Source organism: Lissotriton vulgaris, chromosome 2_1 (genome assembly GCF_964263255.1).
Source record: "Lissotriton vulgaris chromosome 2_1, aLisVul1.2, whole genome shotgun sequence".
Classification (NCBI taxonomy): domain Eukaryota; kingdom Metazoa; phylum Chordata; class Amphibia; order Caudata; family Salamandridae; genus Lissotriton; species Lissotriton vulgaris.
The window spans coordinates 1,886,502,448-1,886,574,536 of record NC_141687.1 but is presented as its reverse complement, the minus strand read 5'-3'; positions in this window follow the sequence as shown (position 1 = coordinate 1,886,574,536).

Sequence of the window (72,089 nt, the reverse complement as noted above, 5' to 3'; positions counted from 1 at the left end):
CTATTACTGCTGACTACTAGCACTAGTGTATTGCCTCATTTTAAAAGTTCTGCTCGCGCTAATTGCTAGCGCTATGTTTTTATTGTGTGCACTGGACTTGTAAACGTGTTACAACTTACTGTGTACTTTTACTTTTCCCTCTACTTCCGTTTCCTTATCTGAGGCGGTTGCCGGATAACATCTTGATCCTGCCTTTGCCTTTTCCTTTGGTTTCGCCCTGCCTGCGCTGACCTTTTCTCTGCCGCGCAGAAGTTGTCATCAGCTATTCCCATCCCCATGGCCAATTAGGTGCCACTAGGATCACTGGGAATCGTAGGAGGAAGGTGGTGGGAGCAGGAGCGGCCATCATGAGGGGAGCCTTTTGGACGCTGGTCGGCGGGTCAGCTGACTAGTGTCTGCATTTGCTCGGATGCCTCTCGGCAGAGACGGCATAAATTCAGAGGGCCCTCGCTCCGCGCAGCGGACGCGTAGAGCGGGCGCGCCTACCCCGCGCCTAAGAAGCGCCGAAGAAAAGCCCGTCTGCGCCCGTCAGTGTCCCGAAGGCAGACGGGGCGACGGCAGGAACTGGGGAACTTTGTGGCTACTGCATTAGTTGTCATCATGCTAAGGTATACAGCGGCTGAGCTCTTTTCTCTCAGAGAGGGGATGTGCTCTTGCCGCACTGTTTTCCCGGGGCGGCATAGGGGTAAGAGAAGATGTCCGGGTTGTGGCTGGCTTCCGGGCAATGCCCTTGCCGGTGTCTCTCCGAGCAGTGGGGCCATTGTCAAGCATTTGTGTCTGCTCCTTAATACTAGATCGTTGAGCAGACATGCTTTGGACATTTATGAGCTCTTGGTCACAGAGAAGCCTGTCTGTCTCCTGCTCACAGAGACTTGGCTGGGTGAGGCCTCGAACCCTGATATAGCCACAGCAATTCCCCCTGATTACGCTATTTTCAGGCAGGACAGAGCGGAAGGGGGGGGTGGTGGTGGTGTGGCAATTGTGGTAACTAGATCTGCCATGTGTTCTGTCATCCCTATAGACGCCATCTCAAGGCATTTTCTATAGCGTTGTCACCACACCAATCTTTTTCAGGGCTACTGATCTATAGACCACCGGGACCTATGGGCTCTTTCTATGAAGAGCTTCAGGCTGTGACCTCGGCACTTTGTTTAAGGGAAAAGCATTGTGTGGTATTAGGTGATTTTAACATCCACATGGACGAGGGGGCTGATGTGGATACGATTAAAATCTGTGATGTCACTTCCCCCCTGGGTCTTTCTCCTTACCTCGCACAACAAGGGCCGTAGCTTGGATCAGGTTTTTTCCACTGTCCCCATCAATATTTCCATTCCTGTGCCGGTTCTCTGGTCGGAACACTTTCTGATAAAATTTTACATCTTAGGTACTAATAAATCACCTTGTATCACTCCTCTGCGGCCTTGTCAGGCTCCACGGGCGTATCACCGTGTGACTCCGGAAATGCTGGCCCAGGCCTGTCAGCATCACCCTTGCCCGTTGTCGGGGGATCTAGAAAGGGATTTGGATTCTCTTCAGGTGTGGCTTATAGATCGGCTTGATGAACTTGCCCCAGAGACGGCCCCCGTAAAACAGCTAAACGGGCCTCCGCTCCTTGGTTCACTGAAGCTCTGGCTCTGTCACAACGGAAGTGTAAGGATGCAGAGAGGGCCTGGCGCCATCAGTATGACATCGTGGCCAAGTTGGCGTATAGGGCCTCCATCAAAGCCTGCCATCAAGATATTTTGCTTGAGAAGAAAACCTACTTCTCAAGAAGAATTGAGACAGCCACCAACTCCTGTAAGGAGATATTTACAATTGTCAGGGAATTTACGGCCCCGAATGTGAGCACTCCTCAATGTGGACATTCGGAACCGTGGGTGACCTCGCTTGCCAGTTTCTTCACCACTAAAATTAAGATGATCCAGGACTCTTTTCCTTTGACTGGGGATGCCCCAGTAGGCCCCAGCGCTGGTATCCGGCTAGAGTCAGCAGCTAGCTTTGTGCCTATTTTCTCTGAATTCCCACCCTTATCCAGTACTACATCCTTGGAACTTCTAGCTAAATTAAAGTTGGGGTCCCCTCTAGACCCATGTCCCACCAAAATTTCTGGCGAGAATGGCGGAGATAATAAATCCCCTTGTTAATCCCTTGTTGAACCTCTCGTTAAGTAGTGGAGTGGTTCCTTTAGCCTGGAAGCAGGCGATGGTCATTCCATTACTGAAAAAGCCGGGTCTGGATCTTGAGGTTCACGCCAATTACAGGCCTATTTCCCTCCTGCCTGCATTTGCTAAGATCTTGGAGAAAGATGTTCACGCATCGCTCTCCAACTTCCTTGAAACCCACAACTTGTTACATCCCGCTCAATCCGTCTTCCGTACCAACTTAAGCACCGAGACGGCGCTATTGGAAGTGACGGAGGCTATCAAGGAAGTATTAGATGCAGGTGGCAAGGCCATGTTGGTGATGCATGACTTGTCGGCGGCTTTTGACACCGTCCCCCATGAGGGTCTCCTCGTCAGACTTAATGACATCGGTCTGAGGGGGACGGTGCTCAGCTGGTTTAGATCTTTTTTGGCTGGCCGCTGACAATCGGTCTGGGCCCCCCCTTGCTCTGCCGTAGTGCCGCCTTTGGAGGTCGGAGTCCCTCAGGGCTCGGTGTTGAGCCCAACTCTTTTTAACATCTTTATGACCCCTTTGGCGGCGCTGGCGGAGTCTTTTGGGGTTCAGATCGTGTCATATACCGATGACACTCAGCTCCTCTTCACTTGTGGGAAGGGGTCTGAGTTTGACGGAGAGAGCATCCGTGGGTGCCTTGGGGCTGTTTTTAAATGGTTCCAGCTGAACAGCCTCAAGTGCAACTCAGATAAATCTGAGGTGCTCTTCTTCAGCTGTAGATCTGACCCGAGCTGGCAGGAATGGTGGCCGGTTAACATGTTTCCTCTTGCAGCTTCCTCTACGCTAGCCAAGAATCTGGGTGTGAAAATCGATAACGGCTTAACGCTGAAGTCCCAGATCCTTGGCTTAGCAGGAACATGCTTTGGCCTCCTTAAGATGCTCCGCAAGTTTCTTCCCTTGCTCCCGCTGGCGCATAGGAAAACTATGGTCCAGGCCCTTATTGGGTCATGGTTGGATTACTCCAATGTCCTGTATCTGGGCCTGCCGGAGTATCTTCTCCAACGTCTGCAGGTGGTCCAGACCTCGGCCGCGAGAGCCATTTTTGGCCTACACGTTGGAGCTAGAGCATCGGACCTCTTGCAGTCACTCCACTGGCTGCCTGTCCCGAAGCGGATAGTCTTTAAGGCACTTTCTCTGGCACACAAGGCCTTCCATGCCTCTGGGGCTAAATACATTCAGAAACGCCTGGCTTTTTACCATCCAGCTAGATCTCTGAGGTCAGAGTCGTTGTTGCTTGCCGTGGTCCCTGTTGCAAGAAGAGCACGGACTGGGGGCCGGTCCTTCAGGCGCCTGGCTCCTCAGCTCTGGAATACCCTGCCTATTTCGCTGCGTAGTAATTCCAATCTGCTGGCTTTTAGAAAAAGTCTGAAATCTTGGCTTTTTGTGCAGTAGGTCTTTTTTCTTTTCTTTTCGCCTGCCCTGTTGTTTCTGCTGTAGGTCATAAAGCGCCGGGACACTCCTCGGAGTAGCCGCGCGCTATATAAAACATACCTAAAATAACATAACATGTACCCTGCTCCTCCTGGGGAAGGAGGCTTGGCACCTTGTCCCATGATGCGCATTGTTTGAGACCCCAAGAGCAGCAGGCTCTCGACCCAGGGGTCCAAACATGTGTGGTGGTGGCAGCTGGTGAGCAGCCACCCAGCCTGGACACTAGTGTTAGGGCGTTTTTCAGGAGTCAACTCTAAGATACCTTTTGTGTGCATTTTTCATTAAATCCCACACTGGCATTAGTGTGTATTTAATTTGCTGAGAAGTTTGATACCAAACTTCCCAGTTTTCAGTAAAGCCAGTATGGTACTGTGGAGTTCGTAATGGCAAACTCCCTGCACCATATACTCTTAATGGCATTATCGCAATTACAATGTCTCAGAATTGGCTTAGACACTTTAGGGAAACAGGGTTCATGCCCATGTACCCTCACCACTGGTATAGTGCACCCAGCTAGAGGGGTGGCTGACCTATGCCAGGGCAATGGATTGTAGGCATGGAATACTGGCATTACTCTTCACTTTGTTCTGCACCAAATCAGGCAGCCTTTAAAGGCAGTGTGTGTTTGTCAAAAAACAGGACCACTAAGGGTGGCACAGTAAGTGCTGCAGCACTTAGAGGCCTTCCCTTGCCACAGTGCCCTTGGTACCTGTGGTACCATTTACAAGGGACTGACCTGTGGCCATAGAGTGCCAAGTGGGTTTTGTTTTCAAAACAGTTTAGGGGAAGAACATAGGCCCTGGGTACCTGGTTGGCAGTCAGTCAAAGTACACCAACAGTTTAGCAAAATGTGGGGGGGGATGCAAAAAGAGGGTACTTTCTTACATGGCTGCTCTACTCAGTGGTAGATAACACACTAAAAATCAGCTTTAAATACACTGTTCAGCTTGACTTAAGAGTTGATGGATGAACTCTAACAGAGTATTATTTGGTAGCTCCAACAATTTTTTCAAAGTAGGGCCTCGCCGATTTGCTATAGAAATACTGACAACTAGTAGCGAAGCCTGAGTGCCAGAGGCCAGGAAGAGAGTGACTTTGGCAAGATATACATCAGGTAGTCGGTGTAAAAAATGGCCTTGTTACTTAAAATAAATTTTTTGCAGTGCATTAGACATCTTATTCAAAGAACGTTCCTTGGATTATATGAAAAACAGCAACTTACTTTACTGTGGAATACAAAACCTGAGTATTTATAATAATCGATTTGAGGTAGCGATTTTCTCTCTACTTGCAAGTAAATCGTGAAGTAACTTTTTGGGTATACAACGTTTACAACGCGAGCATTACAACGAAGTACCATTACCACGCGGTTATAACAACGAAAGTTGTTACATCGAATTGCGCTGGGTGGCGCTCAAGGATAATAAATCATTTAATTTACTATCCCAACACCTTCCCTACTATCCACGGGGACTGGTGTTGGAATAGTAAATTATATTTTTAAAATTTGCGCCCCCCCCCCCAACGCAAGTCGTTGTAACGACTTGCGTTGTTTCAACCGCGTTGTAATGGTACGCGTTGTAAAAGTGTGCGTGGTAGTGACATACATCCAACTTTTTGCCAAAAGCTATATGTTGGGTGTTGATACAGTTAATTTTTAGTGCTTTGCATAAACTTAGCATGCCAATGCTTCGGGTTTCCTCTGCAACCTGAGCGTTGCCTTGTCCTACACACACTTGCTTCCATCTGAGTTTGTCACTGTGTGATGTTTGCACATCACTGCTATCTCTGTGGTATGGTACCGGAATATTGTGAACTAAATATAATTTGCAAAATATATTACCCCTTCGGAATAAATGAGAAAACACAGTTACAACTTTGGAATTAATATAACAAACTCTAAACCTAATCAGACAATATTTTGTAAGTGATATTTAGGACAAAATATTTAAGTCAGAAGATATTTCTGTCAATGATATTCTTATATTGAGAACCATCTCTGTTCAATGTATCTTTGCTTTGCTTGAATAAACAAGGTTTTACCTTTGAAAATTCCCTGGCCGGGTGATGTATATTTCCTGGATGTTCTTCTTGGATGGTATTTATTGCAAAGTGGTGTGCTTATTAGACATTCTTTGGGAGCATTCAGTGTGTTTGGCCCATTTTCTGTGATGTGAGATCAGGATTATGGATATTGTGCACCGGGCACTGCTCTGTCAACCACTGTCTGTTTCGGGCACTTATTTACTGTGGCCCAGTTTTAATTGATTTGTGGTGGATGCCATCTCAGGTCAGTTATCATTGTGTTTTGTTTTTCATGCAATGTTATAACTGTGGTTTATTATGTTGCCAAAAATGTGAAACTTCTTGAACAACATAAAAACTGCTTCTCGACAGCTTTTCTTTTTACAGAACATAGAAGAATACTTTCTCTAAGTAGCTTCAGTAAGAGAAAATAAGTGTGGATTCCCATGGGACTTTCTAATCCTATGGGAATCCTTCAGTTTTCGAGTTTCAGTGAGGCATTACTTTGCAAGAGGAAAAGTTACATCCCACTGGTTCTGCCTCATTAAGCACAGTTTTAATTGTCACACCATGAACGCCATCCAGGCAATGTAGCCCATTATGCTCCACATATCACACTAATTAGCAGTAAAAGGTATGACTTTTCAGTCAATATACGGTAAGGTTACATGCGTATTATGTTTCGGTCTGGTTTTGCCAAACCATTTTGCAAACATCGTTACAGTGAAAGATTGTAAATTCTGGTCACCACTCTGTTTCTTGTGTTCTAGTCTATAGATTGGTTGGTTCATTCCAGTAAAACCCAGAGTGCATCATTTTTTTTGCGACATGTATGGTTTGGAAAATATCGCATTTACAAGCAGAGCAGAAGTGTCCGGAAAGTCAAAAAAAGGTGTTGTTGGAAGCATTACAGTAAACAAGCATTAGTAAAAGCATTATGTTTTGCCAATGTGTTAAATATTAAGCATTTTGTTGCAAGTTGTAGCTTTCTGAAGTGTAGTACAGTATAAGTTACAGAAAGTCTGTTAAAGTGTTATGAAATGTTTGTTTACAAAAATGTAATATAGTGTGCTGTATCTAGAGGTATTTTAAAGTAGGGAGATTAGGCAAACGACGGAGGGCAAAAATAAAAAACATGTACCAGCTAAGTAGGCTTAGAAGTGGGAGAATAGGTAAATGGTGGATGAAAAACCATAAAAAGTGCAACGCAAGTGCTGTTTTTGCAAATCCCAAAAAAAGATTGTGAAAACTAGATGAAAAGGTGTTGTTTGGTTATTGTCCATTGTTAAAGTAAACAAATGAAAATTAACTTTACATTTTGCAAATGAGCATTTGAGCAGTTGTGCAATATAAGTGATAGAAACACACTGAAAGTGAGATTATTGTTTCATTGAAATGGGCAAGTTTTTTTATTATTACAGATTTATCTTACAATTTGTTTTTGTATTTTGCACTGCACATTTTTTTATTATTGCAAAAACACTTATACATGAACAAAAATTCTGAAACAATAATGAGCATATAGTAAATATTTGCACTTGCATTGTCATTGTTTTACTTATTGTTTACATTATTTCTTCATTTAAATAGTATGCTGTGATATTCTCACTTATTGTGCTATATACTTTGAAGTAATTTGTTAAAATAAGTCCTGGTAACACTGCAAATGTTGCACCACTGAAATCATGACCCTAGTACCTGGTAGATAAAGATAACTGCACATTGCCTGTTTTAAGAATATGCAGTTAGTGCAGTTGGTATTCTTTATATTATATAACAAAAGAAAAACAAAAAAAAGAATAAGAGGCTGTTGAAGTTACTTTTGACAAGTCAAACCCTTTATAGCCGTTAAAATACCAGGCGTAAATTAGACAAAGCATATATCTGTTTCAATAATGTACAGTTGATGTACTTTATATTATATACAAATAAAAGTATAGGTAGCTGCTTAAATTACTTTGGAGAACTCAAACCGTTTTAGCAATTATTAAGCTAAAAAACTATGCGTTAAAAGTATGAAAATTTATATGAATGCATTTTACATCCAAGGAAAGATGAACTTCAAAATTCTCTCTATTAGAAAATAACTCCTGCTTCAGTTGCTTATTCGTATGGCCAACAGAAATTCAGCAAATGTTATGACATGTTTTTGGTGCTAGATCAATACAGTCTGCACAGTGAAAGCCATTCCAAAAAAAGCCAGTCTTACTACCTAACGGTTTGCTGAGCTAAATGCTCGGTGTTAAAAAAGTAGAGAACTCACACCAAGGAAGAAAAAAACTGTGGGGCATATTCTCAAGGAGCTATTGCTGAGTTAACGGCACTTTATTGTACCCAAAGTTGCGATAAACTTATCACCCCCATTCACAATCTGGTGAAACAGCCCATAGCACCAGTTTACCTGCGATAGCAGCCACAAAAAACATTGCCACTGGTGACACCCGCAACTATCGCTAATGAGATGAAGAGTAGGTGTTCCCGAGCAAAAAGCAGCGCAGACACCACTCCGCAACATTCTCAACAACCAGCCAGATCGGCGATAAGATCCAAAAACAGGCGATAAGGTGCGCTAGCAGCAGGAAACTAACACCTGCTCTGACCTGGTGTAAAGTCGGACCTTAGCCTGCAACACAACAGGGAGGCCAGCCCAGAGCCACACCTGAAGAACAACAGATGCCATGGTGCCCCTGAACATGTGGGCCGGACACCCAAGAGGGCCACAACACCCACAGCCACCACCACCAGGACCACCCCTTCAGGGCCACCACCACCACCCAACACAGAGTCAGCGCAGACAAAGACAGCGACCCTCTTAAAATGCACCAACCTCACAGGTCCAACACCAGAGAATGTCATTGCCTACTAAAGGCTCATAAAGACAACCCTCCTCCACATCCTGACCACCATTGTACACAGGCTGACGGTACCAACAGAGAGGACAACCAACATCCCACCTCAGACCAAACTGCTGTCCGTGATGCAAGTGTTAGCCACTGGTACCCTCCAACCAACATCCGCATGAGTCGGAGGAGTCACACAGCCAGCCCAATCCAAGTTGCTCACAACGGTAATGGATGACACCATCAGCTTGGTACACCCCTATCTATACTTCCCACACACTGCGCATGAACAGCTGGAGACCAAGCAAGGCATCTACGCCACACCTGGCTTCCTGCACGTGTCAGGGGGCAATTGACTGTACACATGTCCTACTTGTGGCCCCTGGTAACACTGCACACAATGAGCGCAACAGAAAGCTCACAAATCCCACCAATGTGCAGGCAATATTGGACCACTGAGGAATCACTGCCAACATCACCACAACACCCCAGGCAGTGTGCATGATTCATACACCTTCCGACAGTCCATCATCAAGCTGCACTAACGGGATGGAACCCATGGAAATGCACTGCTCATTGGCCAGTACCAAATGAACACACCACACACCTCAACTCCACAATCATGCAACTCACAACTCTGGGGATGCAAACGTCACAAGCTCACATACAACATGCACACCCACCAAACATGCCAGCACAACTTACTGTGGCAACCTGGGCCAGCCATGCACATTAGCCATCAACGGCATGTCACCTCAGCCACACAATAGCAGGATGTGAGAAGAGGTGGGGACCAGACATGTGTGAAGGAGGCAAGTGACCATTGAATATGAATGTACACAATAACAAGTGTGGCATGGTTGTCCTGGACAGACTGCAGTTCGCAGACCACACACAAATCCATGTCGACAGACCCCACTGGTGTATGGAGTGCAGTGGACAGTGGACGCAACCTTGCCAATCCAGCCAGGGGAGATCAATGAAAAGTAGCTTGTTACGTTCCCCCATAAGAGTGAGCAGAGTGGGTTGGCCAGGGGTAGGCCAGGCCAGCGTAGGGGTGTGAAGAAAAGGCACATAACTCTGGGCATGGTCCTCTTACGGAATGCCCAACGTCTCTACCAGGGCGGCGCCTCTCACCCCGCCACGAGGCCTACACCGGTACAGTGAGCAGAGTTTCCTGCAAACCTGTGCACCAGCAGCACCCCAGGATACTGGTCCCTGAACCAGTCCTGCCGCCCCTGCGCATCCAGGCCTCAATGCCCACTGGCAAGACTGGTCTGTGTTGAAAAGGGCTCACCACATGCCGGTGCAATCTCCAAGCCAGAGGGTTGCGACCTTGGCAGCCTCCTCCGACCATCACGGCCTCTGTAAGCAAGGCCCGCAGTACTCCTTTCACTATACTCCCTTCGATGTGGTGACAGCAAGTCTGGGCATAGCCTCACAACCACACGTGCATGAAGGCCCACACAGGCTATTGCCCTCGGCCTATGCTGCGCACGAGTAGGTCACACATTTGGAACTGAGTCTAGATATCCTGATGGGCGAGTTCATATGAACATGGGACATTTGATGTCACTATACTCCTTTCGATATGGTGCCACCAGGCCTTAGCTGTACATCACAACCACAAAATGCTGTGGGCCACGTGGACTACTGCTCTCAGCCCAGGCTGCACTCGAGTAGGTCACAGATTTGGAACTGAACATCGATTATGCAAAGGCAGATTACATATCATTACACACAAGTAGAAGCATCACAGGATGACACATTGCATCTTAGCGAAAAAAAGGATAATCGTTACGGAGGTGATGGAAAACTACCAACAACTTCCCTGGTGTCACTAACTCTGTGCATCGCGGGCCAATGACACGTGGCTGTGGGCCACTGCTAACCCCTGCTTCCAGCCTACACTGCGGTCCAGTAGGTCACAGAGTCTTGATTGAGCAATGGCAGAGTTCATATCAGTGTACTGGCATCATCGCAGACTGCATCCCTTCTCAGCCCTGATGCCACTAAGTTTGTCTATGGACTAGGGGGTAGTTTTCATCCTCATGTAGCTGATCCCGATTTGGTTCTGGCAATGAGGCTGTCGCTTTCCACGCCACCATTTGCTGCTTCCAGATAACATCAGACCTTCCGCATCATGCCCTGGAGGACACCTTCCACTGTCCCTCGCAACCCTCCGCAACATTCACCTTCGACATCGATGAGGACCCGCCCAGTCCGCGTGACCCTACCTCAGTTCACCGCAAGTCACCGTCCCATGGCAGGGTGCATGTGCCGGCTGCTGTGAATCCGGGGCCACTAACTTTGTGCTGGTCAGGACCGGGACCTCTTCTTCTGAGATATTGGATGGCCCCTGAGGCGATGGCCTTGGGGTCATCAACAACATCTGTTTGTGGCCCTGGGCTGTCTGCTGCCTCCGGTCTCAACTGCGGCCCACCAGGGCTCACTCATAAAATTGAGCTCTGACCGACCCGGATGTGGCATCACCGCAGGAGGCACACGCCACCACCGCCAGGAGCAATTCTAACTGCCAACTTTCAGGTTGATCTAAGGAACGTACAATTGATGTTCGACTGCGCAATTTGGGCGTAACACTACCTTATTATAGGTACTATAAGGCTACAGGGTGTAGTCATCCCTGAACCCTATTTTTATTGTTTTATCTCACTTTCACACAGTCCTGAAGAAGCACACTAGGGTCCATTGGGGACCAACACTGCACGAAACATGTCCACCACACTGGCCAGACTTTCACCACCGCACACATGCATTGAATTTTAAAGAAAGCAGCAGAGCAATACTCTCCCCTCCATTTTATTTGTTTCTTGGGGGTGCTTCGCATCCAGCGTGATATATATATATACATAACCTTTACCTCCTTGACCCCTCACTAAAAGTATGTTTGTTAGGTACCAGTAGGGTAAACCCTCTTTTTTAGAAATCACATACACATCTTTTTATAGGCCCACACACCCACATGCACAACTGCGGCATCTCCTAAAAGAACTCTGATAAAGAGCCCTCTCGCGTGGCCCTGGAGGACTGCAGCGCCACCCCCACGAGGAGCAACGCCCAATGATGAAGCATGACACTCACAATAGTGTGTGAGGCCACTAATATCTAAAGGAGAAATTCTCCTGCTTCATAGAATCCCAACCTGATAACTTAGAGATATTTCTACTCCCTCTTTTCTCACCGCCTTCTTTTTCCTCCTCTCTCACAAATAGTCGCCCACTGGGGCCTTGACTCGCAACCATAGTACGGCTGTGGATTTTATATGTTTGGGAACTGTTACCATTGGTGATACTTAGTTACTCATGGGAGCATCTGTACTGGACCAGTCTTTTCCAAACCGCTCCCATCCCCCCTTTGTGTATTTGTATGAGGTAGACCAGAACCTACTGAGCATTGGTGGGTGAGGGCAGACTGGTAATTAGGATGGTAAAGAATTGAGAGCAATTGAGTAAATAACAGAGGTGGACAATGGGGGAGGGCAGCAATGAAAAGCCAATGACTAATAAGAGGTCAGAGCCCTGAGGATGGTATGCAGGAAAGCGGGCAAGAGTCCCAGGCTGATTGCAGGTCATAACCCCATTGGAGATGACCAAAGGCAAGATAGAGGGCAGGAAGGCATGGAGTGTCCATGATTGTGCAATATCAAATGACCAATGTATCTGGAGACTCCAGGACACCAGGCCGGTAAACACAGGGGAAGGCAGAACCCCTATAACACGAGTAGGAAGAGAATGATAAAGGGCCTGCATCAGGTCAGCAACCTGGGCCGAAAATACACCCATACCCTCTCGTAGTCCTCCAATTTGTCACTGAGTCTGTATGTAAACTTACAACTACACAAGTTGAGGAGCACAGAAAGTTCAGGAAGTGTATAGAAATCTTTTCCTTACAAATCGCAAGGAGTGTACATTATTAGGAACAGAACATGTGACAGCAAAACACTACTAATAGTCAAATAATGAACACATTTCTTTCACAGTCAGATTGCTTTTCATCATCTTTATTCATAAAGTGCTCAAGTGTTCGTATACAATAAGATGTTCAAGATGGAAACAGCCTATGCGTTTTGGCCCTATTCACATGGTACATCTTTAGGGTGACACTCACTAATACGTCAGGTTCTATCTTCAAACCCCAGGTGGTATGTTTGACACTCTTTGGCAGCTGTTACATCCTCATGTAACTCCTCTGTTAGTTCAATGTTTATTAAGCCTGCAAGCAGTGCAACCAATTCCATTCACAGTTTCTTGTTCCCTCCTTTGCTCTCTATATATCCCCCTACTCAGGCAATTACCAATTAGGTTTCTTTCATAAGGAAGTCCTCCTCCATCAGACCTCAATCCTATTGGCCTCTCCTGCGAATTTCTGTACTCAAAGAAGCGTGTTGGGCCTCCTTTTCCTCGTACAGACCAGCCGACGAAAGTATCATGGTACAAAAGACTTTTCATGCAGGGCCACTGTTAATGGGTTATATGATTCACTAAGTAGGAGTGGGGCACATGACAGCTGTCGATGCTTCCAATTGTTTGACAGGGTGAGAGCAAACTTCCCCCAGAGGCCCTGTGGACTGGGAAAGGCTTAAGATTGTTTTTGTTGAGGAAATGGTCACTGGACCCCATTTGCGTTCCATGCAGCCCAGTAGATCAGCTTGCAGGTGATGCAGAGAGACATGTTGTGCCATTCAGTTCTTTGCTATGTATTCGAGATTCTATGCCCAGCAAATTGTTGGCCTATAGTCCATGCTGTGGCTGTGCCAGAAAGAAGAAGGTGGCCTTGCCAAGGGGCATGAGTGGGCGGTAAGAAGCACATTAGAGGGCCAAGTGACGTGTCGTTCAATCGGTACCCATATTGGTGGCCTTTTGGGGTAGCAGAGGTAGGAGACCAAATGAAAGAGGTAAAAACCCAGACTATAGAAAGACAAATGCAGTAAACAAAAGACCCAAAGCCCACATTCAGGGGCATCGGCCACTGCAGAATGGATGTCCACCTGTATCCCCGGGCAACTCTAAGGGGCAGCATACAAAAGATATAGTTATATTCAGTTGCCACCATCATACTTTATAGTCTGCACCCTTCACCAGAGTGAAAGATTATTGTGCTGCTGCCTAAGAACATCTTGTTTGGAATGCACCAATAGACGGAGAAGGTTGTTCTCTACCATCTGTGAGATGTCCATGTGCACCCCAATGCTAAGGAATCATAGCCCCTTGGGTACCCAACCCATGTCACAAGCACAAATAAATACCCTAGTGGTTTCTCTCAACAATGGGAGGGCCTCACATTTAGTCCAATCAATCTTATTATAGTTGGAAAAGTTTTTTATAATGGACATAACTGCTGTGAGTTAGAAGTCGGGCTGGAGAGGAGGAGAAGGATATCATACGCACAGAGGAATGCCTTCACCCCTGTGCCTCCAACAGATATCCCTTGAACCTCTGCCGAGAGGCATATATTTGGGGACAGAGGCTCATGCGCTAAGAGGAATAACAGTGGGGAAAGTAGGCAACCTTTTAGAGGACCTCTATGGATCTAAAATGTGTTAGAAAGATAATCCCAGCAGTTGCCCTCGGCTGTAGGACACAGGAGATAGGGCCACTCCATCCAGTCAGACACATTCTCAGCATCAAGGGTGAGAGTGAGTCTCTTCTCTGCCTTGTCTTTCACATGTCACAGAATATGAGCCAAGGTCCACAGTTGGTTGCAGGAGGTTTGGCCTGGAAGAAATCCAACTTGTGACTTATGTATGAATCAGTTGGGGGGTTGACCTTCTACAGCCTCTTCACCAGAATTGTAGCAAACATATTTAGGCCAATATTGATCACGGAAATAGGGTGATCACTAGTGCATTCAAGTGGGTCCTTGTTTTCTTTAGGCATAAAGATCATGGTATCGTTATTTGAGATCGCTCCCAAGGACCCCTGCGCCACAGCTTCTGTACAGGCCTGGGTAAGAAGGAGGACCAAGTGGGAATTTCCCATCCTAAAAAAGACTCTAGGGAATCCATCGTCTCTGGATGAATTACATGTGGGGAGCGCCATTGTGGTTTCCGCCAACTTGTCCTCTGTGATCTTCCTCTTCCAAAAATGGCCAAACCTCAGCTATGAGAGAGGGAAAGTGAAATGGTGTGAGAAAGTCTTCAATTTGTTCCTGGAGTGACAGTAGATTCTGAGTGAGACATCGTGGAATGGAATGCAGCAAACCTCCCAACTATCTCTAGTAGAGGGTTTCAAAAAGGTACTATTTTCATCATGAATGGCAGAGACCACCAGCTGATATTCCCGTTGGCGCAGGTGGGCAATGAGCAGTCTCCTAACTTTTTCTCCCTGGTTGTATTTGCACAATTTTAATGTTACACACGCCTTTATATCGGCAGTGGTGCAAAAACTGTTTAAGCCCATCTTAGCCAGCTATAGGTCCCTGCAGTTGGCATCAGTGGGGGAGGTGGAGAACCAGCGGTGAAGGTGACTCACCTGCTTCTCCATCAGCAGGAGATATGCTCGGGTCTGGCGCTTTGCTATTGCAGAATCGTGCATCAGAGCACCCCGCAGGGTGTCCTTCCCGGCTGCCCACAGGGTCCAGCAAAAGCCAACAGAACCATCATTATCTGCCCAATATGACCAGATATGGCCACGAAGGACCTTCTTGGGCTCGGACAGGATGTAAGCCAAAACCCTCATATGCCATCACTCAGGCGGAAAAGAGTTGGGTACAAGTCCAGATCCAAGCGCACTAGGCCATGATCCATAACAGCTGCCTCCTGAATGGCGCAACTGGTAACAAATAGGAGTAGCAGGCCCTGAGCAGGAAATGGTCAAGGGAGGATTGAGTGCCATGTGGGAAGGAAAGAAAGGTGTACTCTCTATCTAAGGGATGTAAGAGGTGCAACATGTCCTCCAAAGGCATAGTCCAACATAAGTTTGCAAAGGGCAGCCCTGTCTGATGATGTATTCTGCACAGGATTCCCAAACCACTCTGAGGATGGATCTGAGGCTAGGTTTCAGTTGCCTCCCAAGAGCAGGAGGGTACGACCATATTTCCATGAGTGTCTGAAAGGGGTGGACCAGGAAATGTGCTCTATCTATGTTAGGATCATATATGAAGCTAAGGACCAAATTCCTGTTGGAGAAGCAAATTTTGGCAAAGGACCATGTGTCCTCCTTGTATGACTAAGTTGTGATTACCCTGCAGGGGAGATTGCTTTAGAGCAGGATGGCCACTCTGCACCTCTTAGAGCAGCAACAGAAATGCGAAAGTGTGCTATCAAGTCCAATCTGTGGACTACTGCTGATTACAGTACCTACCCAGTCCAATTTAACTTTCAGGGATTCTTCCAGAGGTGGGTTTCTTGAATTATTACAATATCAACTTGTTTTGTTTCTAGGTAATGCAAGTCTGTCTTTCATTTAATGTAGTGTGACATATGTGATGTGGGCATCGCTCTGCGAGTGTTGGGGGGGATCAGACACTGGTAAGTTCAGGGAGTATCTGACCCTTTGCAGCTGGTTGGCAGGCGGCTTTGCTGCTCACAGTACATCAGCTGGTAGAGGATATTGGGTCCGCAAGATCATCGGTCGGCACCTCGCAGAAGGGGATACATTTACATTTATTTCACTTGTAAAGCGCGTAATTCACCCGAAGGTCTCAGAGCGCTGGGAGCAGACAAGATCCTTAGATTTCAGCAGATTCAAAGGGGTTTAAGGGTTCGGAATATTAAGGATTAAAGAGACAGGTTTTGAGCAGTTTCCGAAATCTGGCGTGATCTGGCTCTTCTCTCAGAGATGTGGGGAGGGAGTTCCATGCTTCTGGGGCGGTTTTACTGAAGGCTCGGTCCCCGTTTCTGACCATTCGGACTCCAGGAATGGATAGAAGGGCTTTACTGGAGGAACGTAGAGTCCTAATTGGGATATGGGCTTTAAGTTTCCTTTCCAGGTAAGCTGGTCCATGTCCATTTACTGCCTTATGAACCAGACAGCAGAGTTTGAACTTTATACGTTTTTTAATGGGGAGCCAGTGCAACGTTCTGAGACATGCTGCTGACGAGGTGCGAGGGGGAAGGTCTAATACTAGCCTCGCAGCAGTATTTTGAAGAACCTGAAGTCGGTTTAGTAGTGACTGATTTATGGCTGAAAACAGGGCGTTCCCGTAGTCCATCCTGTTTATAACCAGTCCTTGGACTAGGGGCATACGTGCTGAGAGCGGGATCCATTTAAAGATCTTCCTCAGGCTACGTATCTGGCCGTAGCTATTTCCAACTGTTTTTTTTATATGTTCAGACATAGTGAGCTTGTTATCTAGGATTACACCCAAGTTCCTGACGTATGGTTTGGGAACAGGGCAAGTGCCCAGGGCGTCAGGCCACCAGTCCGGTGACCAGATTTGGTCAGCTTTGCCAAAGAGCATGACCTCGGTCTTCCCTGCGTTCATCATTAGGTAGTTTCTGGTCATCCACTCTTGGATATTGGTCATACAATTTTTGAACCTATGTTCAACGTCTTCATGGTTTTGACTGATGGTGACGAGGATTTGAGTGTCATCAGCATACGATATTGTACCAAAACCGCTTTCTCTAATGATTTTGGCCAGAGGGGAAACATAAATATTGAAAAGGGTCGGGCTTAAAATAGATCCCTGTGGGACTCCTTTATCATTATTATAGAAGATAGAGGTATGGTCGCCAATTTGGACCCTTGATGGGATGGGATGAAATGGGAAGCATTAGTATGACCCCTTCTGGGGGGAAATGCGTGGTCCACCGCAGGGATCCATTTGGAAGCATTGCAGGCATTCCAGCAGGGCCATGACTCGATAATGTCCTAGTAACCAAATCTCCTCCAGACACGGTCAAGGAGTGAGAACCCTAGCCTCCCGTAGACCCTGTGATAGCTGATCCAAAGTCCCTCCACAGTCCCTGATGCTCGATCCTGCTATACTGTGTTTATGTACAGCAGGCGGAATGGTCCGGTATTCGGACAACAGATTTTAAAGGGGAGAAAGCAGGACTCAGGAGAGATTACGGGTGGTGCCTGCGTTGGAAGCAGGACTGTTTTTGTGCAAGAAGGGCACCTCCCTGCAAAAAAACATTTTGTGTGTGCCACAAAAAAGAACTGAAGATATTTCTCTTTGTTATGCCTCCCCTGGGAAGGCGTAGCATTTTGGCACATTCCCAGTTTTACCAGTAATTGTAAATCTGGGAAGGTGTCAAAATTCATGTGTTTTGCCTAAGAACATCCACGCACCCTCCCCCCCCCATGGAACACTTTCCTGGGCAGAGTAGCGCTAAGCAACTATTTGTACTCTGTTGAGGTATTCTGGATTTATGAAGGCACTCTAGCCATGAAAGGGGGCCTTGCGTGGCTTGATAAATTGGATCTATGGTGTTACGCCGCTTTTGCACCATGGTACGTGGTGGGAAACTGAAGCAACCCCTTTATAAATATGGCCCTGAATTAATATTTCTGTATCTAAGTACATTTCAACAACCTCTAACTAAAAAGTGGTGGCATTATGCATATTAATGATAGTGCCAGAGAAAATACTATCAAGTGATCTTTGACCCTACCAAGGCATCACTTGACAGGACACAGGCTAGTTCTGCTAACCTACCAATCTAACAAAAAAGTATGTGATCGAGTGACACTGATATATTTTGTAAAAGCATGGTGTTCAATCGGTGCACTTTACAGCACCATTTTTAAATACATTATTAAAAGCTTAGTTCTAAAATAGAAAACTTGCAATATTGCTGCATAGTCTCTTTCCAGTTCTAAAGAGAAATTTGTCATAGTAGCTGAAACTCAGATGCTGACCTTTTTGTAACTTTGTGCTGGGTGTGGCCTTAGAATTGCAGAGCTCGCTCATGAAATCTGTGCCTCTGCCTGTTGGTTTTCCCAGCTTACTTTGCTGTACAGAGCATATGGGTGAAGTTGTCCATATGTAATGACAACCCAAGAGAACGGTAAGAGGTCTTCTTCGTGCATAAGGTTTATTTTCCAAAACGCTCTATCCACAGTCTCGAACTGCCACTCGTGGAATCTCTTGGCCAGCTACATCAATGCAGTATGAAGGTTACATCGCTGGCCAAGAGAGCACAAGATACCACACATCTTCCTCTCAAAGGGGCCTCGCGAAGTACTGTGTGGTTTGGATTATTTACATTTAATTGAAAGATCTCAAGCTGACTGGAATGAAGATTTGTGACTGTGGGAATACAATCATCGAATTATAATGATGGAAATTAAACAATCTGATTAGCATGCGAGCAGAGGACACTGGTAAGGCGTGAGCATGAGGCACTTGTTTCATGTATTGAGATTCCAGGAGACCCAGAATGTGCAAGAATCCTCCACATGCTTTGGGCTTCCGTGTAGTGTGAAGACCAGTGCCATCTGCACACCTGAGCCTATTTCAGGAAATTAACATCCTGGGAGCCATCAATTAAACTAAGAAGCCAGACAAAAATGATGGGATGTGGCAGAAGGATAAACATGAGAAAGTCTAGAGTCTGTGGTGGACAGCCATGATGTGCTCCTTATGAAAGGAGATTTAATCGCCACATTTTGATTACTACTCCCTAATTAGAGGATCCTAGAAGTATTTGAGTCAGCCCTCAGCCCACTACAGGAAGGGGAAACTTCTATGTATATGTAATGCGGATCCCTGCTCAAGAATACCAATGTTGCTACCAGTGAAACTCTCTCAGCTAAAAGAAGTTGTAGGAAGTGATGCTGACTTTTCATTTATGGAAGTTATACCTGATGTTTTGTTTTGTTCTTGTTATATCAATGACAAGTATTTCCCATTGAACTCCATAAAATGTCTTCAGATCTGCACTGAAGATCACAGATTATTTTGATTTGCTCTGACACTGTGGTATTAATAGATACATGTACTGGTTCACTGTAACACATAGCTTCAAGTTTGTACAATGGATTGCGCCGGTTTCTAGAAGAAGGTGCGATGGAGGAAGAGGGAAGCCCGGGAACACCGCCGATAAGGTAAGGTGTTTTGAATTGGTTTTTTTTCCGTTTTCATAGTGCGGGCGGACGGCGCGTAGCAGGGCTACGCGGAGTGTGCAGAGATTGGTTCTGTCTCGGTGGTACTCCGCTTAGCCCCGCTACGCCCACTACACCCACACCTGGCTAGAATGCCTACAGGTAGCTATACACTTTATAAGTGACAAATAGAATACAATAGAATAAACCGTTATGACAGAAAAAAAACTTCCTTATAAATATTAATAAGTCACCTTTTGTGGGCCTTGTAGCCCACAAGTCAAGGTGTATGGTATATAAAAGAATAGACATGATGTAAGTTAAAATTAACATGTCCTCACAGTAAATAGTACCCAGAAGCTATTTTTACTCTAGCAAAACTGACTGTTCTATAGAGAAACACTGGGATGCATTATTACATTTGATAATGTTATCTGCTGTTAGGAAACACTTACAAATTACATTATTGGGATCTTTGTAATCTTTTTTAAAATCCCAATTCACTGGTAAAGTCGGATTTTTAATAAATAGTGAGAAAAGGTTACTTTGAGAAAGCAACTTTTTCCTACCTAAAGTTCCTGGAGGCTAGTTTGCATTAGACTCCAGCTGCAGCTCTTATGAGTCTTCAAGGTCTGAATGAGTTGTGAAATCGCTCTCAGAGCAAAAACAAATTATTGGATGTGGGGAGGTGTTTCTTTTCCTCTGGCAGGATGAACATTTGGACAGTGCCCAGGAACTTGATTGTCTGCAAATGGGCCTCCGCTACAACAGGAAGATGTCAGTTAACATCAGTACATGCCCATTCCTTGTTCCTCCTGTCAGGCAGGCTCCAATCCCAGTGGAGGAGGAGCTGCCCCTACAACTGGTTTGAGGCAACCACAGAGGAAGGGTTGCACATTTCCCTGACTACACCTCTGGGGTAGGCACACAGGCTCTGCATAAGGGAATAAGTATATCAAAATCCTAGATTTAGGCAGAGACAGGCACTATGTGAACTGTTCCCTATTGTTTAGAGAGAGGTCAGTAGTTCCCCCCTTTGGCTAGTGCCAGGCATAAATGTGGCAACCCTGGGGACTTTCTTCAAAACACTCTGCACATGTACAAGAACAGAAAACGAACTGTTACTGGTGTTTATGACTGGTGAGGAGACCTGAAGGGCTAGGCCAGCTTCCACTTGTACCCAGGACAAAGAAGTGTAATCTAAAGGTCAGTTGCCTGACCTCCTGTTAAGAAACAGGACCTCAACAACCTGCAAGAAGAAGAAGCACTTTCCTGAAGAGCCCTGCTGACAAGTACAAACTGGACCCTGACAGGTCCCTGCTGGTAACTTCTGCTGGAGTGAGTCTTCACACCGAAGCGCTGTACATGAGGTCCTGACACCAAGGGCTGCGTCAAAGTGTACTCCTCTTAACATGCTGAGACACCTGGCACTTAGAAACTAATGGGCTTCAAAGTCCTCCGGAGGACCAAAACAAACCTGCCAAGTTGATCTAACCAAGGCCTATCCCGTTGGGCTAAAGATTCATTTTCCTCCTGCTCTGAGCTTTTATGCAGCAGCAAATAAGTTTCAGTGGGACCTTGTGGAGAGGGCATCTAGCCTCTTGATGCCCTCTTGATCTACAGCCTGCAGGCTTACCCTTCAGGAGGAATCTTAGCTCCAAAAATGTAAAAAAAACTTGACCAGCAAAGGCACCAAAGGATCCAGCTGACGAGAGCACTTCCCTGGGCTCAAAGTTTAAATTTTCCTGCTCAGAGATTTTCCCAACTAAACCAGCTGATTCACTGGGACCTCATTTAATACTCATCTGAGGTTGTGGAGCCCTTTTCTGATACAGCCTGTTGGCTTGCCCCATAAAAAAAAGGTATTTTCTATACTAACGGCTAGATTTAATAAGGACTCGTATTGCTCTTGCTAACACAAGTAGTCTCAAGGCAATGCAAGTCCTTAAATGGAATTTAAAAAGCCACACAAAGTGTGTTTTATGCTGCCATGCGTGACTTTGAAAAGAAATGTAATGCAACGCAGCAGCTTGTGCTGCGTTGCATTACATTTTGCTGTGGGAGGCGTACCAATGGTTGCGCATGTGCATTCACTATGGAAGTTGATGCAAAAAGTAGTAAATCAGGGATTGCGCCAAAATGGTGAGCATTCTACAGTGAGGCTTAATCTTTATTGCTCCCCAATATTCCCTATTTCCATGTGTGCTGCATTCTGCAGCATACAACAAAGAGGAATAAATCTCTAAGAATTGTTGTTGTACAGAAAGGTATTCCTTTATTCATGAAAACAATCCTGCCTGTACCAAAGGCACCCTCGACAGAGGTACAAGGAGTCCTGCATTGGCACTAAGCAGCATACAGTGCACCAGTGCTAGGACAGAGCAGAAGTGAGCCATATCTTAGTAGAAGTGGTGCATTTCTGCTCTCTCATTTTTACACGACACAGCACAGCAAGTTCCATTGCTGTGTTGCAGTGCCTGAAACTTTAGTAAATCTGGCCCAATGTCCGAAAGTAAAATTTCTGACAGGATGGAGCCTGTTTGTTTTATCCGACCCGTGCTCCATCGCAGTTTGCCTCAAAGTGCACCTATGTTGCTGTCTACCAGGATCAATTAACCTGCACTGGCTCTCTTTGACACTATTTTATTTAACATTCTAAAAATTCATCTTTCTAATTCCCCTTGTTGATTTTATAGTTGTTTTGATGTCATTTTGTTCATTAAATGATTCTCTTTTTTGGTAAATTGAAGTGGTGTTTTTATTGTGTGTTTTGAATTGTTGATGCCTATGGTACTTCTAAATGGTTTGCACAATTTGTCAAGTTTAGCCTGGCTGCTCTGTGCCATAGTTAACAGGGGTTAAGTTCAAGTTTAAATTACTGAAGCCTTCACTGGTCCAAACAAGATAGTGGCATTATTCTTTATATTGGACTCCCTTCCACAAGAACTAATAATCCACTTTCAAACACATAAATACCCTACTGCATACAGAACCCCAAACTATACTTTGGTCAGAATAACAACGCTGCTTGCTAAATGTTCTCCTTCTAATGTTTACTTGGGGGTTTCCCACGTCCTACAGGATGACTTTTGGCCCAAATAAGGTATGAATAAAATAGTCCTTAAAGGTAAAGACAGGGACGTCAACGGGATTGGGAGAGACACTTGTACCCACAGTGCAATGGTTGGCCGACCACATGCAATTAAATTCGACAGGCTACCATGAGCACCAGTCTTTCAATACCAATAACTAATCCCCGAGCACTAATAAGTGAGTTATTCAGATTTGACACCTCTAACAGTAAGGTTTGAAACTGCATTGGATTGAAATGACACGCAGCCATTCGGATATTACTAAATGAAGCTTACGTCACTAAACTATGGACCAGTTTGTAAGACTTAGTTTTCCTATTTGTCATTTAAACAGTAGCAAATAGGTTGTGGCTTTCAATGTTTTAATAATTCCATTTAGTCTGAGGACCTAATAAAAACCCCAGTCCAACAGTTAATCGCAAAATATACAAAGTTTCACGATTGAAGATCGTTTGTGATAAGCTACTGCAAATAGAGGACATGTAGATTATCAAACGTTTTGCATTGGGTTAGCATCACAAAAGTGATGCTTATCAGCCCAAAATAAATTGGAGAGGGGGTGAGGGGGGGATTTACTTTCCAGTGCAGAACTTGTTTTATGCTGGAAAGTACACTAAAAGTATCGCAAAGCTTTGCTTTGCGTTACTTAGTGCCAAAATTGCGTTACTTAGGTGGTACATGGGCATTCCCATGCAACCACCCATTCCTTTTGATGCAAAACCCTATCTAAAACAATTGTAGACAGGGTTTAGAGACAAAAATTAACGCCACTTCAAAGGAGGTACTAACAGATGAAATGTTTAACTTTCTCTTTTTTTCTGACTTTGCATGCTTGCTGCACTGTGCAGCATACATAAAAAGAGGGAAAAGTTTCAAAACCTGTCTAGGTGTGGAATTTTGCACAGGAAGGGTACCCTTCTAGTACAAAACCTATGATAGACTAATGCACACACACTAGCGCTAAGACGCTTAAATGTGTGTGTGGCAATCGGCAGCTAAAATCAGTGCCAGCACTAGGGAGAGGGAAAGAGAGAGCAATATCTCTGAAGATATGGTGGTCTCCTGCTCTCTTCCTGTCAGGCAGCGCAGTGCAGTGCCGACTCTTTGGGTGCTGCGCTGCATTCTGTGGCTTTTTTTAAATTCTGCCCCACAATGTGGAGCCTCACTCAAAGCTGCTGTTGTTGCACCCTCAAATGGCCGACAACCATATTCATATATTATCTTGTGTGAATCCAATTCCATTTGCATTCTCATTGTATGTTTGCATTCACCCATACATTTGGACAATGACAATTTATATACTACCTTGATTATAATGTCAAAAACTTAAAATTTCACAAACACTCACCCATCTTTCTGCTATCTACTTTGTCACGTAACATAGTAACTGCACTTCGGTAGTCATCAGGTACAACATGAAAACACTTCCCACCTAAGCTCAAAATAAAAACACCATAATTCCAACCAGACACAGTACACAGTGTAGCTTCCTATGTATGAGTGTAAACTGCTTCAGTTTCCTACATAAAAATTGTAAGTGTTATACAAATGCTACAATACAATATAGTAAAGTGATGCTACAAAATGTCAAATAATATGTGAAAATTGAATGGCCACATAGTAGACTTTGACTTTCCCATGAGATACAATGGGGAAGTCTCCTTAGTCCCAGGGCAGGGGTATTCGTCCAAAGTAATTAGAATATAGACAAGCAAAAATCACAAAAAATAGAATTGTTACCTTCTCATTTAACAAAGTCAGTGGCCTGTGGTCGTCACAATGAGGAGTACCTCATGCCTCATTCGTCAATGTCGAGCCCTTGTCGATTCCTTAATGTGCTTAGCAGCTTTCCTGCTGAGTCCTCGTCTCCAAAGAAGTGATGATGCGAATGACGTAGCTCTAAGTCTGGCATGATACAATAGATCTGCCAAAAGGCCAAGGCCAGACAACGATTTGTAGATCTGGCATAATTTTTGAGTGGTGCTGCAGGGCTTCAATGTGATAAAAAATAATTTTGACTCTTCACATTTCAGGGACCCATGCAGCAGCCCCATGTGCACTACAAATGTCCTTTTTTAAAGAGAGGGCTAGTCCGTTTACATCTTTACTATGGGCAACAAGGTACCAAGACTAGCATTAGCCACTTTAAATTACCTGATTGATGAGGGATGGATTGGCCCTCCCAAATATAAGAGAATGCTATCACGCAAATTGTGCACAGAACACTTACAGATTTTATACCCAGTCTGGCTCTTCAGGGATGAATAATTATTTTATGGATAAAATTTTGGAGGAGTACAAAATTATAGACACAATGAGAATAGTTAAGAACCAGAAAAAAGTGTGCTATAACGTTCTCCAATTGATTCTTAAACAAAAAAGCAACTGTTAGCATTTTACTGTATCCCCCAGATAAATGGCTCCACGAGATTGGCTCATCTTTACCCCGGGGAGGATAAGTTGCTGCAAGCCGGTGTACTAAAGAAGTGGGGGCAGAATGTGTACAGCCAAGTGAGAAACGCTCTTAACTCAGATTCCTGGAAAAAGTGGCCTGAGATAGAAATCGAGCTTCTGTATTCAAGGGACATGCTTAAATGGTCATTTATCCGAATCAAGCTTTTTCTAGAAAATATTGACGCTTGAACGTTAACAGCAAGTTTAGATTTAAGCAAAGCACTAGAAGCCTCTGACAAGCAGTCAGTAAGCGCTTGGTGAGAATTTTTAATGATATTAAATCTGCTGCTATCTACGAAAAAGCACAAGAGAAATGGCGGAAAGAAAAGAAGATCTGCAGATTCCGAGAGCAACATGGAGCAGAATTAACAAACTTAACGCTACAGTAATTAGAGGTGCCAATTTTAAACTAATGCAATTTTACACAACATATATCCTCAGATTGAAGATAGGTGTTTTCGCTTCGCTAGAGAAGGAGGAGGCACTTGGTCTCATATTGTCTGGGATTGTCCAAAAATGAAGTATCTATGGGAAGAAATTGAGAAATATCTCAGAACAACCATAGGCCAATCCCTAACTATTGATAACTACATTGCAGTACTGGGATGCTCTCCAAATACAACACTGAACAGTATGCAAGAAGAGTGCTTATTTATATCCGCCTTGGTGGCAAGATCATTAATTTTACAAAACTGACGGAGTAACAATTTACCTACCTTCCAATCCTGGGGAGCTAAACTCCACAAAGTTAAAGAGGCAGAGAGACAATACGCACCGAGAAGCGAGAAGCGTTGGAACTCTATATGAAATTACTTTGAGATCTGAGTAAAAAGAATCTTGTTTCAGAAACTATGCAATCTGCGATTCTCCCTGGAAATTGTAGGATTTAATGTACTCTTAATTTATTATTTTTTCCTTCTTATATTTATTCTCTTCTAAGATTGATCTATATTTGTGATATGTCGTCAACTGTAATTTATATTGAGCACTTACGTACTTTACTCTGTATTTGTACGTTGTATCATGAGCTGAACTCTCAATAAAAAATAATTTGGAAAAAAAGAACATTTCCGGGACCCTATTTTCTTATCCACATACTAGCAGTACGCCCCAGCGTTGCCTGGGGCAGAAGAGAGCTGGGAGCAGCATTTCAGGCTTGCGTGCACTCCTGCTCTGGCCCTCGCCCGAAACGACATTGTCTGTGTCCCGGACAATGTTGTGGCGGGCGGGGGCCGGGGCGAGAGTGCACGCAAGCCTGAAACGCTGCCCCCAGAGCCTGAGCCTTACCTCAGCCGCATTTGTTCAGGGCCAACCTCCCGCAACGGCTCCCTCCCGCCCCGACATTTTCCATGTCCCAGAGCCTTACCTGAGCCGCCGCTCCTCCCCGCGCTCCTCACTTCACCGCCGCTCCTTCTCGTCATCACGTACGTTGCGGCCAGCGCTACGTCGCCGCCGGCGCTACTTTCGGGGCACTACTTTTTTTTTTAAGTTATATTTTTAAATGTATGTTTTTTTTTTATTTTCTATAGCCTATGTCCATCTGCACACCCTGAGGATTACAACAATGTATTGGGTGTGTGGATTGGCGCTGTGGTTCCCGAGTTTACCTTGCCAAAAGGTTTGTGTTCTCTCTTTATAATAGTAGTATAGATAAACTCTTGCCTTTAACCAAAATGTCCGTCATGCACAAAATCAGCGCCAGGCCACTCTGATCTTGAGTGATATCTGATGTTTTGCTGACCCGTGTTTTATACGGTGGTATGGGAAGGGCGTATCTCATGTTCTAAATTATCAGGGCAGGGTTTCTTTCCAGTGTTGAACAGGCAGGGTTACCTTTCCCGCTCTGTAAGGCGGCTGTGTTATTCATGGCAATGCTCTACAGCTTTCCTATTCTTCCTATCTCTGCTTGTTTCACGTTCATAATGCTCTTTCCAGTTGTTGTCAAGAATTCTTTTTCAGCATTAGACTCTGATCTTTAGTAAGAAAGAGAATGGCAGAAAAGTAAAGAGGAAGAGAACAATAGGAAAATAGACAAAGCAGGGGCTAAAATGGTCTGCAAGATTGACCTAAAGACCCAAGGGGTGTACGGTCGGTAAAGAAAAAGAAATGAGGTGAAATTAAGGCTAGGCTGACTTGGTATTCAGGAACAGTGGCATTCTTCCTCCCAAGATTCCTAACAAATATTGTGTGTCCACACGTATTGTTTATTTTATTTTGTTTCACCGGGTTGGGCCCCACCAATGACACCTGCGTGTGCTGAATTAACAGCCTCCAGCTAGAGAAGAGCTGGAAACATGTGGTATGCCTCAACACACTTACATCACCACAGAGTGTAACAAACAAGTGATCAGTGGAGGCATGCAAGTGGTCTGCATGCACAAGGGCTTCTGCTTGATATGGAACAGGGAGACACAAGTGAAGGGCAAGGAACTGGATCCGTTGACTGTCGAAGGACACGCATCATTGACAGGCACCAGTGGCAGTGGTGTAACGAACCTTGAGGGGTTTCCCCTGCAGGGTACGTGAAGAGGCCCCCTCCGGACTCAAACTAGAGCTCCCAGCAGAAGTACGGTGCTGATGGGGCCCCCTAGAGGGTGAGGGCCCCCCGCACCGCGGGGGCTGCAGGGGCCTGTGTTACGCCCCTGGCCAGTGGCCCATTGAGAAGAGATTTACTTAAGTAATGCAAGTCTATATCAGTCTGCCTAAGGAGCCGGGAATCCAAGAGAGTGGTGGTCTACTGGGTGTCAGGCTTCTTGGGATATCCACGCGCACTGCTTACACTAGCACCTCAAAGAGTGTGGCGGGTGCAGGAAACCATCCAACCCAGTCTTCATTCCTTGATCCAACCTTCGAGATCGTTCCAACAGTGTGTTAAAATTTCAGGTTTAAGCAAACGGGTCTCAAGTCTTGTCCTGAGTGTGTGACAGGATGAAAACAATCTAAAAAGAGTCCTAAATTAAGGTATATTATTTCTTTTCAGGTGCCTGATTAGAGTGTGAGATATTTTGTGTGTTACTCGTAGCATCGTGTTAGTTAAAATCACAGGATGTTTACTTGAATATTTTAATCTCTTTCATTGTCTGATCTCCATAAATGGGTGCCAAACTAGTGACAGTGGTGCTAGGATGATTAATGAATGACTGCAGCCATTGCCCCTTGGGTCAGGTAGCGGCATATCCCTATTTTGCTGAGAATATCCACGATTTACGAATATATAGGATGGTATTCATCATGGTACATAAAGAGATGATACATTATTTAGTGTATGTAGTAAAATAGATATATAGCACTTTCTCAAAATTTCTGAAAATGATCAATTACATTTATAAAACCTAAGTATTGTAATTAATGAAGACATAACATGTTAGCAATATATTTTCGTTGAGATAGAATTCAAAGTAGAGGGAAATGCACAACATATAGGTTAGGCGCCTTTGGGACACTCAGGGGGCCCTTAAGAGAAAATAGTCTTTAAATATTATCATTTTTTTCAACCTTTTCTAGTGGCAACTTAATACAATTGATATCGTGAATTTTCGACATTGTATTTTTCTCACACAATAATGCACTCTTTGGGGTGGATTTTTGACCTTCTTTTTCCCCACACAATAATTCACAATATCCTCCCAGACGCCCTCTGGTGTGAACAGCAGCTAACCCAAAAACTAAAGATCAGATTAAAATTATAACTGGGGCATACAGAAAAAAGAAGGTGCCCTTTTTAAGATAAGAATTTCGTTTCCCCCTAAAACAATATTCCATGTTATCTTTTATATCCCAGTACTTAGAAAAGAGAATGCAAAAAAATTGTGTTTTTGTGCATTGATGAAAGACATCATTACTTGCGGATAAACAATATTTTTAAATTGATCTGCTGTATATACATACGTGGCTTTAAGAAGAATTGTTTGCATTTTTGTAGAGCGTTTGGATTGATATGTGTTACAAAACCAAATTAGTGGCATCACAACGCCACAAAATTTGCCACATAATGCTGTATAATTTGCCTATGTGGACCACGTAGTTTAGCCAACCATACCACATGATTTACCTTTCTAATCTTGTGCAACTCTATTAGCCCTATGGACAGTATAATGTGCCCTGTGCACTCAATTACAATTTGCAACTAAAGGAACACTCTAATCATGTTGATAATAAAACCATAAGGTAATGAGATCTCGAAAAAGACACGCCTTAACAGAACAAACACTTAAAATATAAAATATACGGAGGGAGTAAAAAAGACGATGAGCATACAACCCAACCAAACTGTTAAAATCCTCTCCCTTATAAAGTATTATTTGGACATTGCTCGTCAACTTCCTTGTAAAAGGGTTTCACTGTTACACACATGCATTGCTTTAGCGTATTCATAAGGGTGAGGCAATCAGTGTGCTGGCGTGTGGGTAGTTCAGTTCACAGTGGGATTTAAGGGGCATGTTAAGTGCCAGCGATTATCCCAGGCCCCACATAGCGATAGAAATATCATCGCCAGCTATCACTGAAAATTATCGCCATGATAACGCTATATTTACAATGCATAGCGCTAGGGCAATAATATTTCAGCGATAGTGGTGTTTACCATGGAACATCGCTGGTTTTCCAGCGATGTTCCATGGAAAACAGCAATAACATTGCTGATACGACCCTGTGGTTGTATCAGCATAATCCACCTACCATTATTAGTATGCCCTAGTCTGGAATTTAACAGACGTTAAATTCCAGCGCTAAAGCCGGGGTTGCACGATTTTTTTTATCGCTGCACCTCCTTGTTAAAATCGAGAAGCTGCCTTCACAATATTTTCATGTGTTGTTTTCACAGCCACGCCTTCTTTGCATCTCATTATTGATGCGAGGCAAGGCTGTGAAAAAACGGGCTCTACATCAAGGAAACACGCGCTAGTGCGTCCTTGATGATATTGCAATATAATTATCGCCGCTTATCGCCCGAAAACAGGCGCTAAATCAGCGATAATTATATCGCCAGCCCTTGCTAATATGCCCCCTTGTTATTCTACAGAGAGTTGGTATAAGGACTCTGTAGTAAATTACTCCACAGGAAGGGTTGATAAGAGTAGTTTATTTGACAACAGACTACACAGCTCATCCATCATCTGACAGTCACATGTACCTCCAAGTAAGTTGACTCCCAGCATTGAAATATAACATTCCACAGATGACCAGATGCAGTGACATCATAAATACAGTGACATCTGTAAGCAAGTGTCTAGGTCAGATGTATCTGAGAAATACATATAATAAAATGGAGCATAGATTATAACATACCTCCCTTTCTTCAAAATAATAAAAGTAAAACTTAATTCACAAAACTAGTATCAAACAGATTGCATAACATTGTATGGAATATAGAAAGACATATCATGAAATATAGAATGACATATCATAACACATTGCATAACAAAGAGCAACATATCTTTTCCTTCAATTAAATCAAACTATAAATACATAAGAATTCACAAGAAACCATTTTAATCACGAAGTCTTCTGGGAATGATGGTAATTCTAGAACTCTTCCTCCTCTGTCCAAGAGAGGAAAACTGGTTACTATCTTGTCCAATTATTCTATTCTACCTATCTATGATACAGTGCTACAGTGACATCTGTAAGCAAGTGTCTAGGTAAAATGTAGCTGAGAAATACATATAATAAAATGGAGCATTGAATATAACAGACTCATTGATATGTATTCGGACCCTAGGTGAAAGTGTCAAGGAGCCAGGGAATTGGGTAATCGACTTCTATACGTAGGGGTGTTATTGGGGAGGGCAGTGTTAGCTAACATGGTACAACAACGGTAGCCTCTCGGCCTTACTCCATCACTTTGTCCGTCATCCAAAGCATCAGGTGAGACTTTTTTGAACAGCTCAGCTTTCAAGATGGACCTTCCCAGCAGGGGCATGGCTGGGTTATATGGGGCGGGTTCCCGGATGCCCAGGGGTCCACAGATTTCTAATATTTAAACGTCTAAATGAGGGTTGTCTGTGTAGTTGAACATGGACATTTTGCTTAGGAGTGGCAGGATGCGACCTCAGTCATCACCCTTGGCTACTGCTGCAGTCAGGCTGGCTTGGAAACCGAAGGCAGCCCTTGCAGAAAAGTTCAGTACAGTCCCAAACTGCAGGAGGCCACACCTGGAAGAGGGCAATGGAGCACCCAGAACCAAAGCAGAAATTCACCAAACAAATGTCGCTGGCAGCAGAATAACTTGTGCCGGTGCAGAGTAACCTTTCCGTTAATGAGCTTGTCACTGGCACCACCCCATACAGTAAAACGGATTGGCTCCAATATCAGTGGAACCCAGCTTTGTGCAGTTTTGCTTCTTTAAGATTGAGCAAACGTCCTGTTCTGCAGTATCAAATGTGGCATTGCAAAGCATGCCACTAAATCTTTGCGATAGCGAGATCTATTTTCGCGGTCAGAGTTCCATTGGAAGTAGGATCCCTCCCCACACTGCTGTATTTGTAGCAACAAAACAAATGTGCATTTCCACTTGGTCCAAAGTAAGGTTTTCCTTCTACATTGCCTTGCAGGAAGGGATAGGACCCTACTAAAAGCCACCCATAATTCCAGATTCATCCAGGTATGAATGTTTTTACAAGGATATGGTAACTGGTTTACAGCAATAGGCGCTCTGCAATGAGTATAGGGAATGTAAATAGAATGCGTATTGCACACGGTGCTCAAGAACAAGGGTTGGTTACTATAGAACACTTGTTAAACTTGGAGGAGGGCGGCGAGGAGGCCCCCACGGCAGCCGCCACCGCCAGGAGTCAAACCTTTGTTGCCTACAGCGCCGCCGCCCCGGGACTACATCTCCCGGCAGCCTCATCGGCGGCGCTGCCTTTCTGACATCGGGAGAAGCGCCAGGAGGCGCCTTAAAGCAGCGCTCCGCTCGGCGGAGCGCAGGGACACTTGTTGAACTTGGAGGGGGGAGGCGAGGAGGCCCCCACGGCAGCCGCCACCGCCGGAGTCAAACCTTTGTTGCCTACAGCGCCGCCGCCCCAGGACTACATCTCCCGGCAGCCTCAGCGGCGGCGCTGCCTTTCTGACATTGTGAGAAGCGCCAGGAGGCGCCTTAAAGCAGCGCTCTGCTCGGCGGAGCGCGGGGACACTTGTTAAACTTGGAGGGGGGAGGCGAGGAGGCCCCCACGGCAGCCGCCACCGCCAGGAGTCAAACCTTTGTTGCCTACAGCGCCGCCGCCCCGGGACTACATCTCCCGGCAGCCTCAGCGGCGGCGCTGCCTTTCTGACATTGGGAGAAGCGCCAGGAGGCACCTTAAAGCAGCGCTCCGCTGCGCTCTGCGGGACGCCGGGCTAAGCCCGGGCAAAGGGCAGGCCCTCTACGGCCCTCAGCGGCACGAGGAGGACGGGGACGGGCCACTCCCCTTGGCATCCCAATAAGAGAAGGTATAGTGCCTATTACGATCTATGGACTTCTGTTTCACCAACATAGTCATATTACATAAATCATGACATCCAAGGGGGCCTATCCAATTTTCATTCAAAAACGATGCCCGGGCCAGGAAATGGACACGCATATTCAGAGCCATAGGACCCTTATCACTATCAGCGAAACAGATATCGATGATTGCCGTCAACCCCTAGGTCCAACTCAAACCCTTCCACAAACCCCTGTCAGTTCGGAAAAAATGTCTTATTGGGAGGAACTAAATACTTTTTGCAGGACTAACCCAACTCAAACCCTTCCACAAACCTCTGTCAGTCTGAAAAAATTGACTTATTGGGAGGAATTAAATGCTTTGTGCGGGACTAACTTTCTTCCTGTTATAGCCCCTTCCCCCGTAAAAGGCTCTACTATCGACCCCCGCGTAGATAGACCTTGCCATCCACCCCTATCACCTAAGGAGGATAGCAACCAAGCTAGTGGATTGTCACAAGGCCAAAATGCGAAAAGGAAGCATGACGGGGTTAATGATCACGAAATAGAAGCCAAAATACAAAGACTCTGTACTGATTCCTCATCACCTGCCATAAATCCTACCATATCCAAGATGCACACTGAAACTCTGGCTGACGAAGTAGCATCCCCCCATCTGCAACTATTGCCCCAGTTTGAATTGATGTTAAGATCTGTAATAGCACCCCTGCTTGACCAAATCAACACCTTAGGGGATAGGTTGACAAGCCTAGAGACTATTATTAAAGCCAATTCTTTCTCTCCTGCAATGATTGTTAGATCTAATTGTTCCACTCTCCCTATTGCTCCCAAAGTGCCTCACACTATTAATACTGTCCCAACTGTAAGTCAATCCCCCAACTGTCTACCTCACACCGCCACCAAAATCGCCCCTACATCTGTGATCAACACCACAAAAAATTTCCTAACCGATAGACAACCTCCCAAGAGACTGCCACCAAAATTGCCCGTAAACCCGCGTTACCTAAATACTCTGCTATTAGAGCAGAACCTAACAGAGTAGCTTGTATAGATTTGCCTCCAGAAGCCGCCCCCTTTGTGCTTGTTCTTGCAGGAGTACCTGCACCCATCCACGGGAGACCTGAAAGGCATCAGGACCTATTGCACAAGGTCCTGTTTTGGTTATCAAAAAATAGACCCCTCCCACCCAACAAAGACGGTGGCATCCTGAGTGTTAGAAGGGTGGGTTGGTTAGGGTCATCACCTAAAGAAATTCCCGGGGACCTAGTTCTAGTCAAATTTAGGGACAGGCACACAGTCCCCTACTTACGATCCTCCCAGCCCCATGATAATGACGGCTCCATCTCCGTTTGGGATCTGTATGATTTTTATCCGAGTACCCCACCTATCCCCCCACCAAGAGCAACAGCCCTACACAAACATTTGCTAGGTAGGGGTACCATCAATTCTCCTACCCCTATTAGATCAGCTCTTGTTATTAGAAACCGATAGTGAATGTTTATGAAAATCAGCATTATGTAAATATGTACCGTGGTTTTATTGTAGCTTGTGTTTTTATAATGATGTATACTTTTATGATTTCTTTGTGAAATCGAAATAAAGTTATTTGATTTGATTTATAGAACCTAATCGGGCCCCTCAACAAATGGGCACTTTAATCTACAAAGGAAAGTCCAAGCACTCAAATAGTACATTTACATCAATGTCCAAACAAGGTAGATAGTAGTAAGTCTACGTTTAATCCATGTTTGAGTGCCTGAGTATACGATCACAAACGCTCTTCATTTCCGGTGAAAATTTTGAAACAATCCATTGAAGTTTCCAACATAAACGGTGCTATGTATTCATCACAAAGAGATCAGCCAACAGGTGTTTCCTCATTTGATAGATAATACCTTGACTTCATCAATGAAAACCAACAAATACAGTTAATCAAATCACAGTGTAAACAAAACTTATAGAGACACAAAACCTTCACCCACCAAGGTGTCCAACTCCCAAAATTCAATCATGAATCTAAGAATTGAAGTATAACTATGTGTATACAAAGGGGCCGATTCCGATCCGGTAAAAAGTGCTCCGAATAGCCGTTCGGAGCGTTTTTCCGGTACGAATAATATCCTGCAACGGCCCCGTACGTACGACGAAGTACGATTTGTATCAGGAGCTTGACTCCGTACGAATTGTACAGAGACCGTACAACTCTAATCTCCGTACGAGTCTCACTCGGAACCCGCTGTACGTGACATCTGTGCGGTTCGCGGCTGGTTTATACGACCCAGCAAGTACGATACGTGTTGGCTACGCACCGTACGACCCCTTTTCTACGGGAGCTGAAAACAGCCTTAAAGCAGAGTTTGCGATGAAACTGGTACGAAACGCCCCCCCCCCGGGTACAGCGCGTACCCCCATGATCAGAGGGGTACGGCGCATACCCCTGCGATCATGGGGGGTACGCACCGTACACCCAGCGACCCAGCGTACATGGGGTACGCACCGTACCCCATGTACGCTGGGTGTATGGCACGTACCCCCCATGATCGCAGGGGTACCTGCCATACCCCTGCGATCATGGGGGGTACACGCCGTATGGTGTGTATGTGATTGTGCGCTTTTCCGTACGAATCGCCCTTACCTGACGTTGACCGTACGACTCGCGTCCTGATACCCCGGTCCGGATCGTTCGCGTCGGGTCGTACGGCGTGTGTACGAGTCATACGGAGACGGCTCCGGATGCGATTCGTACGGACGGTAATTTTACAGGATCGGAATCGGCCCCAAAGTGTACTAGATAGCAGTGATGAGCAGCAGAAAACACCAGAATGATAAAAGAAAAGGAAGTATGAGAGCCAAAAACAAACCACCTTCCAATTTGTATTAAATGTACACCCCACAAGTAGTATTTTCACAAATACCTTAACTGACTGAAAATTCACAAATTTTGATGAGACAAAACCGCTAAACAATGTCATAAAACCAGCGCGAGCACAAAAAAGGTATGAAAGTTAGCAGAAGAAGTAGGAAATACAAGACCCACTAGTCTACCACATATCCTAATTTGTTCATCCAAACATTTTATTTGCTCAAATGAGACGAAATGTGAAGAAAAAAAGTGGCAACAAATTAAGACTAGCGTGTGGAAATCTGTAGGGAAACAGCAATTCTCATGTGTTATTTTTTATTTCTTCAGAGCATGCTCATGATGGGCCAGTATTCCCCATATCCTTAGGTACAGATACCAGTGGAAACAGAAATTCCTGGGTCGGGAATACAAACCCAGGGTTTACCCTCCTAAATAGACTCTTTTCTCAGTGAGTGAGCCAGTCAGGAATTTCATGAGGAAGTCAGCCTCTATTGGTTGAGCGTTCATATGACGGCTAGGCAAACTTGCAAGAAAACCCATACAAATTATGCTGCCCACGAACGCCGGCAGTATGTGTCATCACTGGGCCACGGGTCCTGACTGGATAGGGATTGCATAGAGGATTCTTGGCTGACTCTGAACAGGTTGTACTGCATTCCCATATGGGCACACCCCAGTGGTTTGGGCACAACTCAGTGAAATGAAGTGTGGCTTGCTCATTGATGCAAATGAGGGTCTTTGGCGGTCTTGCTAGTGGGATGTTCCTGCTTGTGGGAGCCAATACCTGTCACATCCAGGATCTTTGTAATGGGCAGTGTGTACTCCCACAGTGAAGCAATAGGGGTAACTTAAACTTATAACAACAATGCACCGAGATTTAGACATCAGGGCACACATCAGGGATTGTATAGTGGCACAATCTAAATTATTTCATGTAATGCCACCCATCTTGTGTCCAGAACACTGTTGTGCCCATTGTGAAGTATGTCTCCTGCATTTTGTCTAATTGGGTACTATGATTGTAAAACGGTACTTGTAGAAAACATACAATTATGAAACGGCAAGTTAACATATAAAGGTAACACAACAGAGTAGCTATGTCTCCTCTTAGATGCTCATGATAATGGCATCTCATGGTTGGGGCTTCATTTGTTGAGGCTCGGTCTTCTTCAAGACCGCGCCAAGCTCGCTGTATGTTTTCAGAATTAAAGATTTCAGTGGTTCTACGTGCGTACACATTTTTCAAATCTAAGGTGCATTGGTCAATCCCAAGGAGATTAAACTTGTCCTTGATATCCAAATCGCAATGCTCTCAAATTTAGTTATTTCACCCTTCCTGTATCTCGGGATTATTTATTATCACTTGGGTTGTTTTACTGGATGCTTGCTATTTAGACATTTATTCACACTAATTATTACTAACAGAGCACTTTCAGAGCAAACTATTTAATGAAACATTTTTACTGTAGAAATTGAAACAGTGTACTAACATTCCAATAAAGTAGATCATGTTGAAAGTGTGATAGTGTTTATGTTTTTCTGTATTTAGATTCTGCTTTCAAAACAGTGTACTTTCTGCTTTGAGCACATTATTAATCACTGCTTTGACAGGAAAAAATCATTATTGATTGATCTAATACCGCAATTACGGGGTGGTTTGTGACATTCCTCCTCAGTCATCACATCAGACACATTTAATCAGCTTTATGCATATGATTACATTTTAGTATTGAGGTTAAGCTAAGCATTTCTTCTCCTTTCCATAATATATGTTCATATGTATGTGTGTGTTTATATACATATACCTATCTTTGTGTATTACTTTGTATAAACATGTAAAATAATATTATGTTGTTAAGAGAAAAATAATAATAAATACATCAAAATCATCTTTGGTCTACATGTACATACTTCCATTGTGCATCTATGTACCTTCCATGTACTTGGATCTGTGTGTCTGTTACTTTTCTCCAGAAAAAACATATCCAATGCACTACCCTATTTCTCATCCTGTGCCTCTATCAATATCTTTAATCTACATATACTTACCTCCTTTATGTATCTATATACTTTCAATGTACTTATGGATCTATATATTTATCACTTTCCTCTAATTTAGCATTTCCAATGCACTACCCTATTTCTCAGCCTATACTTTGCTCAATATATCTTCTAGCCCAACCTTCTGACTCATCTCAAACTTCTTTCTACTACTCCTTCCAATGCACTACCCTATCTCTCATCCTATACATCTATCAATACATCCTCTACATCCACTCTCTCATTTATCCCAAACCCCATATTACTACTATGATCGCCAAAATAACCCTTTCTAGACTCTCTCCTACTCTACCCATCCTTGCATCTTCTGACACCTCTTTTTACTATACCGATCCCCTAAAATAAACCTTTCTAAACTCTTCCCTCTGACTCCTCCCCTCCAAAACTAATTTTTACTCATCCAAAAGCCTCCTCCTACTGCTAAGACATTAAAAAAATGTTTAAATCCTTCACTCTTTTCCCTCCACTATCCTCTTCAATCAAAATTGAAAGACTAACATGTTCACTTTTCGAATTCCATATTCAACTATACTAATATACTACCCAAATAACTGAATAACATATCCACTACTCAAATTACTTCATATGTATACTATACTAATTTTCAACACTAATCCTTTATGGGTTCCGGAGTGGCGTGCTACTCTCCAGAAAAGCGCTTCAACACCCATCAGGGGTAACAAGTGCAGTATGAATGCAAATCTTTCTTCCCCTTTTATCCCTCTGCTATTCTTCTCACTCCAAGTAACTGACTAATATCCACCACTGAAATTACTTCATATTTCACCATATTAATTCACCACTAATCCTTTATAGGCTTCCTGAATAGCGTGTGTCAACAAGCGCTATTTAAATACAAACCTTTGTCCTCCTCTATCCTTCTGCTATCATTCCAAATTCAAATAACTGACTAACCTATCCACCACTTAAAATGTACTCTCATGTATCACTATACTAATTCAACACTAATCCTCTATGGGTCCCGGAGTAGCGTGCTACTCGCCGAAAAAGCGATTTGAAGCCTCGTCAGGGGTAGTAAGCGCTAAATACATGCAATTACAATACAATACAATACATATAAATAGATATTCACTGGAAAAAAAACAAATGTTACAGGGACGTTACATTTAGGCTCACATTTCACTCACAAAAAAAGTAACTATATTTTACGCCCCGCAAGGCACTCATGACATGTTCAGTGACATCACTGTTGACATCTCAAATTGCATCACTAATGACATTATCCAGTGATCATGAGTGTTTTCTACAAGTTTATGAGTGTTAAACATGTATACCAAGGTGCTACAAAAGCTAAATGTGTATACTTTGTCTACTACTAATGAGTGATACTATTTCTAACATATATTATGTGAGTGGCTGTGTAACTGTGTGTGAGTGGGTGTGTGAGTGACTGGGTGTGTGAATGGTTGTGTGAATGTTTGTATGGGTGGATCAATGGGTATGTGACTTGCTGTATGTGTGAATACATGTATGTGTGACTGGATGGGTGAGTGGTTGTATGAGTGGGTGTGTGAAAGGCTTTACAGGTGTCTGAGTAGCTGTCCAAGTGAATGTTTGGTAGAGAGACTTGGTGTGTATGTGGCTGTATGAGTGAGTGGTTATTTGGCTGGGTGTTTGTTAACTGAGTGGTTGTGGGAGTGGCTGTACTAGAGAATGACTTTATGAGTGGCTGTATTGGTGAGTGCATGGATGTGTGAGGGTTTGTATGGATGTGGGAATGGGTATGTAAGTGGTTTTGTGGATCAGTGAGTTGCTCTGATGAGGGGCTGTATGGGTGAATGACTGGGTGTGTGAGTGGCTGAATAAGTGGGAGTAGCTGTATAAGTGAGTGGGTGGGTGTGTGAGTAGGTGGCTGTGTGAGTAGGTGTATGGGTAAGTGAGTGGATGTGTGTGAGTCAGTGGTTGTGTGAGTGGCCCTGTGGATGAGTAAGTGGATGTGTGAGTGGATGTATAGGTAGGTCAGTGGGTGTATGTGAGGTTGTGTGGGGGTGTGAGTGGGTGTGAGATTGGGTTGGTGTATGATGATGTCATCAGTGATGGGATGAATGTTTTGATTTGTTTGGATTTCCATCCATCATTTGTGTGTATTTTGCTTTCTCAACCTAAGTGCGCTGGGTATGCCCAGAAGTGGGCCCGGGCTCACTGTGTCACTGGATTCAAGCTAGCCTGCATGATGAGGGGTGAAACCCCAAAACCGGTATTAGGATACTTGTTTCTGGTCCAGGGAGGACCCGGTTTGGCAGTTCAGGCTGGACTGCTCCGATAATGAACAGGGTCAAGAGTGATTTGCATTCTCACCCAAAGATATAAGCAAATCAAAAAATGCTTTTCCTATGGTAACATGGTCCTAACTATAACTACCTACTGGTGACCACCAGTAGGCTGTGTATAAAGTAAGTAATGGAGTCATCTCCCAAAAGCACCTAGTATGTTGATGGCTGGAGAGCTGTCAGTAGCCTGGGAGGCCTTGGGACCCCCCTACAGCCCCTCAATGTACGAAATATTGTGGGTGAGGTGGATGGGGATCTACCAATATGGTAGGAGGCCAGCCACCACCAGTGATGCCAGTAAAGACTGTGGGGGCCCCCTAGTAACTTTTTACAAAGGCAATAGGTTCCCTTTTTATGTGTAGATGTGCCAACCCCCTTGGCAATGTCAATAGGTCCTGCCACTATTATTTTGGTATTTTGAGTCTATGAGAAAGCCATTAGGTCTGCCTTATTTAAAATTACACTTTTTATATACTTACATAACACTGTCAGCCATGCACAGCAGTGGAGGGGTTGGCGTTCCAGGGGAGTTGGGTACAGGGCGTGACTGCAGGCGTAAACTCACACCACTCATTAAAGAAAACATTAAAATTCTCTTAAAAAAATAAAAGTTAAACTGATGTTATAGTGAGGAATTGTAATAATATATTACTCCACATTAAAAAAACCTTAGAAATGTATTGGAAAAGTCAAAGGCTAAAGGGACATTATAGTTAGGTGAAAATGTCAGTTAAAACATACTCTTTTAAACAAACAAACCACCTGAAATTTGCCAGTTATACTTATCTCAAGTAACAATAACTCTCGTCCTAAAGTAACTATAATTCGCACCCTTGCCACACCCTGCTAATAACCTCACATATTACATCACTCATGAAATAATTGATGACATCATTGCAACAACTGAAATAATATAATTGATCACAAGACTTGTATGGCGGGAACGCGAGTTATAGTTACCTTAGCGCACAAGTTATAGTTACTAGAGATAACTATAACTGGTAAATTTCAGTGTTTTTTTAACTTAAAATGTTAATTGTAACCTACCTGTAGCACATATATACACATTATGTAGTAACAGTGGCAAGGTCCCTAAAGCAAGCATGAAATGCACTGGCCCGCCCTAAATTTGGGTAATAAAAACATACTTTGGTTGTGGTTCAGTGGGTCCCTCAGACCTTGTTATCCAGGTGTCATGCACCTGCCACACTAATTATATCTATGACCGCCTCTTTCTCTACCTCCTCCCCCTGGCTCTCTCCATTTCTTTGCATCTTCCTTTGCACCCTTATTCAAGCCTTCTACCCAGACTCCCACTCAATAACTGTTTCTCAATATCTCTCACACACTCACTCTCCCTCTGCCCCCTTTGTTTCCCTATCATCCTCCACTACTTTTGTTCCTTTGTAAACCCTCCACTCCCCTATCCCACTCTCACAGACTGCTTCATCTCTTACTTTCTATTGTCCTTGTGCCTCCCATGTTCTCCGCTTCCACAGCTGGTCCTCTCTCTCTCTTCTTTCTCTCACAAGCACTCTTTCTTTTTCTTTCTCTCCTTCCCTGTTTCTTTCACCCTCCCCCGCCCTGTATATCTCAGTCCACTGCTTTCTTCATACCCTCTTCCTCTTCAACTATCGCTCCCTCAGACACAAACTCTCTCTCTCACACACACATATCACCCTGTCTCGCCCAGTCCACCGCCTCCCCATACCCTCTTCCTCTTCAACTATCACTCCCTTAGACACGCTCTCTCCCTTCTCTATCACACAAACACATTTTTTCAATTAAAAAACAGGGGTACATGAACCTTACAAATTATAAAATAACTATAACTTGGTCTGCTACCACAGTGCAGTGTTATCGTAAATGATGTATTTTGAAATGTTATAAGTGTTGTTATGAATCCTATAATTTATATGGCATAACTGATGTAAAATAAGAGGTAAAAAACAGTGCTTGGGTAAGGCATGAATCATAGTTCAATTAGTGTGGTTGGCAAGTTCATCATACCGAGGTGTGTGAGTTATAGTAAGTTTTGGGTGGAGTGGAGTGGCATGTCGTACAGCGTCTCTTGTCATATATATAAATCGTTTTTTTTAGATTTCAATAGGTGCTACAGTACTTTCTGGAAAAAATATATGAATCAATAAAAATACTTTGCCCTAACTGTACAGACTTTCCTAAAATTCCTCATTTCTTTCTATGAATTGCAAAAAAGAGTGATATTAGAAAGTGTGGTCTAAACAATATGTCTGCCTTTCTTTTGCAAGGGCTTTTATTAACGAATAACATTGTGTTTCATCATCGCCATGCATCGCAGTTTAAAGCACAGGTACCGCTGCATATTGGGACAAGTTTTTGTCCTTTATTACTTAAAACAACTGAACAAATTCAAATCAAGTAACAAAAAGAACCCTTTCCACACAATAATCTATATTCCTGTGATATTTCATGCAAATCCCTGCAGCAATTTATCCACTACGTCTGTCTAAAAAGTAAAAAAAAATGCAATGGTGGAAAAATTTATTTTGGGACCCCTGTTTTTTTGTATCCCCTTTCCTGATCACTACACAACTTTGCATCATCATCCAGTGAAGAAAAAATAATAGGTCTGCAAAGGTTTGTGGACATTCATCAAACAGTGGCAACGTTAGTACCAAGCATATATTTTAGGAATTCCTGACTCCATATGCAATTTGATCAACACAATTGAAGCGCCCACTCAGCGTAGTAGATTACACCTTGTTGATTCAGCAGGCTGCAGCGAAGAAATGCAGGGTGTACTGGCGGAGCCACACGGCCCGTTCATTCTACGCACGCACGCACGCACGCCTGCAGTCTGGGGGCGGGGTAGCCCTCGGGTATAAATAAACGGGCGCAAGACCGCACGTGGTCTTTGGCCCTTACGCTGTAGCCAGTCTCTGTGTGTGTTTATTCTCAGAGGGTTAGTTAGGCCCCACTCCGAGGCCTAGGTCCTCCTTGCCCCTCTACACACTACATTGGCGACGAGGCGGGTCCCTTACCCACGCCTCGCCCCGCGGACACTCCTGCTGTGTCCTGCGGTGCTGCCGGAGCCGCGCTCGCACTACCTGCGCTGGAGCCAGCAGCCGGCGCTGTCTTCCCGCGCGGGTGCCACCCCTCTGTGATGCTGCGTCCGGCCGTGCCGGGGCCGTGGGAATCTCGCGCCTGTTGCGGCGCGCAAGGTGAGCCGCCCCGCGAGTGGGAGAGTGCGTCCGCTGTGAGGCCCGCGCTACGGCGGCCCAGTGTGGTGCCCAGCGCCTCCTCTCTGCCATCGCTGACGTCAGGCATCGGAGCGCGTGGGAGGGGAACGCGCGCAACGTATATCGGAGGGACTGACTCGGCCCTCACCGCGTCCCCCCTGCGAAAGCTCACGCATCTCGCGGATGCGAGAAAGGCCGCCCTTCCGAAGCTCATGCATCCTGCGGAGCGCTATTTCGGCCGTTTTCTGGGCAGAACACGCTCAGCTTCCTGATACACTGGTCACCACGGCCCAGAGTCGTCAGGAGTGAGTGGGACACTCCATTGTGCAGCAGTTACCCGGCAGTAAGGCTCAGAGCCCACGTCAAGCTTGCACAGTCGGTCCCAGGGGTCACTGGCGCTACCACATCATCCGTAGACGTCCCACGCGCCAAAGATTACCGTGCAGGCGGATGGAGGGGCTGCGGGCACTGGACCAGCACCGAGAGTCCCTACTCCCCATTCAGCACCGCCACTGAATGCAGGACCGGCGCAAGGAGGTCCACCACCTCAAGTCCCTGTGCAGAACGCTGCTCCCGCCGCGCCAGGCCATGCCATGGCCGCCCCGATTCCACCATTTAGCGAACTGGCTGAACCAACCACAGCTGCTGCGCGATGGCGCCTATGGCTTGGACGCCTAGAGCACTACTTCGTGGGCGTAAGGGAAACCGATAATAGAGTCAAACGCTCGCTCCTGTTATGCTACGGAGGCGATGAACTGTATGAACTATTCGAGACTTTGCCGGATAGAGTGGACAGCGACGACTACACAGCCGCGATCACGGCTCTCAACCGCCATTTTGACCCCCGAGCAAACCCTGACTTTGAATGGTTCAAACTGCGTCAAGCGCATCAAGCAGAGGGGGAGGCAATCGACGTCTTCTATGCAAGATTACGCAAGCTAGCGACGTCTTGCGAATTGCCAGACAGGACACTGGAGATCAGAGCGCAACTGATACAGGGGTGCAGATCCATTCAGTTGTGCCGTCTCATCTTGCGACAACTACGCATCAGCCTGGATGAGATCCTCGTGCTGGCCAGTTCACATGAACTCTCAAACCCAAGAGCAGAAGCGATGCAGGCCGCGCTAGACGGTCCTGCGACACTGGCAAAGCACATGTCGATTAAAGAGGAGCATGTGGATGTAGTGCGGAGGCGGCCCCCACCATCGGCGCAGAAGAACCAGCCGATGTTCCCGTCCAAGTCTTCGTGTGGGAACTGCGGGATGGATCATCCCCCGAACGGACGGTGTTTTGCACGAGGAAAAACGTGCTCGAACTGCGGGAAACTTAACCATTTCATGAAGGTGTGCCGCGGCAGCTGCCGTGCTGGGCCTAGTGGAAGGAATGTCACCCAAGGGGTACGCCAGATCTCGCTTGAAGGCCCCGGACCATGCTGCGATGCACATCAAGCATTCCGGTTGGATGGGGGAGAGGATGACGACGATGTGTTTTTCGTCTCCTTCGTCGGTCGCGATGGATCCAGGAGAAGGCCGCCCCCAATGTGCGAAGTCGACATTGAAGGATCCCCGGTGAATGCGCTGATCGACGCTGGGGCGTCGAATAACGTGATGGACAGCATACGATATGAACAGCTTCATCCTCGTCCACCACTCTTGCCTTCGAGAGCCAGAATCTACACTTATGATAGTGATGAACCGTTGCCCCTACGCGGGGTGATCGACGTAACCGTATCGTGCAATGACCAGAAGGTGAAAACCAAGTTCCATGTCACCGGGGGCAGACGGGGCACGCTGCTCAGCTGCCACACAGCGGAGGACCTCCAACTTGTGTTCTTTGCCAACCAAGTACACGAGCATCATGCCGATGCCCTGCTGAAAGACTGTCTGTCATTATTCCAAGGTTTGGGCTGCCTAAAAGGAAAAGTGTTCAAGTTACACAGTGACAGCACCGTGAGACCAACTGCACTGCGGCACTGAGGGTGTTGTTCCACCTGCGGCCGCAGGTGGAGGAGGAACTCGTCAAACTCGAGAAGCTGGGGGTGATCGAAAAAGTGTCAGGGCCCACTCCATGGGTATCACCCCTCGTGGTTGCACCCAAACCAAAGCAACCGGGTGCAATAAGGCTATGTGTGGACATGCGTCTCCTGAATAAGGCTATTAAGGGGGAATGCCATCTTACACCAATGATGGACGACATAGTAGCTGATTTAAATGGCGCCAAATGGTTTTCCAAGTTGGATTTAAACGCAGGTTATCACCAGCTGGAGCTCCATCCAGACAGTCGCAACATCACGACTTTCTCGACCCATGTCGGTCTCCGCAGGTTGAAGCGTCTGAGTTTTGGGGTGTCCTCGGCCGCTGAAGTCTTCCAAAATGCGATCAGGAAGACACTATCCGGACTACCTGGAGTCATCAATCTCAGTGATGATATTCTGGTCTTCTCCAAGACTTTGGAAGAGCACCATGGGCACCTGAGGGCCGCGCTCCAACGCCTGGCGGACCATGGGCTAACGCTACACAGGGAAAAATGTTCATTCTACAATGAATCGGTCGAATTCTTTGGGTACATCTTCTCTCGAGATGGGCTGAGAGTGGACCCTAAGAAAGCAGAAGCCATCCGGTCGGCGCCCAAGCCGATGTCCGCAACGGAGGTCCGCAGTTTCTTAGGGATGGCCACTTACTGTGGCCGGTTCATCCCCAACTTGGCATCCTTGTCGGAACCGCTGCGGGTGCTCACCAAGCCAGGGCAACCGTGGACAAGGTCCGTGCAGGAGGACGATGCATTTCGAGCGGTGAAGGAGGCCCTCATTGATGATAAGGTCATGGCGTACTTCAGGCCACATCGCCAAACGGAGGTTGTCGTGGACGCCAGCCCAGTGGGGCTGGGAGCTGTTTTGTTGCAGAAGGCGGAAGATCACACATGGGTGCCCACGGCGTACGCGAGCCGGGCATTGACGGCCACCGAGATGCGGTACGCACAGATTGAACGGGAGGCGCTCGCCATTAAGTGGGCATGCCAGTACTTTGATCTGTACCTGTTCGGGCATGAGTTCACGATTGTAACTGACCACAAACCGTTAGTCCCGCTATTTACAGGGTCGGACAGGCTTGCACCACCCAGGATTGAACGGTGGGCCGTCCAGCTTCAAACGTACAGGTTCGAGGTCATTTTTCGGCCTGGGGCGGACAACCCTGCGGACTTCCTCTCGCGCCACCCGCGCCACGACTCCGTTACACTAGTACAAAAAGAACTTGAAGAGGTGGAGGAATTCGTGAGAGTCCTGTCACAGGAAGCGTGTCTCAAAGCCCTCACGTTGGAAGAAATTGGGGCGGCCACTGACCAAGATGTTGGAAACACTTCTTGCACGGAGTGAGTGCCCTCACGGTCGAGGAACAGACTTTTCGCCAGCAAATGTGGCGCGCGCAGAGTGAGTTTAGCACAGGGCCTCATGGAGTGGTATTGCGAGGAGCCTCCATAGTCATTCCCTCGAGCCTGCAGAAGGAGGTAGTGCGCCTTGCCCACCAAGGGCACCAGGGCATCGCAAAGACAAAGGCGGGACTAAGGGATAGAGTGTGGTTCCCCGGCATGGACGGCGCAGTGGAAGAGGAGATCCGCAACTGCCATTCATGTACCATAACAAGTCAGGAGCCTGTCCCACACCCTGTTATTACGGAAGAGCTGTGCGACACGCCGTGGTCCAAACTTAGTATTGACTTTGGGTCATTCCCGGATGGTCGACAAGCCATGGTACTGATTGACTCGTGCTCACGATTCCCAGTAGTGGAAATAATTCCAACCACCGCGTTTAGTCACGTCAAGCCAGCTCTGGACAGGGCATTTGCCATGCTAGGATTCCCTGATGAAGTACGGTCGGATAACGGACCACCGTTTCAAGGCACAGAGTTCCAGACATACCTAGCCAGGCGAGGCATACGACACCGGAAGATCATGCCGCAATGGCCTCAGGCCAATGGAGAGGTGGAGCGGTTTATGAGGACCATGAACCGGGCACTAAGGATCGGCGTGGAGAAGGGGGAATCAGCTGAAGAATGTCTGTCCCAGTTCTTGAGTGCCTACAGACAAACGCCGCACTGTACCACCAAGTGCGCCCCAGCGCTCGTCATGTTCAAGAGACCTCCTCGAGACTGTGTGCCAGTGGGTCCAGCATGGCAGGCCCCAGTGCTAGACCATGAAGCAACCCAGGACAGGAGATGAAAAACAAATGAGAGGGCAAGCCGAGCGAGGAAAGCCGGAGTCAGACCACTAGCAGTAGGAGACCGGGTGGTCCTCAAGACCCGTCACCATCAATGGAAGTACCAAACCACGTTTGAACCGGAAATATGGGACAATGTAAACATCCATGGCACCATGGTGACCGCATCAAGAGGCACAAGGATAGTGACAAGAAATGTGTCCTGGTTCAAGCGAGTGTTCATGAGAGAGACATCCCAAGACCAGGTGGCTGACGACATGGAAATCGACAAGGACCTGCCAGCTGCCTCAGAGGTGGTACAGGACCCTCGCGCCAGAGAGCCCTCACCGGTCCGAGGAAACCCCGGGTCTAATGTCCCACCACCGGGCCCCGACAGGGCAGCAACAGCATCAATAGAGGAACCAGGGGCTGAGGTACCGCGAAGCCAGAGGTACAACCTGAGACCAAACCCAACGCCCAGCCAGCGGCTCCGGGACTACGCCTGGAGGATGCGCACCCCAAAGAACTATAAATAAAGCTGGACTAACCATCTGTGGGTTTGGAGGGATGTACTGGCGGAGCCACACGGCCCGTTCATTCTACGCACGCACGCACGCACGCCTGCAGCCTGGGGGCGGGGTAGCCCTCGGGTATAAATAAACGGGCGCAAGACCGCACGTGGTCTTTGGCCCTTATGCTGTAGCCAGTCTCTGTGTGTGTTTATTCTCAGAGTGTTAGTTAGGCCCCACTCTGAGGCCTAGGCCCTCCTTGCCCCTCTACACACTACACAGGGATACAAGCAGAATGCCTTAAGCCTTTGTGCCGACACGTTTCAGGAGATAGTTTTCCCTTCTTCAATTGCAGGCAATGGGGGGAAGTAACAGCTGCTTTGCATTTTGTGGTATTTTTTAATGTTCATAGTACCGCCCACCCGGGCGTGTGCATCCCATGGCACCCTGGTTCTTGTATTTCTCACTAAGTGAAATCCATTGTGATTGTAGCTGTTGCTGCACCTTCCCAAAATACAAATCCTTTGGGTTGCGTGTGTCTTCATGCACTGTTTTCACTGCTATTCTCATGCCAGCTGGTTAGGTAACTTCGTTCCTAAGTGGTGCTTTCATCTTCAAACACCAAACCTGCACCGTCAGCAGGGGGGCTGCTTCGTGACCGGAGTGGGCCACTACACATCCATATGCAATTTGCTCACCACATATATATGTATACATATGTATATATAACTCACAAACAATGCTCTGTCTGATCTCCTGCGGCCCATTGACAAGTGGTGTCCTCACTGCTCAGGCAGTTTTGTTTGGAATATAGGTGGCCCGCTCTAGCCATCAGGACTACCCCTCTGCTGCAGAAGCAGGTCCAAGTGCCCTGATGGAGAGGCATAACTTTAGAACAACGTACTTGTTTGGTGAGGCACAAACGTAGCAGCAAGCTGACCGTTTCCATTGCAGCAACCCGATGGAAAGTGTAATTGTGGAGGAGAAGGGAAGGTGGCTCCTACTAACGGAATTGAACACTTACCTGGAATATGATATCCAGCATGCAAAGCAAGTACACGCCCACTAAGGCAGGAATGAGAACTATTAACTCCTGTGTGAACCTTGCATGCTGCTCCTTTTCCCCAGAATGCCAAGCCAGTGATCAAGGGAGGTTGTTCTGAAACGTGTATGGCATGAGGCGAAAGATTTTGTTTGGAATGGCCCGTTTCAGCATGCAGCTGCCTATCGAATAAAGAAGGTGAAATACAACGTTGGGTGTGGTGTCCTCATTGTGCGAGCATTTTTGTTTGGAATATAGGTGACCAGCTCTGGCCACTAGGACTACCCCTCTGCTATAGAAGCAGGTCCAAGTGCCTTGATGGAGAGGCACAACCTGTTCGGTGAGGCACAAACATAGCAGCAAGCTGGCCGTGACCTTTGCAGGAACCTGATGGAAAGTGTAATTGTGGAGGAGAAGGGAAGGCGGCTCCTACTAATGGAACTGAACACTTACCTGGACTACGATATCAAGTATGCAAAGCAAGTACACGCCCACTTAGGCAGGAATGAGAACATGAGAACTATAAAAACCTGTGTGAACCTTGCACGCTTCTCCTTTTCCCCAGAACGCCAAGTCAGTGATCAAGGAAAGTTGTTCTGAAACGTGTATGGCATGAGGCGAAAGATTTTGTTTGGAATGGCCCGTTTCAGCATGCTGCTGCTTATCGAATAAAGAAGGTGAAATACAACGTTGGATGCGGTGTCCTCATTTCGCGAGCAGTTTTGTTTGGTATATATATATATATATATATATATATATATATATATATATATATATATATATATATATATATATTGAAGCTTGTTAGTCTCCCTCACAGCTCGAAAAGAAGACTTAAGCACTCCGGGTACAGCAACAGATTTTATTCACGGCCTATGGCAAAGATGACAGACGCGTTTCAGACAACAGTCCTTCCTCAGTGTCGGCTACACGCTGCTCTACATATACATATAGTGATCCAACAAAGGCCCGAAAGCATTCGAGCTCGCACTCCCAGCCAATGTTACCTGCTGGCATTAACATAGGGTAACCTGCCTCTGCATACCAGGAAATCCTTTATTACTCATGCCAACGCGTTTCGAGGCAACATCCTCTTTTTCTTAGGCAACTGCAGAAATGTGAAATGGACTTCCTCGTTGCTTGCACTGATGTATTCTGCCACCAGTGGGCCAAACCCATTAAGGTGAATTTGTGGTGCATTCAGGGACTTGTGGTCCAGGAATAAATTAATCACCCACAGTGGGTTCCGTTTTTCACATTTATATTTTATGCAGCATTGTCTTTATAGTCAAAAATAGCCCACAGTGGGCCCCACGATGCTTGGCTGGCTAAATTAGTCCACATTAGTTGCACTGATCGCAAAGTGACACAGTTCGTTATTGCTCAGCCTCTCTCCTTTGCGAGATGGTGCGACCTCCACGGCACCCACTGTGGGTGCTTAATTTATTCCTGGACCACAAGTCCTTCTATGCACCACGAATTCACTGTAATGGGTTTGGCCCACTGGGGGCAGAACACATCAGTGCAAGCAACGAGGAAGTCCATTTCACATTTCTGCAGTTGCCTAAGAAAAAGAGGTTGCTGCCTCGAAACGCGTTGGCATGAGTAATAAAGGATTTCCTGGTATGCTGAGGCTGGTTTCCCTATGTTAATGCCAGAAGGTAACATTGGCTGAGAGTGCGAGCTCGAATGCTTTCGGGCCTTTGTTGGAACAATTAAATCACACGGCGCCCTGCCGTGGAGGTCGCACCATCTCGCAAAGGTGAGCCTCTAAGCATTTGGTGTCTTTTCTTAGAAAATACTTGCGGCCTGCCTCGTCGTGGAGAGCCCCCCCTGTGGATGAGCAGCTCTGGCGCAGTCACTAGAACTGTGCGTTTCAGAGCTTCGTGATGTTCTGCTGGAACTATTGGGCACGACAGCAATTGCTATTGAATGCAGCATCCCACTGTGGAATATAAACATTAATTTTAGAGTTCGGCAGCGGCACTTACTAAAGGAAGTAAGATGCAAAGACTCCTAATACCAGCGTGCATCGCAAGCACACGCCCACTGGGCGGGAGACGTGAAAACTCATTTAAATCACCTGCACAGCTGCCTTTCCTTCGAGCCATCACAGTGAACAAGGGCGGACAGACACCCGAAACGCGTCGAAATTGATGGCAAACACATGCTGTACCTACCTCATTGCTGCACGGCGTTACCTGTCAGAATTAAATATTGAGCATGAAGCGTGGGCCTCCAAGCATTTGGTGTCTTTTCTTGGATATATACATATTTATATATATATATCACAAACAAATCTCCTTCTGATCTCCTGGGGCCCATTGACAAGTGGTGCGTACAGCCGCCGAAGCGCGTCGACAAACATAATTTCACTTGATTTGCAGTAAAATACACACTCAGGGGATGATTTGCTCAAAGGTGGCTTTACTTTTCAGTTACACGTTTCTACTCAAAGAGTCTTGATCACACACCAAACTCCAAGCCAGCTGCACTTACAAGCAGTTTGCCAGAAACTAACAGGGGACAAAGCAAGTCCAAGGGGTTCTATGGTTGGTTTTTGTGGCAGACTTCTTGAAATGTGTTCAATTCAAAACAGTTTAAGATCGCCATATGTTACAACAGTATCTGCACGCATAGAAAGTAAATACAATCTGTACTGCGTGTGCAGCTTAAATCGGCTTTGAGTTCGGTGTGTGATCAAGACTCTTTGAGTCGAAACCCATTATTGTAAAGTAAAGCCATCTTGGAGCAAATCATCACCTGAGCGAGCGTTTTAATTGTGAATCAAATGAAATATATATATCTATATATGCCACAAGTCTCGCACCTCGCACAGCCGCTTCCAAACTGCTAAAAGACGAGCTTAGACCCAGGTTTGATGCTATTATAATATTCAAAAACGCCACCAGCCATCACGACGCGTTTCAGCAGATCACTGCCTTGATCACATGACAACATTGATTTGTACCACCTCCATATTTAAAGTGACAATGCATACATAGACATGGAAAACATACTCTGTAAGGGCTCAAATACTTTTTTCTTTGCTTTTTACAACATAGAATTCAAATGTTACGTATAAATAAAAAAAATTTAAAGGGAAAGAAAAAAAAATTCTGACAAGATACTCAATAGTATTGTTAATTTCCACAAAAAGGTGTTTGTCGATTATGTGTAAACCGATTAATTTTAACAATTTTTAGCACAAATGCAAGATTGCTCTTTACTGACCCATATTGTTCTTATCCATGCCCATGAAAATAATTGAAAGTGATAGTGTAGAACCCCTATGATACCATAATAAAATAATTTAAAGTGCAAAATGTGTTTGAAGTATAGCTCCCTTGCTTTTACTTCTGATGTGCAAATTTACAAATTTCAAAGTGCTACTGTGCCTATTGGAAATGTACTGTAATTATTCCACTCCTACTTTAATTTGATGGTCTTTGACAGAAAGTCTTGCCACTATGGCATGATTATGTGCAATATTATGTACAAAAAAACAGCTTGTGCAGAAATGCATATTGGTTTCCTAAATCGGAGGTTTCAACCGGAAAAATAGAAAGAGATAAATGATTCCCACAATTATAAATATGATCCTTTTAAAATCAATCATAAGTACTTAATAAATAAATAAATACATACATATGATAAAACCGTCACATAAATTGAATTCATTTATCATAAAAAACCTTTCTATAAAAACCAACAATGCTAAAAATATTCATAATCAATAAAATATTTCATAGGATAATTCATGATTCTCAAAGTGCAAAAATAGTTGTGAACCTTTTATTGTTTCCTATTAAAGGTCCTCACTCATATTTAGTCCGTTCGGCTGTTTTTTATCGAGCTGAAATATGTAGTGGGTTTCCAAGCGTCTTAGTTTCCCTTCCCTAGCTCCTCCTCTTCTAGTGTCAATGACATAATACTTCAATTTCTTTGTGTTACCCCCATGATATTCCTTAAAGAGACGTGCTATTGGGTAGTTCAGGTCTTTGTTAGTTATGGCCTTGATGTGTTGTAGGACCCTTTTATGCGCTGCCAACTTGGTACTCCCGATATAATTGAAGTTGCAGCTACATTCAAGCACGTATAATGCAAACTCACTTTTACAGGTTAAATGATACTTAATCATTTGGGGTTTTACAATAAAAGCTGTCAGGAATGAAGTTTTGTTGCACCCATAAAAACAAACCTTACAGTTCGAACATTTGAAAAATCCCTTCCTGGCCGTAAGCCACCCAGCTTCTTCCTTGCACTCAGGACTACTTTTAACCAGTACATCGGCCATGGATGTTGATTTCCTGTATGTTATTAAGGAGAAAATTGGGAGCGAACTGCCTAGAATGGGATCATGCTTGACAATGTGCCAAGATATATATATATATATATATATATATATATATATATATATATATATATATATATATATATATATATATATATATATATATATATATATATATATATATATATATATATATATATATATATATATATATATATATATATATATATATATATATTAGATTTTGGGGTCTCTAGTTGGCACAGTTAGGTACTTGTGACAAATAGGGACTGCTGGCCTCTAGCCAGGGTAAGGGGGATACACTCTTTAGATAACCCCTGCTCACCCCCTTGGTACCTTGGCATGAGCAGACAGGCTTATCAAAGGCAATGTGTAAAGTATTTGTACCAACACTCACAGTGACACAGTGAAAACACCACAAATGGACTCCACACCAGTTTAGAAAAATAGTGTTATTTAATCTAAACTAAACAAGACCAAAACGACAAAAATCCAACATACACAGATCAAGAATATGGTTTCAAAAGAGTTCTTAAGGTTGCATTAAAATAATCCACAGTTGTGTCACGTTTTAGCCAAAAGTACCTTTAAATGCGACAAAAGTTCCTAGTGAAAGCTGCAGTGTGGAAAAACAAGCAATGCGTCACTACTGAGACCCTGGGGAGGCGATGCGACAACCCTGCAGGACGCAGCGGGTGTGTTGCAGTGACTCTAGTCTGTATGGGGAGGGATGCGACACCTTGTGTGGATTCCTGTGCGCAGATTTCATAGGAAGCGTCTCGCAAAGGTACGATGCGACGATCTTCGGGACTGTGCTGATCACAGGTGCGGCGATGATGCGTAGTGCAGCGTCGATCTTCTCCTCTCGCAGCCCCTCGATGCGATGGCTCTGTGATGACTCTCGTAGTGACGGGAAGCAAGCAAGCGGTGCGATGATCTCACCCAGTGATGACAGGTTATGCGACGATACTCGCAGCGATGGTACTTATCCTGCGCCGGAGCGAATAGGTGCTGCTACAAACTTGATCTTTGCGGAGGCGGGAATTTCCTCGCACTGATGGGGATGCGCTCTGCAAGCGAGCGATGCATGAAACTTGGTAGAAAGACTCAGGGGCATATTACCAACAACTAGCGATAATTATCGCTATGTTGGTTTAGCGGCGATATTTTTATCCCCGAGCTGCGGCGATTTTTATTGCTTAGGAACCTTGCTATTATCAAGGTTTATCTCCTAAGTGATAAAAATCGGCTGAAATGCATGAATATCGCTGAAGAGTCAGCAATATTCATGCATTACCGAGCTAATGCTCTTAGCCATGTTATCCACCTACCATTGGATAACATGGCTAAGAACTGTTCAGGGGCAGGTGTTAGCTTTTGGAGATATTCGCGCTTAGCGCGAATATCTCCAAAAGTTGGTAATAGGAGATAGGGATGTTAGCGACTGTTTCCAGTCGCTAACATCTTGGCACGCCCACTTTGCATGTCATTAGTGATAAATATCACTGACATGCAAAGCGGGGCCCAAGATGGTCGCTTTCTCCTACTAGCTGTTGCTAACTGGTGTTAGCGACAGCTAGGTAATAGGGAGATAATTTTATCTCCGCTTTCTTGGCTTTTAAAGCCAAAAAAGCGGAGATACACCCCCTTGATAATATGCCCCTCAGTTTCTTCTTGTCCAGCATCCCAGCCAACTGGTACAACTTCCAGAGGCACCACAACTGGCCCAAACACTCTAAGAAGGACAGAACTCTCTCAATAGAGTTCAGGGGGAAGATGGGGGTTAAGTCTTTTTGGTCCTGGGACTTCTTAACAGAAAGCCAGCTCAACTCAGGCCCTTGGAGATCTCTTCAAGCAAGGGGACACAGCATAAATCAAAGTCCTTCCCCTCTCCTTGGCAGCAAAGCAACTGCAGGTCAGCCCACAAACACACAGCAGGACAGTCCTTCCTCTTCAGTCTTCCAGCTTTCTCCTTGGCAGAGGTTCCTTCTTCATTCCAGGATGATCACATTTTCTGTAGTCTGGGGTCCTGTACTTATACCACTAAAAAAGTCTTTGTTCCCTTTGGGCATGAGGGCTCTGAGCCCGGTCTGAACCAGTTCTGGGTATACCTTGAGCACTTTGTTTTCCTGGCCTCTCCTTTCCTTTCGAAGAGAGAGGCAGGGTCATCAGCCGCCCAGCAGGATGTGGAGCCAGCATTGTGGAAGGCAGGCACAGCCCTATTCAGGCACAGGTGCTACCCCCTCCCACCACTCTAGATGCAGATGGAGATATTCAGCACAGGGATGGCCAACTCAGGTGGGTGGATCCTAATTAATTAGTGAGTTTTAGTAACACCTGGGGAACATAATTTTTTTGATGCATTATAACCAAAGAAAAGTGTCTGCAGTGGAGGTAAGCCTTTGCCAGAGGGATTTAAGGCAATAAAACAATTCACTCAGCCTATGGCTTCTTTTTTACTACTGCGATTGGTAGTAACCCCGTATACTAAAGACACATATATCAGTTTGTTTTAAAATTGTTATAATAACAGGCTTTCTTTTTTCCAGAATTTCTCTTTTAACAACGAGCATATACACTTTTCTGACATTCAACCATTTTGGTCAGGATAAGCCTCTGCCCGATGATTCTAGGGTGTGATTGTAATAGTTGGCACTGTTATCTTACCAGTTTCGACCAATATTCCGACAGGAGGCCCGCGTCTCCAAAACAATCGAATAAGAGGGTTATTTCGCCAACAAATACCTTAAAACAACAGAAAATAGCAAAATAAACACTTAGCACATGTTCTATTCACTTTCTTTAAAAAGCTCACTCACAGTGTGAGTGAATGTTCAAGTGTTCTAAGTGTGCTGTGAAATTCACTGTTCACAAAGGATAGAAATGTATATAGAATAAAATACTTAATTTAGAAGAAAAGTAAACGTCGATGGAATCTAAAATTAATTAATACCAAAAAAAAACATTCATATTATTTATTTTACATTATAAGTGCTTAAAATGTTTTGAAAGGAAAGACAAATATAGGCTCTGATATTCCTAATAGCAATAAACTCAGTGCTCGTTGTGAGTGTATGAAGCCAAAACATCAAATAATCCTTTCAGATACATCCATCATATGTTACATTTTATAATGTAGCACATCTGAGACAGCAACACTTGGTTCTAGCCAGGAGTCTTATTTGCAGTACATCTCACATTTCTTCTGTTCTCTTAGCTGAGCAAGTGTGTGCTTCAAATTAGTCCAATCAATCAAAATCTTTACGAAAACATATCCACTAATAGACCTTTTATCATCTTTAAAATGTTGCAGGCGTGTAAATGTTTGCGCCAGAAAAAGAGTCTGTAAGGTCAAATCTTTTCCATAAATGCTTAATTTCAGCAATTGAATTTTCTTTTCACTTGACACAAATTGCTAATGTATTAGAGGGACGGTCTACAGAAAGCAGTAGTTCATTATTCCAGTGGCAACTGTTTTCCTGTGCGCATCATTATTGATTAGGAAACCTTATGTCTGTGCACTAGGGATGTTAGTACAGGACCTCCATGGGATCGTACAATTAGGAGGAGATTAGGTGCAGGCATTAGCATCACCAAGGCAATTATACATTGAAATCTACATATTCCTTTCAGGAGGCAGTGGCCAAATCTTCGTCAGCAGATATCAGCTGAGTCAGCAGAGTGTTTGTCAGTGTTGTGAACTTTCTGCTGCTGTTTCCGGTTGATGCGAGTTGCTTCTCTGATTGTTGATCTTACAGTGCTCCATTTCTACAACCATTCTGAAAGAGAGAGATGCTGTTTCAGTTGCAGGAAATAAAAGTATCCATGGCAGATGGCGCTGTCGTACTTTATACCATTACCTACAAAGTATTGTTAATTCTCTGGGGCAAATAAGTGTGTATAAGCGTCTGCGTGCGTGTTCAGGCTGGGATATGAGGCTGGATAACAGAGGCCTATCAGTAAGGCATTTCTGTGGTTGTGGTAATCCATGAATGCCATACTCAATCTAATATCAGAATACATTCCTCACTCAGAAAACCGTTTGCCACTGTGCTGCACTTCCCACTAAGCTCACCAGAGGAGCATAGCCTAAATAGGACATGCTCAATTACATGGATTTGTAGGATATGAAAACAGTGGTCAGAACGCCACATATAATGCCAAAAGTGCGCCCTTCCCGGCGGGTTGGGTTCGTGAGTGTGGGTGTCACCACACTAATGCATTCCAGAAGTGAAACACTCTTGACTCCATGAGCGAAAAACGAGCCACACCACTCCAATAGATTTGCTCCAAAGTTTTTTAATTCAGCAAGCTCCTGACGCGTTTCAACCAGAACAGGGTCTTAATCACATTGTATGCCAAAAAATCTGTTGCTTTATTTAAAAAACGTACAAATACATAAACATTGAAAAAGGAGTCCATGAATGACACTTGTAAGCAAATACAGCAATAGTAGTTGAATACGTTAGAATTGTTCATTGCAGAAACCAGTGGAACATTTGATAATTGTATCTTTATTCCACCAGCTAGTTCATATTGCATTTCTTCTACAATACCACTGGTCAAGAAGTTGATTCCTTATAAGAGATTTCCGACTTTGCTTTGGTCAAGTGACTGCAATAACCATAATCCTGTGCCGGTAATGGAGTCCACCGTATCCTTAACTTACAATATTAGTACTTCATCCAATGTTTCATAGACCATCATAATTATTTCAAACACAGTATCACATTTCAGTCACTAGAAATTGGTTTTGAGTTTAGACAAGTGATGCCCATATTTTACACAGCCATTGAGATTCTGCTACGATATGGTCTCTGATATTTTGAAAAAGACCTTTGCTGAAAGTTAATTTTTGCCAGCCGTGACTCGTTTCAACCCGATCAAGTCCCTGAAACACGTCATGAGTTTGCTGAACTAAAAGATTTTGGTGCCAAATCTATCGGAGTGGTGCAGCTCGTTTTTCGATCTTGGAGTGGAGTGTTTTTCTTCAGGAATGAATACAGTGGTGTAAGGCAAAATGCTATGCCCGTCAGCAGAATGTGATGAGGGGCCTTGAATCTTTCATATCTCACTAGTATTTCTTAGGGGGCTCGGGCCCCCTTGCATCCCAGGGGTCTGTGTAATACCCATGTAAGAGTAGCTAATTCCATTGTGGAGAATATCACCCTTGTTCCTCATACATCTCTTTCACCAATTCAGAAACATCTTTCTTGTCATGCCTAAACTGAATCATGTGGGTGTGCAGGATAAGTGGATACTTCAATGAGCAATCCATCAGTATCTAGAACAGTATCCCACTTTAAATCATATCTCTGTCTCTCTAACTCAGAAATGCCCTCAAACCGTATATTTTCTTTCAACAGTTGGAAGAACCAAGCACCCATCACAATGGCCAATGAGTAACCCTGGGCGTAGTTCGCATAGTAGCGCTACGCGTAGCTACGCAAAGTGCACTTCGCACTACGTGAGCTACGTGTAGCACTACGCGAACTGCCTAGTGCGGTAGGGAAATGCTGTTCGCAATGATTGCACTGTGCCGGATGCTTGTCCGCACTGCGCAATCATTGCAAACCGCATCTTAAACTGTGCAAGCAGTCGTTTTTCGCCCCTCGAGTAGATTTGTACTCGAGCTGCAGTTTTCTCAATGCGGACTGGCAGTTTCTCATCACGAGCTGTCGCGAGCATACTCTTCCACTTGCAATGAGAAACCTGACCTCCCCGCATTGAGAATCTTGCTGGGAGGTTTATTTTCCATGCTCGCGATCAGCAACTTGATGTTGCTGATCACGAATGAGGAAAAAGTGTTGCCGGGATGTCATTTTGCTCACTCGTGGTTACCAACTTAAGGTTGAGGACCGTGAACAAGCAAAAAATACCCGCTACGCTACGCATTTTTTCACTGTGCTACGTGTAATTCGCGTAGCGAGTAGTTGCACAAACTACGCAAACTACGCGAGTGTAGCGTAGTTTTCCGCCCAGGCATACCAATGAGATGTACGGTGATAAAAATGACACATTCTCTCTCACTTTCTTTTCTTTGAATGGCATTTTTGTGGTTGTATTTTGCAGGGTTTGTATGTTTACATTTATGAAAGCTGTTTCCCTTTCAGTGTGGTTTACATTACTTATTATATGTTTACACCTACAACAGGATGGGCTTTATAAATGATATAATAGAGAAAAGTGGACCAATTAGTTGGGCCAACAAAGGAAATTCTTCAAGCACGTTTAGAAGGTAGAAAATTGAACTCTCCACCACATTTAAAAGAGACTAGTGAAAACATATTGTCAATGAAAGATACCTGATGGTTTTCCTTAGGCCTATGACCTATGAAATCTTGGCATGGTTCTCATTGGGATAAAGGATGCTTCCCAGTTGAAGGCACTACTCAGTAATGTTTTTTCCTCCATGCTTGCTCCACCTTCATTTGGTCTTAGAGATTGTCTTTGCAACTATGAATTTGAGGTGGAAGAAGTGTAGAGAAGGTCGGCTTCTGGTAATACTTAAAAATATTGTCCCAATAAGCTTTATGTATCGTGTATATTTTTATTTGATTCTCCTTTCTACAAGGTGCCATTCTTTGACTTCAGGAAAGATGTTGTGTGGTCAGATTTCCTCCATGTCAATTCCAGTTTCTTGACACATGATGTTTTACTTTCTGGGACTGGCAATGTAGGTAATCTTAAACTAATCCAGGCAACAAAAACGTCAGTCTTTTGTGACTACCACACAATAATTTAACTGACTAAGTAGGGGAACTTCTTGATCACCTTAAACTGAAAATTGGTATCCCTGCCAATCGCATTTATCTATGTGGTGAGGGCGAGTTCTGAATTGAGCTTCACAATTCTGATGGATTGCACCTGGTATAGCACAGGTCTCAAGGATGCTGACATTTGCAATCACATAATAGTATAGTTTACATTGCATAATACAAGGTATCTGGTTTGGCTCACTGCAGGTAATTCTTCAAGGGGGCTATGGATTATATGTTTGATGTAATTGCTTTGGTTCCCTATGTGTTTTTCAGTTGAAAGTAGATTTGAGTATCACTAGCAGACACTTATCTTTGAAATAGTGGATGGTGTTGTGTAATCAGCTCTTCCAGAAACACAATGTAGAACTTTGATTTGTGACCTTTTGTTTTCATTTAACAAGTTATGCAGTCATCAGTTATTACAACAGGCAATTATTGCTGGATGATGGTGTGTACTATAGAAACAGGAATATAATATGACAAAGGTGGCAAGAAAAGGCTCCATTGTCAGAGAAATGAACCGTGGTGTCAAGAAAAATTTATAACTTCAAAAACATGTGCACAATTTCCTATCCCATATTCAGATTCATTCCGCTTAATATGGCGTGCAGTTGAGAACATTCTTTACATCATGTCTAGCAAACAAAATGAACATGAGGGTGATGACCCATCATCTTTTAAGTCAATATAGTTTTGAGTATGTCTTGGAATGTGGGATTACATCCCAGATGAAGGGATAGAAACAGAATGGATACTGCTTTGTGGAATGCTGGGTGCTTTACTGTAGGTGAGGTGTTTCCCCACATTGCACCATTGGGTTAGTGCTGTATGGCCCGAGTGTTGAACTGTTGGAAGCAATCGCATTTTCGTTCATTTTCATTTGATTCCTGCCATTTATACAGCTCTTTGTCCCTTGCAGCACTTGATGTGGGGGTAAGGACTTCCAATTTACATAACATGTAGACCTTAAAGAGAAGTATCTGTAGGGAGGATCACTTGTAGAACCCACAAGTACTACTTTACAAGAAGAACTATTGGGCCCAACCTTGATCTGGTGGTGGTGGTTACAGAAAATGGATCCATGGGCCATTTCAGATTTAAATATTCAAGTTTGCAGCCATTTTAGAAGGATATAGTGATAAACTGTATCTTGTACTTTGGAAACATTGAGTAGGATCTAAGATATAGATTAGTAGTTTTCAAGCAATAAAGCTAGGCTGCTACTATATTGGCCAAGGCAGCCATTCTGGCTCTGTGGTATCAACATTCTTAATCATCTTGTAGGAGACAGTGAGCTTCAGCAAAGGCCTGCAGCTGTGTCATCAAATCTCATTTGCAAGATTCTTCATGGAGATGAGAGGTTGGAAAAGGGATAGTCCCTGATATTTGTGTTCTCAGTCCTCGAGGACCCTTGCAACTTCAGAATAATTAGTAAAATCTATGAATTGGCCTGTTTGTGTAATTATCTGCATTTGACTGTATGCCTCAAAACACTTTTGAATAGCTTTTTTCAAGGAACAGAAGGGCTTGGGTGAATAAGCACTGTTTATTTTGAACAGAGGTGAAAAATGCTCCTTTCATATTAGAGATATTGATGGCGTCAGTGAACGTCAGGTTCAGTGAATATCCATCTTTGATGGTGGGGTGCTTTCACTAATATGGTAAATCCCACATTTCCTAGTCTGTTTTAGGGATGCTTTTGTCTTATTCATCAAAACACATATTAAAGACTTCCTCAGGAAAATTAATTAACATAATGTTTAAAGTAATAAGACAAGATTAGAGAACATTTTTCTGAAAAGATTTGTTGTATAGCCACCTCTGATATAATACTCCATGGAAAAGGGAGGAATTTTAGTTAAACAAGTGTCAAATAATCACATATTGTTATTTTAAGCTGATCTCTAATAGGACATATATTAAAACATTCGAAATTTAAAATACAATATTTGTCTCACTATTTTACCTTTTACTCCCTATGACATCGGTCATAAAATTAGTTCAAATTGTAGGATGTCTGTAAGGAGTTAATGCTGTTTAGACTTAAGTCTATTTCTGATTCAATCCGTTGGTAATCATGCTTCATTTCCATTAATTGAACCATGGGAAATTGCAAAAGGTTTTCTGGCTAAAGGTTCATGAATAAGATAAGTAAGAACTTGACTCCAGTCCAAGGACACCACGATAAAACCCTACAGTTAAAAATTAGTCAATGAAAGGTTGCGCAGAAGAGTGAAAGATACTTTATGAAAAAGTTACTTTTCATCGAAGAATCCTTTGAGAACATAACTTATACTTCTGGCCTTATTCAGAGTTTGGTGAACAGGGTACTCTGCCACAACCTTGGCAGACTGCTACTACTACTTGCAGTTCACTCACTCTACTTAGAATCAGGTAAACTGTCATATTTCAACCAGCAGAGTCTCCATTTGCTCCACTCACACAAACCTTTGACTGACAGCCTGATGTGATATGTTTTCTAGATTGTTCTGGAATTGCAGAGCTTGGATTTCTAGGCCCCTGGCGACAAAGACTCAGTCTTTGTGCCAACCCGAGGCAGAAATGCCAGTTTGATTGCAACCACCCCACAAACCACAGAGCAATATTAGAGTGAGATGTGTTTCAGGTAAAGATCAATCCCACAAGACATTATAGGGATAGTTAGTTAGATCCCAAAACTTCTTTCATTAATGAATAACACACTACAGAAAACTAAAAAACGAGGAATATACTTTAAAGATGTATTTACAATTAAAATTCGAATCTAGTGCACACAATTTGAATTGAAACCACAATAAAGACAAACAAAATGGTGGTGACTACGTCTACTAAAATCATTTAAAAACACAACTCCTTCATGATTACACTTCTAGCCCATCCTGCTACTTCTAAGCACTAAGCTAGTTTAGTACAGAAAAAAATAAATCCTTTTTAGATTTTCAGATGGTTCACACCTGCATATCTGTTTGAACAATAGGGTTTTTGTTCAATATAATAGAAATACCTGCTATTCTTATCATTTTCAGACAGCTGCACTGATAGGTTCAGTGAGTAAATGCTAAGTGTCTTTCTTCTTTGTAGCCTTCTCATAAAATTGGTAATATGGTTCTGCACAGACTGTCCTGTTGAGTGTGAATATTCCCCTGTAACCTCTCACTTTTTGTTCTTAGCTTTTATAGCTTTATTTCATAGTTGTTGAAAACACACAGAAGAAACAATTGGAAAGGAGAGGCCTGGTTCTTTTTACTTAATTTCAGTCTGTCAGACTGTGTTCTTTTAAAGACAACAATAAACGATACACATAGTTATCAACCTTGTAAAAACTCTTTAGAAATCAATATCAAATGATGCAAAACAGAACAATCAGCTTTTAGATTAAGTACTACAAATATATGTAAGTAACCTTGATTTACACTTTGCAGAACAGAAGAACTTAAACCAAATGTACATTCTATTAATCACATGTACTCACTTTTAATTGACTGATTAGCCCATGTAACTCAAAAAAGCAAATTCTAAGAGGAGAAAGACATAATATTCAGGACATCCCAAGAATGATACTAAAGACCTATGAAATGAATATATTTGTAAATAAATATGAAGCTATATGTGTAATGATAAATGACAGAAGCTAGGCAATTATATTCACTTTCTAATAATTGTGACTGGGTAGAAATGTTTATATATCTGGAAAAAAGTACAAACTGTGCAACTCTGAACTTTACTTCATGTGACTTCGAAAAAAGCAGACAACCGTTACCTGGCATTTTAAGATGTAAACACTAGGGGTGGGTGAAGAATTCCGCTCCTCAGGCAGAGTTTGCAGAGTTTTGCCCACTCCCCGCTCCTCTCAGAGTTCACTCCACTAAGTGATGCGGAGTGGAGTTTTTTCTCTCTTGTGGTTCACCAACGTAAAGTTGCTGAGCGCTCACAAGAAGAAAATCATGCAGTAAATCTCCTCCCCGTGTGCTTTCTCTATGCGGACGGCCGCAGTAGGTCGCGACTGCTCGCGTTGACAAATCTGCCTCTCGCGTTGAGGAAGCTGTCGCTCGAGTGAAATATTTATTTGAAAGGCAGAAAGCAGCAGCACTCTCCAGCGTGACTCGAATGCCGTTAGTGCTGATTTTGCAGCATGAGACAAACTCCCAGCACTTAAAATCAGTGAGACCAGCACAACTGAAAGGGCTCCGCCGCTGGCTGAACTACATGGAGTGTGGCAGAGTTTTTGTGGCACTACACCGCCCAGGTCTAGCAAACTCATTATGGCTACTTTCTCCCAGATGTCAGAGATTACATGAATTGTCTAAGAAATACGGATGTTGACTTTGATAATGACAGGGCTGCAACAGCTTGTAGAATAGCATCAGCAGAACTTTATAGAATTGGTCTTGTTGTTGTCATTGAAGAATGAGTGAACACATAATGAAGCAGAGTATTTCTTGGAATCCAGGAATGCAGATGATGTTTGCGGTCTGACTCGTGCCATGATAGGTGATGGAGTAGGGGTAGCCAAGGTTGATGTTTCATCATATAGTGCATACTTCAGGACTAAAAGCTGCATTGCAGTGTGATATGACTGGTGCAATCCTATTGGTCAAACCATTTCTCTGATTTTGAAAGATACTATTGGTGGCAATTAAAATGGAATATCTAAACAGATTGTTTCAAAACAGTTTATGCACCAAAAGGAAAGTCTCATTTAACGAACGTGCAACCTGGGAATGCTGCTCAATTGGATAGATGTAAATTCCACTCATTTTGGAATTCCTGCTGACTTTACTTCTTTACAAAAGTAAGACTGGAATGGGACAATCAACTATCAGTAGTGTAACTGAGAAACCACCAAACAAGCTTGAACACATTGAATTGGAAAATTAAGGGACCAGTCGAATCATAGCTTTAAAGCCATAATGTGAAAAGAGATCTCAAGCACTCTGACAACAATCAGTAGTCTTCTTGTGTTCTTTATTTGAATGAAGTAGTCAGTAAATCTTTCTTGGTTCCACCACACACGAACCAACACATTTTTCATCCCTGGAGGTTATTACACCTATAGACTTCATCAGGGCTAGAACAATAATGAATATATAGTTCAATATAAAATACAAATAAATACATTTGAACAGTAGCAGCTCACACAGGTAAGAGCTGCGAGGCAGGGTGGGAGGTGGTGGAAGTTGATAGATGACGGGATAAGTAATATTAAATAAATATTTTAACTTAGGAACATTAAAATCTACTATTCCCACTCTAGTCAGTGCAATAGTAGGGAAAGGGTTGGACTCAGGACTGCTACAAAATTACTATTCCCACTCCAGTCTGTGCAACAGTAGGGAAAGCTTTGGATTCAGGAAGGGTTAACTTTACTATTCCCACTCCAGTCTGTGAAACAGTAGAGAACGCATTGGACTCAGAAGGGGTACAAATTACTATTTCCATTCCAGTCCGTGTAACAGTTGGGAAAGTGTTGGATTACAGAGGAGTACAATTTACTATTCCCACTCCAGTCTGTGCAACAGTAGGGAAAGCGTTGCACTCTGGAGGGGTAATAATTACTATTCCCACGCCAGTCAGTGCAACAGTAGGGTAACGGTTGGACTCAGGATGGCTAAAAATTACTATTCCCCCTCCAGTCTGTACAACACTAGGGAAAGTTTGGACTCAGAAGGGGTTAAATTTACTATTCCCATTCAAGTTTGTGAAAAGGTAGGAAAAGTGTTGAACCCAGGATGGGGTACAAATTACTATTCCCACTCCAGTCAGTGCAACAGCAGGGAAAGTGTTGGACTCTGGAGGGGTAAAATGTACTATTCCCACTCTAGTCTGTGCAACAGTAGGGAGAGGGTTGGGCTCAGGAGGGGAAAAGTTACTATTCCCACTCCAGTCAGTGCAACAGCAGGTAAAGTGTTTGATGGCGGAGGGGTAAAATTTACAATTCCCACTCTAGTCTGTACAATGGTAGAAAGAGTGTAGTTCACTTAAAACAAATAAAATATTTTAACAACTATGTTAAATAACAAGAAATGTAAATATTTAAAAATAAAAATTATATCTAGAGATTTTTTTAAATGAAGCAAATTACATTTGTATTACAATTTCTAATTAAATAAAATAAATTGAAGCTAAGGGGAGAGGAGTTAGACTAACGGCTAGAGATGTCGTCCTGAATCTGGGGAAGTGGGTTTGAGTCTTGGCAATGACACTAAACATCCTGTGATTCTGGGCAAATCATTTAATCTCCTGTGCATAACAAAAATTAATGTGTCCTCTTGTAATGCAACTGGTGCTATGTAAAGTGCTCTGATATCCGATTCGGGTCAAGTTCGCGCTAGGAGAAAAAATATATATCATTAAAATATCACACTATATTCTCACAATCATAACAACAAATATAATGTTATTTACAAATAAAAAGTATAACACAATTAACTTATAAGACCTCTCCAAACAAAACAATACACACTTAAAATATATCTTAGAAATTATAATTACACATTTGACATAATTATCAATTAAACAATTAAAAATAATTATCTAATAAAACATTAATTATATTTAATTAACTTTCCACACTTTACCTCTACAAACCCAACAACCCATACGTGATATATAACTTCAAAAATGTCTTGATCACACAATTTGCGTAGTTAATTTCCAATTAAATATTTATTCATATTTAACATTAATTATTAATTACTCTAATTATTTTCATTCCCACCCTTTACCCCCTACAAACATCACATCACCTACCAAAAATATAAATTACAAATTAAATTAAATGCACAATTTACATTATTATTGATCAAATCAATCATTAATAATAGTGAAAAAATAATTAACTGTTATTAAATTACTTCCCGCCATATACCTCTACAAACCATACAACCCGTATCTATAACTTAAGAAACAATTTATAAAATATGCAATTAAAATCCATACAAAATACATAAAATTATTTTAAAAATACAATTATTGGCAATGATATTTTTATTAACAATAATAACAGATATTTTTAACACCTATATTATCAACATAGATATTTTTGTAAACAATATTAACAACATTGATATTTTTAACATCAATATAACTTACCTTTAAAATTTATATTCTTTTCAACTGTTATTTTGCACTCAATATTTCTGCATCTTAATATACTTTTCTCTATATTTTGTCCAAACACCAATCACAGCATTAGGTTCATATTTTGAAACTAGTACTTGGTGTAAAGCCGGAGATACAGCAGGCTCTTCAATCTATTAATGAGATGTAGAACTTATCAGCTGTACCCCTAGTGGGCAAGCTCCTGAAAAGTAGGAAGATGATGTGCTGATCTACTTCAGAGGCCCTCTGGTGTCAATAAAGGTCTGCTGAACAGATTCAGCCTCATAATGTTCTTTGGTGTGATTGATCAGCACCTCTCTGGTTTGCCGGCAAGGTAGAAAAGGTCCAAGTATTCTAAGGCTTGCACAACGCTTTGATAAGCAGCTTTTTATAAGGGAATGGAGACACACTCGAAGCTCTGGACCTCTTGGGCTTCATGTAGAAATACAGGTTTGAGAAGTGATGAGTGTTTACTCCATAGCAGATCACAAAGATTCTTATCAGGAATAATATCCGTTCTTTCAAGTCTGTATATAGAGGACAGGACTATTTCTAGTTGCAGAATAGCATCTTTATTATTTTTTGTGGAACACGGACAGCCGACACGTGTTTCGCCCCCACTTGGCGAATTGCGCCGGGGCTTTCTCAAGGCTAATTTCACATATGTAGGGTATATAATTATGGTTCCCAATTTTTGCAATATCCAAATTACAGGGAGTACAATACTCCAGGAGCAGAGGTTCTTCTTTAATTTTGACTGAGCTCCCTGCGCCCGCATCAGTCTCCTCTCTGGTTTGCTGTAAACCATGCAATGGCCGCATAAGAACTGTTTGAGTGACTCCTTTCACAAAAATTGGACCAGGTGGTCTCTAAAATTGCTTCAAAACTAAGGGTGGGCAGAATGTTTCCTTCCGCCCATGGAATTGGTTGAATTTTGGGCACTCCATGTTACTCTTTAACTTGGAGTTCTGGCCAAATTCTGCCAATCACCGTGCGGAACAATATTTCACCCAGGAGGCTTCAGAATATGCGAGTTGGCAAGCGAAATTTGTCGATCCTAGAGTGATTTTCTAAAACAGGTCGTCACTGGTGTTTGTGAGCAGTTACTGTCAGAGGGCTGCCGTTCGAGTAGATGTGCTGCAGCTCGAGCATATTTTGAACTCAAGCGGCACCAAAATCGACTCAAATGGCTGCGCTTCGTTGTGCAACGCATCATGTCGTTCGCGCTGATTTTCCAAACTACTCACACTACCGGGGCAAATTGCAGCATCAGTAGCACAAGTAACATATTTTCCAATTGTTGGCAGAATTCTGTGGAATCTTGTGGAGTTTATTTAATAACGATGCAGAATACCAAGAAGTAAAACTCCACGAGTTCTGCCCACACCTAATGAAAACCTGTTTTACTTGCACTAGCTTTAAAAATCTTATTTTCACTGGTGGCACAGTTACAGTTCTTCACATTAGATAATTTAATTCTGGTATCTTGAATTTTCTGCAACCAAGTTAATTGTACCACTGGGTCTGATCTTTCTTAATCTGCCACCTTTCCAGGAACATAAAGATCAGGCACTTGCATCGGTACTCCATAAAGCATGTGACCATGAAATGCTTCTCTAGTCAAGTTAATAATGCTCACTAACCCCATACAGATTATGAAGGCAACTTAATCCTCTATCCTAACCCTAGCAGTCAAGGTTTGTTTAAGCGTACCATTGGTGCTTTCTATGATAGTGTTAGATTCTGAGCAGAAAGGGTGTACATATAGCAGTTGTGCTCTGAAAGCAGCAACAGCATCCAAACATGTCTTAGCAGTCAATGCAGGACTAATGTCTAAATAAAAAGTATGGGCTGTGTCTATTGCTACTAGGCACTGTAAGTAGTTGGGTTCGAAACGCGTCGACCTTTTTGTTTTGTCAAACATACCAATGTTGTTTAGGCTTTCCACTGGTGCACTGGAAATAATATATTGACTCAGTAGACTGTGGTAGTCTAGATTTATCTGTGCACGTTAGTGAGATTGTAGAGGATTTGTTGGGCTGTTTGACCTTTGTTGTGAGAGTTTGCCCCCCTGGTTTGTGGTCACTAAAAAGTGTTGTGTAGTTTGGCTAGACTGGACCTGACCTGGGGTGGCGGATGGATGTTGTGAGTGTTTAGTATAAGTGTTTGTGGAGTTTGCTTGTAGGTATGTTTGAAGGTTTGCAGTGAGTGTCTGCTGGTGTCTCCGTGATTTGTTGACTATTTTGAAGTCTGTTCTTGTGTATATATTTCCTTTTTGTATATATTCATGTTGTACTATATATAGAGCATTGTTAGTAAGTAATTTGAAAGCTTTATGCCAAATACAAGAATTGATGGCACTGTAAAGAGTGTAGACCAATATGTTTAGTTCCTTGGGTCTAGATAATAAATAATTTTAGCAGTGTTGCTCAGTATTGGCAATTGTTTCGATTTTGTTGTTACTTTTAGAAATTGCCCATGTTTGTGCTTAACCATTCTGTGCCTCTGCCTTTCTGTAGAATCCAAGTCTGGGTTGGCTGACAGTTGGACTCTTGTGCATTCACTCTAGACAGTCACATAAAGGGAGATGAGGTATGCCTAGCATAACCATATGGGCCATCACCAGGCTGAGTTGTGGGAGGATTTGTCATTGACACCTGAATAGGACCGTGCCTGTCCTCACAAAAAAACTGTCTCCACCCCCCTGCCCCCATATAGTGTGTCTGTAGCTAGGCCATGGAATGAGGGGTCTTGTGCACTACAAAGACTTTCCTTTGACGTTTGCTTACTTTAAAGGCAGAAATGGGTATTAGATTTGGACAACCCAAAATCAGAGCACTTCTGGCCTGAGGACATTCTGCCAGGAAGAAGAGCTGAATGCTATTGGAGGGACTGCCACTCTGCCTGTTGCTTTGTTGTGTTGGCTGGATGCATGCTGATTCTGTCATGGAAGGGAAAGGATTGGGCGTTGCTTTCTACATCCTGCTTCCAAGGTTCTCCAAGGGCTTGTATGTTCTTGCCTCCAGTTAAAAAGTCTCAGGATCATCAAAGACTTCACCTGCCAGTGCCTTGGCTCTTGTGCTAAGAATCCTGACTTGTGAAGTGGTGCTAAATCCAGTTCCTGGGCCCTTGAATACAGAATCTTGCGATCTGAAGGACATAATCCATGCATCGACTCCAAGCACCTGTTTTTATGATGCATTGCTGCCCAAAATCGATGAAGCACCAGCTTGCGGCTGTGAAATCGATACAGTACCTGCTTCACAGCTGGAAAATCAATGCAGCGACTGCTTCGCCACTATCTCATTGATGCAGTGGTTCTGGATTTTCTACGCACCCCCCCCCCCCCCCTGGGTGCAATTCTTATCGACACCGCACCACAGTAAGGAACCGAGCCCGCATGTCCAGAAACTGATGCAACGCCTCCCCTACCATTAAGCCATTAAGAAACCGACGCATCACGTCCCGTGGCAGTAAGGAACTGAAGCATCATCTCCCCTGGTAGTAAGGAGCTGGTGCTTTTCTGGTGCCTCACTTCCCCTGTACCTTGCACCGTCTTTGATTTTTGACATATCTAAGGTACTTTATGATAAAAAGAACTCAACTGAACGTGTTAATCTTCGAAAAGTGATATCTTGACTTGTGTATTCTGTATTTTTGTCATTTTAGTCTTGTTTTATTCAGATAAATATTGGCTATTCTTCTAAACTGGTGTGGATTCCTTTTGTAGTATTTACTCTGTGTTATTGTGTGTGTATATACAAATGCTTTACACATTGCCTCTATGATAAGCCTGACTGCTCGTGCCAAACTAGCAAGTGGGTGAGCAGGTGTTATCTTAGCTGTGTGACTTCCTTGCCCTGACTAGACTAGGGTGAGGCCCCTAATTGGACGGGGTCCAAATCACTGCCAACTGCACACACCCTGCTGACCCTGTGTTGAGGGTGATCTAGTCCTTGTTTTTTTGTTTTTGCTTTCTGCTTTTTGTAAGTGTTTGGAAAGGCTTTCTCCTTACCAGGACCCTCCAATTTTTTATGCTTGGAGATGCTGAGATGCTTAATAGCCCATGAACCTAACATATCAAGGTCTTCAGAGTTTTTGAAAGCTCCCTTTCGCAATCCCTTTTGAAAAGCTGCTCCTGTCTTTCAGAACCAAGGCACCAGGGTATAAAAGATGGACCTCAGACACTATCACTACAGAATACGTGTGGACCTGTTGATACTCTGTCAGGAAGAAGGACTGCGGTGCTGCTGAAGGACTGCCTTCTGCTGGACTCCTGCTTTCCTGTGTTGACCTGCTGCCCTCCTGAATGAATTAGAAGGACTGGTCCTGCATCTCTTGAACCCAGAACCCAGAGTGACTCCAAGGGCTCGTTGGCTGTCCTTCTGGTCTCAGGGACACACCATGCTTCCAACAATCTCCCACTTGTACCTGGACTGTGACGTCTATGAGTCTATCCTGCCAAGTGGTGGCACCCCAGTTCTGGGCTCATGGATGTGGTGTAAGGTGCTCTGCCAGACTGTCGGTCCAGCTGAACTGATGCATCTCCTCTGCTGTGTGGTGCAAACCGAGCATCATTGATGTATCGCCCCTGCTGTGTGGATTGGACCTGTCGCAAAGACTCGCATGGCCGCTGCATTGCCTTCAAAACCGCCACTGTGCAACACATCCTCGGCACTGTCCCTCACATCTCTTGTCGATGGCACCCTTAACTGCAACATTGGGCTCTGCCTCACAGCGTTGCTGCTCTTTAAAACGGACGCATCACCCGACTGCGCATCACATCACCACCACTGGACTAAGCATTTCATGACCTGTTGACAGAATACTCGACATCGACTCAACTGGACCACGCACCGCTGCGTTGCCTCATCTCAGAACGGACACATCACCTTGGCTCTGCAAAGCATCTTCAATGCGGATCCATGCAACGCTCCGCAAACCAGGATTAAAGGCCCTTTTGTTAAGCGGGCTTAACTGGGTCCCGGTAGTCAGCCTTCACTCCATCATGCCTGGCCAAAACTTGTGCATTTGTCCCACTACGATGTGAACAGGTATCCACAGTTGAAGCTTTACGCCTTTGGGTGCTATTTTCTTTTTTAAATTCTGAAATACATTCAATATCTCCGGTTTTTGGATTTTTGCCGTTTTGGTCTTGTTTTATTTATTTTAAACTACTCTGTTTTTCTAACTCTGTTGTGAGCTTCTTTTGTGGTTAGTTTTCAGTGTGTTACTGTTTGAAGTGTTGCACGAATACTTTACATATTGCCTCTAAGTTAAGCCT